The 69,236-nt window shown below is 37.4% G+C and overlaps 1 protein-coding gene and 9 gene segments (V, D, J or C); all 10 read left to right on the top strand.

The window, feature by feature from the left end:
- The first annotated feature begins 897 nt into the window (after positions 1 to 897).
- On the top strand, positions 898 to 1,955 carry LOC128633578 (uncharacterized). The gene is made up of 3 exons (XM_053682679.1): positions 898 to 1,024; positions 1,119 to 1,526; positions 1,912 to 1,955. The coding sequence occupies exons 1-3, from the start codon at positions 976 to 978 to the stop codon at positions 1,953 to 1,955; spliced, it is 501 nt and encodes a 166-aa protein (XP_053538654.1). The 5' UTR covers positions 898 to 975.
- A 9,789-nt stretch (positions 1,956 to 11,744) lies between these two features.
- LOC108270025 (T cell receptor beta variable 18-like) lies at positions 11,745 to 12,667 on the top strand. The segment is given in 2 exon segments: positions 11,745 to 12,174; positions 12,259 to 12,667. Coding segments are annotated over 2 exon segments (372 nt in total).
- A 3,071-nt stretch (positions 12,668 to 15,738) lies between these two features.
- LOC108270024 (T cell receptor beta variable 29-1-like) lies at positions 15,739 to 16,877 on the top strand. The segment is given in 2 exon segments: positions 15,739 to 15,973; positions 16,054 to 16,877. Coding segments are annotated over 2 exon segments (378 nt in total).
- A 14,404-nt stretch (positions 16,878 to 31,281) lies between these two features.
- Positions 31,282 to 31,830, top strand: LOC124628516 (T cell receptor alpha variable 24-like). The segment is given in 2 exon segments: positions 31,282 to 31,406; positions 31,493 to 31,830. Coding segments are annotated over 2 exon segments (384 nt in total).
- Positions 31,831 to 33,548: 1,718 nt separating this feature from the next.
- LOC128633549 (Ig heavy chain V region 108A-like) lies at positions 33,549 to 34,112 on the top strand. The segment is given in 2 exon segments: positions 33,549 to 33,678; positions 33,765 to 34,112. Coding segments are annotated over 2 exon segments (384 nt in total).
- Positions 34,113 to 36,741: 2,629 nt separating this feature from the next.
- Positions 36,742 to 37,211, top strand: LOC128633577 (Ig heavy chain V region 108A-like). The segment is given in 2 exon segments: positions 36,742 to 36,787; positions 36,874 to 37,211. Coding segments are annotated over 2 exon segments (384 nt in total).
- Positions 37,212 to 39,248: 2,037 nt separating this feature from the next.
- LOC124628517 (immunoglobulin kappa variable 3-11-like) lies at positions 39,249 to 39,739 on the top strand. The segment is given in 2 exon segments: positions 39,249 to 39,315; positions 39,402 to 39,739. Coding segments are annotated over 2 exon segments (384 nt in total).
- Positions 39,740 to 41,456: 1,717 nt separating this feature from the next.
- LOC128633550 (Ig heavy chain V region 108A-like) lies at positions 41,457 to 42,020 on the top strand. The segment is given in 2 exon segments: positions 41,457 to 41,586; positions 41,673 to 42,020. Coding segments are annotated over 2 exon segments (384 nt in total).
- Positions 42,021 to 44,573: 2,553 nt separating this feature from the next.
- LOC128633576 (immunoglobulin kappa variable 3D-11-like) lies at positions 44,574 to 45,119 on the top strand. The segment is given in 2 exon segments: positions 44,574 to 44,695; positions 44,782 to 45,119. Coding segments are annotated over 2 exon segments (384 nt in total).
- A 9,681-nt stretch (positions 45,120 to 54,800) lies between these two features.
- Positions 54,801 to 55,642, top strand: LOC124628514 (T-cell receptor alpha chain V region RL-5-like). The segment is given in 2 exon segments: positions 54,801 to 55,063; positions 55,212 to 55,642. Coding segments are annotated over 2 exon segments (480 nt in total).
- Positions 55,643 to 69,236: the final 13,594 nt, after the last annotated feature.

Genomic DNA, 69,236 nt, shown 5'->3' with positions numbered 1-69,236 from the left:
TGCACTGGTGTTACAGTAACTAATAAAAACAGACAGAGGGAGTCCTAACGTAATAAATGATTAGAATAATTATTTTTTCAAAATGTGGCAGTGAATGCAACACATATTTCACTATTCCACTTGTATTCCATAATATTATCATACAGGCTGTCCACTGGAGATGGAGCCATAACATTCTTTAAAAATAAAACAGTCAAATTTCACTGGAATAAATGCCAGGACATCACTGTGCAATACTGAGCTGCAAGGATGGTGATGAAGATTAGAATTGCATAAATACACTCATTTGTTTGATCACTTATTTGACTTTGCAGTGATGTCATTTTCAAAAAGTTTTCAAAAAGGGGAATTATGTACAACGTTGCTGTAATGGACTGACTGACTCAGAGCGAGCTTGTTTTTTTTTGTCACATTTACTGCATTCATCGTCTACCAGTAATACCAGTAATCAGATACTTTTTGTATTTTAATTAAGGAAACCTAACATGATGGGACGAACTGTTATGAAAATAACCAGTGCCGGGATTTCATTATTTTACAATAACAACCTGTCCTAAAGTGTTTTGTTTCCTTATACAACAGCAACAATTACTATTCTTACTTAATTAAAAAACATCATCATACCTTTCATTTGTTTATACAATAATGTTGTGGAATGTGATCGAAGCAAGTTAGTTCCTGTAATCACTTACTTTATATTTATAGCAGCTATAAATAGTCATCCCCTCACCAGCCTCTTTTTTTTCCGGTGTCTTATGTTGTGTCTTTGTCTTAAATTATTATGACTTAAGCAAGGCCAGTATTCTTTCCACTTTGAACTAATTTCTGTATTTCTTTACAGAGATGCAGTTCTTATTTTCCTCATATGTGGGCGCTGTGCTGTTAAAGTGTGGCAGGAAACTGATCACGTTTTACTACATCAGACACGTACATGCAATATGAGCTCAGTTTAAAACAGACATTCAGACTTTCAACATGATCCGAGCTGCCAGTATTCTATGGGTTTTAATGATATGTCACAGAGGTATATTTTGATTTATATTGATGTTGCTTAAGCACTGTTACTGTATATAAATGTAATTTGATATTGTTCCAATCAATATTCTCTCTCATTGCAGGGCTTTCTCAGAGTGATCTGGTCTTCCAGACTCCTCCTGATCTCTTTGGCAACCATAAACAATCTGTTAAAATCCAGTGTGTACACAGTGTACCAAGTTATAATCAAATCAACTGGTACAGAGAAACTCAAGACCAGGGACTGACCTTAATTGGATATCAATATAGGACGTCATCACCACAGATTGAAAATGATTTTAAGCTGAAAGTGGAGATCGCTGGGGATGGAAACAAAAATGTTTCTTTGACCATCAAAAATCTTTCATCCAATGACAGTGTGGTGCACTTCTGTGCTGCGTCTTACACAGTGCTGCATCTCTGCTTTATTCAGTACAAAAACCCTCTGTGTAAATATTCTCATCACTTCATTAACACCTGCTCCCGTGGCCTGGAATTGACACATTGCCTGAGTTTCTTTTTTTTTTTTCTTTTTTCTTTTTTTTTTTTTTACAGAAAAGAAACACTGCCAGCGTCTTAGGTATCTAAATTGTGAGCATCTCTATTAACTTCAAACATACCTTTAATAATTGACAACACTTGTAAATGTAATCATTTATCACATTTTATTATATGCAAGGTGACTTACAGGTCAAGCAGAGACCAGTCTAAGCACAGAGCTCAGCAGTTCATAACACCAACTTTAAACCAAAGTTCTCCGACTAAAAGCAAGATCAATCACTTGAGCTCCTCACAGAAGTTTTCATTTCTTCAAAAAGACCCTCTAATCAGTGAGGCTAAAGAAAAGAAAGTTCCAATGTTGCTTCTTTATTCCATTCTGTGGATTTTTCTTCTCAGCAGTGGTGGTGGTGCTGCAAAAGACCAAAAATAATCTAGTTTGAGATTTAAGAGTCTACTTTGACAGTGTTGGGTCAGAGATCAGGGTTCTGGACTACTAATCAGGGGGATCAGTTGTGAGTCAGAATCCTGGTACTGCCTAGCTGCTGCTTTTGAGCTCTTGAGTGAGATGCTTGACCCTTATGTGCTCAGCTAAATTGGTTTGTATAAATGTGTCTGCCAAATGCATAAATATAAATGCAGTAAACCTTTATATTTGAAAGTATAAAGTATAACCTTTCTATAAGCACTTCTTGTTCAGTGTGACTGAACAAGAAGTGCTATGTAGTCTCCATCAAATACATATTCTTGGGCCCCTGATTAGCACAATTAATTCATCTGAAAGTTGTGAGATCAAAATCATGGTGATGCCACAGCCATCCATGTACACTAGCCAATCATGGGTGGCTGTGAGCACATGCATCATGCATGCAGAAGGGGATAGTGCTTTCCAAGTATGTTATGCCGTCCCCTGACATTACACAAGCAGCAGTAAAAAGCAGTCGGCTGGCTTGGAGGTGATAGCCTTCACCCTCCCTGGTTGGAAGCTGTCGTGTGATAGGTGAGAGATACCTGTGTCACGGTTTCCCCTTTAAGCAGCGCGCTGTGGAGCATGTGGGCATGCGTGCACGAGCAAGGTACACAAGCACCTGCTTTTCCTTTGTCGACAACCGTGGCATTTGGACACGTGCTTTTGTTATGTTTCTGCTATGTCTCCTCCCTGTTCTGTCATTGGCTGTTATTTCACGCGTGTCTGAAGTGCTGTCAGCCGTCAGCAATTAAGACGCTGTATTATGTTTGTATATATACCGCGTGGAATATTGTATTGGTATAGATACTTACGTTAGATATAAATAAGATTCTTACGTTGTATTAAATTAGATTACTTTAGTTTAGATCCCATACATAGTGAACCACAGTCATAGTCTTGGTTATTGTCCATGTCACGTTTCATGTTTAGATTCGTCTGTTTAAGTCAGTGGTTTTCAAAGTGGGGCCCCCACTAAATTCTCACTCTCAGACAACCACACACACACACACACACACACACACACACACACACACACACACACACACACACAATCTATTCCTAATGGAATGTAATGTAAATATGTAAGATTTAATTATTAATAAAAAGTGATATATATTCAGAAGTCTGTATTTTTCATGTGTTTAAAAGACATCTTGCAAAAGGGGGGCCTCGGTCAAATGTTAATGCCATTTGGGGGGCCTTGCCCTAGAAAAGTTTGGGAACCACTGGTTTAAGTCACGCTGGTTTCTCCGCTCCCAGTTAGTAGTCATAGGTTATGTTTCATGTTTTGTATATCGACCCCGTATTCCGTGACCACGACATTGTTTCCTGCCTTGCCCCGTTTATGCCTGTTTGCCGATCGCCTGACCTTTTGCATGTTTTGGATTACGTTTATGGATTACGATTTGGATGTATCTACCTGTGTCTCTCTTTAATAAAACTGTTGAACTGCTCTTGCATCCATCCTATCTGCGTTACGTCTCGACACGTGACAACCTGATGGGTGGGAATTGGCCATGATTAAATTAAGGAGAATATCTCATTCTCATTGTAATATAAATTCTCTTTCTAATATAAATAGTTCAGGATCTAAGAATATTCTCATGCTAAAACCCTGTGGTGAGGTGTATATTCATTCAATTTTCAATTTCATTCATCTGGTCCTTAGGTGGTGCTGCAGTTTCATTTACTTACTTAAGTAGGTGTCTAACTTCAAAGTAATGGGTGTGATCATAGTGTTTGTCAGTGTAATGATGTCACATCCTGTCTCCTCACTGACATTATGAGATCTGATCATATTTCACATTTTACCGTTTTGGATCAAATGTAAATCGTTTGTTTCTTTCAGTGGTTTGAATAAATCAATATGACTAGATTTCCATTTAATCTAATCATCTGTGTGAGCTGTCTCTCAGGTAATATTAAAGTTGATATATATGTATACAAAAAAGAAAATTATTACAAAAAACATTTATTAAAGTGTAATCTACATCCATTACGGAGGATGTACTGCAATGTCTTTATTTTCCAGATTGGGTTAAAATAAATCAATGTTTATCACTCTTTTTTCAATCTAGGTTCTTTCTTTTGCAAAGATGTCCATCAAAGTCCTGCTGATGTGTTGTGTTTGGCTGAAGAGAGTGTAACTCTAACCTGTAACCAAAGCATGCTGACCTATAACACAATATTATGGTATCAGAGAACACATGGAGACACAGGCCTGAAACTCATCGGATATGTTTATTATACCATTACTAAACAAGTTGAGAAAGATTATGAAGGTAATTTTTCAGTGGATGGAGATGGGGAGTCATCAGCTTCTCTACACATTCCTAAAGCAAGACAAGGACTGCACAGCGCTCTGTACTTCTGTGCAGCTTCTTACACACAGTGTCACACACGTCCTCTCCTTAAAACAAAAAACTGCCTTTAATCAACTACACAACCCCATACACCTGTTTAACCACATCAGAAGACACATTAATCACCAAACCCTGACATTATTCCAATATTAAACCACTCTGCCAATATGATGACAGTCTGTGATGTCATTAATTCTTAATTCAACAGAAACATAATCTTATTAAGCAGTGTGTTGTTTTCTTCTTCTAAAGAGCTAAATTTATGAACATAAAGCATATTTTTTATGTAGCTTTTTGTTTTTTTTAAAGTAGATTTATTAGAAGATCAGAAAAACCTCACATGACAAGCAAAATGTAAATAAGGCTGGTGAAGGAATAAAATATTGGAGACTCAAAAAATGTATGTAAATTTAGTGGACTTACAGATTGCAGATTACAAATTTTGGCCTTCAAGTCAATCAAAAAAAGACAGACTACCTTTACCAACCCACACCCAGCCTCAAGCAAGCCAAGTTTATATCTATCTGTGGAGCAGAACTGGAGAGCGTTAGACATTTCACATACCTTGGAAGCACCATCTCAGAGGACAACAAATTGGACATGGAGCTGCAAACCTGTATCTCTAAAGCCACTGCCTCATTAGGCCAACTCTGTCAGAGATTGTGGAACAACCATAATAATCAACCTTAAAACTGAATACCAGATCTATCAAGCAGTTGTCCTCTCGACCCTTTTGTATGGATCTGAGACCTGGACAATCTATGCCCACCAGATTCGCAAACTGAATGCTGTGATGATGCAACACCTGCGCTCTATAATGGGCCTGAGTCTGATGGATCATATTCCCAACCAGATAATTCTTGAGTACGCAGGCCTGGATGATATGGCGACAATTGTCTGCTAGAAAAATCTTCACTGGACAGGTCATGTGGTGAGAATGCAAAATGATAGGCTTCCAAAACAGGTGCTCTTCTCCCAACTCCAACAAGACACCCAAAGTGCTGCCCGCCCTTGGCTCCGCTTCAAAGATGCGGCCAATAGAAATCTCAGGAGACAAGGGATATCAACAGATACATGGTCCCAACAAGCCCAAATGAGATCTTCTTGGAGACAAGTCATAAGGATGTCAATGTCAGTCGTGACAGCTGAGAGAGAGAGAGAGAGAGAGAGAGAGAGAGAGAGAGAGAGAGAGAGAGAGAGAGAGAGAGAGAGAGAGATTGCAGAACTCAGCGTGCCAGGGCTATGATTTTTCAATACTGCAGACTTACAAAATAAAAGTCGTCTGTCCTCCTTTGTCCTGTGAATGATATAATCGTTGCAAATAATAGATTCTGTATTATGTATTACTAACCCATGCCTCAACACACCCTTAATTGATTTTTGAATGAGTAGCCTTATATTTCACATTATATGGTGTGATAATAGGGCTTTGTCACTTTATAATGTCATATACTACTTAGAATAAGAATGTATAACCATATAATCAATTTTTATTAGCAATATGAAATGCAAAACCTACTTAAATCTGTTTTAGGTTCTTTAAAGGTACAGGCTCAGCAGTTTTTAAGTCATTTTGCAAAATTTGCTCTGTGAAATGAAGTAAAACAAATGTTGTTGACCACCAATCACAGCCAATCAGCACAAGGACCTATCTTTTGAGTTGACCTACCTCTTTCACTAGCATTAAGGCGGTCTGGCCTAGTCATATACTTTCAGTACATGTATTTAAATGAAATATTAAGGGGAGATGGTTATAATTACAGTATTATAGTTTTGAGTATCAAAAACAGCTCACTTCTGCCAGAATTTTTGATTATGACTTAAATTTGCGAAGATGGGGACAGGCTGTGTTGGTCTGAGGCGTGTGTAACACCTACCTGTAGGTGGTGGTATAGTTTTAATAATTTGTCTTTACCTGAAGCTTTTTTCAACTGTGGCAGAGAAAAAACTCAAGCCTACATATGAACATGTTTAAAATAAAGAGCCCTTATTCAGTGCAGTCATATGATTTGAACATATTACCTTCTGGTTGTAAGCACAAAACTTAACCACTAAGCGCTGTCATTTTAAGTGTGCAGCAAATATGAGCATATATTTCTTTTGGTATCACAATGAACAGTTTATTCAGTGTGCATTAATTTCTTTAATGAAAACCAATGGAAAGTAATGTAGAAGCATCATAACTCAGCATGACAGCAGGCACTTATTTCAGAGTACTGGGTGTGATCATAGTGTTCACCAATGTGATGATGTCACATCCTGTCTCCTCACTTACACTCTATGAGGTCTGATCATGTATCACATTGTACTGATTTGTATCAAATGTAGATCATTAATCTCTTTCACTGATCCTAATAAATCAATATGATTCGATTTCCACTTAAACTCATCATCTGTGTGTGCTGCCTCTCAGGTAATAACAACGATGATACAAACACTTGGAAAAAAAAAAAAAGTTTATTCTGAATATTTACTAGAATGTATTCTACAGTATATTAGTGAGTATATATTGCAATTTATTTAATTTCCATACCGGATTAGATACATTAAAAACACTCCTATGTAAAATCCAGCAATGTTTAACTTTTCTTTTCCAATCTAGGTTCTTTAATTTGCAAAGATGTCCATCAAAGTCCTGCAGATGTGTTGTGTTTGCCTGAAGAGGGTGTAACTCTTACCTGCAAACACAGCATCCCGAGCTATAACACAATATTGTGGTATCAGAGAACACATGGAGACACCAATCTGAAACTCATCGGATATGTAAGATTCACTAGTGCTCAAATAGAGAAAGATTATGAAGGTAATTTTACAGTGAGTGGAGATGGGAGATCATCAGCTTCTCTACAGATTTCCAAAGCAACACAAGTGCTGCACAGCGCTCTGTACTTCTGTGCAGCTTATTACACACAGTGTCACACACGTCCTCTCCTTCAAACAAAAACCTGTATCTAATCAACTGTCTTTAGTCAATTACACAAACCCACTGTTGAGAATTCTTACTGGCTCAGATGAGGTAGTCTGTCTGGGGGGGAGGAGCTAGGTCTCCAGAGCTGCAGTGAATCACTGATTAACCACCTATGTGTGCAGCAAACAGTTGAGGCAAATATTTCTTTCCTTCTGTCATTGAAACCTTTTTCATGGAGTTGCATAACTTTGTAAGCTCACTATTTTGTTTCTATGCTTTGTATATTGTTATTTGAGATTGTGTTTGTTTAGATTTAACTTCTGATGAATTGTTTACTGCATTTCATTGTTCTTAATTTGTTGAACTGTTACTCTGTTGAATTGTTTGACTTTTAAGATCTGTAATTCATTGTGTGATCAATTTTCATGATGTTAATTGTTTATTTGATTTAATTGATGAAGTGATATTTGTGTTCTATTGTTTTTTGATTATTGTAGATACCATGTAGCTCTATGATTTGATTGCATCACCGCTATTGTCAAATGAATGATTACTGGATGAGAATGGGATTTATTGTGTTTTAATGGACACACCATTCTGGTGGCACCTTATCTGAACCAAATCCTTCGAACATAACTTTGAACACTGAGCTGAACTGAACAGCCTCATACACCTGTTTAACCACATCACAAGTCACAATAAATACCAAACTGCTGATGATATTCCAATATTAAACCACTCTCAATTAATAACAGTTTGTGCTGTCATTATTTCTTCATTTAGCAGAAACATGATGTCTTTATGATATTCTCTGCAGCAGTAAGCTGTTGTGTTGTTCTTCTAAAGATAGACATTTCTTAAAATAAATAATGAAAAAGCTGACACTGATCATAAGCTGTCAATATTTCACAGAATGATTGCATTTGTCACAAACGAGGCTACTATGTTTAATTGGGTGCTGCCTGTCTGGTAATATATGTGATATGATGACTAAATTAGTGAATAAGAGTTTCCCTTTTGTTTATAAAAACACTCACACTGATCTTGTGTTGCATATCTATGACTTGACTGAGCTGAAAACCTCATATCACAGAAAAAAATGGGGAAAAATGCAAATGTGGCTGTGGACAGAAGGAAATATTGAAGCATCAAGAAAAGAACGTACTGTACCTTCTGATTATGAATATTTCAGATTTCTTAATTATATTCTGTTTTAAATCTGAGTTCTTCCAGATCACAGAACTCAGTCTGCCAGTGTTATGAGTTTCAGAGCTGCCGACTAAACTCTGTAAAAATCCATCTGTCTTCTTCGGCCTGTGAAGATTATAGTGAAACAGATAATAGATTCTGTATTGCAAACCCATCACTCAGAGCTCTACTAATTGCTAGTTGAACCAGCAGCCTTATATTTCACAATAAATGGTGTGATAATAGGGCTTTTAACGTATTATACTTATAATAAGAATGTATCACAATATAAATAACTTTTATATGTAAAAGCTAAACTAATGTTAAAACTGCTTAAATCTGTGTTTTATAAAGATGAGATTCATTTTAAAGACATAACACTAATGTTTGCTTTGTGAAAGGAAGAACTGAGTATGTGGGCCAGCACTCAACCATTCAGGACATCTCTCTGTCTATCTCTCTCTCTCTCTCTCTCTCTGTCTCCACCTGCATTCTGATAAATGATTTATTCATGTTATTTTATTAGTTTTATAATTATAAGACAAACCAAAATCATTTACATTTACACACACACACATTGAAGGGAAATTACTTTTTTTGTGATAAAAAACCCCAACAACTTTTTATAGCTTCCAGTCTACAAGAAACTCTTCATACGCATGATGTGCTCTCTTATATGACAGTTGAAACCATTCACACTAGTGGGTGTGATCACTGTGTTCAACTATATAATGACATCACATCCTGTATCACCACTGCTAATGTCATACCAGGTCCTGTGTTAAATTGCAAGAACTGATCATAGATCATACTGATCATAGTTTACCAGCTTAAATCAATGAATATGATCCAAGTTTCATATAAATTCATCATCAGTGTGTGCTTCCTGTCAGGTAATTTTGTTAATATATTAAATACATACAGTATATCAACAATTTACTCTGTGTGATACATAATTACTCCTTTATCAATGTGACTTGGCTAATAAAGCTGCGCCTAACATTTTTTTCTAGGTTCTTTGATATGCAAAGATGTTCATCAAAGTCCTGCTGATGTGCTGTGTTTATCTGAAGAGAGTGTAACTCTAACCTGTAACCACAGCATCACAAATTATGATACAATATTGTGGTATCAAAGAACACAAGAAGACACAGGCCTGAAACTCATTGGATATGTTTATGCTACCAGTCCAAAATATGAGGGAAATTATGAAGGTAATTTTACAATGAGTGGAAATGGGAGATCATCAGCTTCTCTACAAATTCCCAAAGCAAGACAAGTGCTGCACAGCGCTCTGTACTTCTGTGCAGCTTATTACACACAGTGCCACACACGTCCTCTCCTTAAAACAAAAACCTCTCTTTAATCAACTCTACAGCCTCATACACCTGTTTAACCACATCTCAAGTCACAGTAAACACCAAACTGCTGACATTATTCCAATATTAAACCACTCTGTCAATAAGATAACAGTTTCTGATGTAAGTTTAGTCTAAAGCTAAAGAGGCCTAATGGCTGAATAAGCTCATCAAGATGGCAAGCTCTGTCATAGGTGTGGTCTTGGACACCCTAGAGGTGGGTTGAGAGGAGAATAATGTCCAAACTACGGACCATCATGAACAACACTTCTCACCCCTTACGTGACATGCTTGCTGGAATGAGGAGCACCTTCATCTGTAGGCTGAGTCCACATCGGTGTAACAGGGAGCACTACAGGAGGTCATTTGTGCCTACTGCCATAAGACTGTACAATTCATCACCCATGTGCAGAGGCACCATTTGCTTTTTAGCGAACTTGCTGATAAACTAATAAAATATGCACTGCTCTCCAAAAAGGACACTGCTGCAATCTGCAGTTTGCTAAAGATCATATGGACAAGCCAGAAGGCTATTAGAAAAATGTTTTGTGTAATGATGAGACCAAAATAGAACTTTTTGGTTTAAATGTGAAGCATTATGTTTGGAGAAAGGAAAAGCATTTGGCAGACTCCTTTATCCAGAATGACTTACAGAAATGATTTGTAGTCTCCATCAGAAACATATTCTCTTTCTAGGATAAACAGGTAAGGGTCTAAAAATAGGCCTACTACCAAGCAAGCCCTGTAAGTGAGTATGTAGTTTCCTGAAGTTCGACAGGTATGATGCAATTAAAGATGTAGTATGAATGGCTCTTTAACAGTGAATAACTTGGATCCAGGAGACACTGCTCTGTATTTCTGTTCTGTGAGTTAACACTGTGGTGCAAACTCATTACACTCAGTAAACACTACTGAACAAAAAAATGACAATGTGTGGATATTCGTCTGGTCTTTAGGTGGTGCTGCAGTCTCATTCATTTATTTAAGTGGGTGGAGGATGTTATTTCTCATGCCTACCAATGATCTACATCTGACTTATGGCTCATGGGTGATGTTCGATTGCTCTAAAAAATTATATGTAAAAACAGATAGAGTGCAACTTGCATTCTGATAAATGATTAATTAATGATATTTGCTTAATTTCATTTAAAAGTTCAACCCCAATCATTTACCTTTTCAGCTTTACACACACACAGTGAATGGAAAGATTATGTTCTGTGAATTTCTGAAGTATAGCTTTCAGTTTACAAGAAAGTGCATAATTAATATGGATGCCATTCATAATCATTCACAGTTCACAATAGTGAGTGTGATCATTGCTTTTATCTACATAATGACATCACATCCTGCATCACCACTGCTAATGTCATACCAGATCCTGTGTCAAATTGTAAGAGCTTGCTAATCATAGTTCACCAGCTTAAATCAATCAATATGATCAGATTTTCCTATAATTTCATCATCAGTGTGTGCTTCCTCTCAGGTAATATCATTAATATATGAAATACATATAGTATATCGACAATGTATTTGTGTAATACATAAATAATGCTTTATTAATCTGACTTGGCTTCTAAGACTACTTGGATACACTTTTTCTAGGTTCTTTGATATGCAAAGATGTCCATCAAAGTCCTGCTGATGTGCTGTGTTTACCTGATGAGAGTGTAACTCTAACCTGTAACCACAGCATCCCAAACTATAACACAATATTGTGGTATCAAAGAAAACAAGGAGACACAGGACTGAAACTCATTGGGTATGTTTATTATACCAAACCAGAATATGAAAACAATTATGAAGGTAATTTTACAGTGAGAGGAGAGGGGAAATCATCAGTTCCTCTACAAATTCCCAAAGCAACACAAGTGCTGCACAGCGCACTGTACTTCTGCGCAGCTTCTTACACAGTGTCACACACGTCCTCTCCTTAAAACAAAAAACTGTATCTAATCAACTGTATACACCTGTTTCAGCACATCACAAGTCACAATAAATACACTGCTAACCACAACATTATCAGCACAGTGAACATCAAGAGAAGATGTCGGATGAGTTCAGTTCAGGTCACTGTGTCCTTCTTTAGAAGCAGAGTCCATAATCAACTTTACAGCCTCATGCACCTGTTTAACGACATCACAAGTCACAGTAAACACCAAACTGCTGATTATTATTCCAATATTCAAATATTCTGTCAGTAGAGCAACAATGTGTGATGTCATTTCCTTCGTCATATAGAGAGGGAGATCAGTTCAGTTTATTTCATTCTCCTCCTACACTCAGATGAGTTCAATTCAGGCCACTGTGTCTGTCTTTAGCAGCAGGAGTTCAACATGGTCACAGCTCTCCTTATTCTGGCACTTTGTCTTTTTATTGGTGAGGCTTCAAAACTACAAACACATTTTTATCTTTAAATTGATTTCAGTACTTGAATTTATTTGATCTATTTCTCTCTCACAGGTCAAGTAGATGGAAGTGGTGTTTTCCAGATGCCTGATATAATCTGGGGTTCTCCAGGGAACTCTGTAGAAATGAACTGCAGTCACAATAAGGGTATTAACTACAGACAGATGTACTGGTTTAAACAGCTTCCAGGAGAGGGAATTACACTCCTCGTATTCACATCAGTTGGTGGTATACCAGATTATGGGAAATTCAGTAAAGACAAATATGAAGCAATTAAGACTGTAGCTGACAGTGGCTCTTTAACCGTGAAGACCTTGGATCAAGGAGACGATGCTCTGTATTTTTGTGCTGTGAGCCAACACTGTGGTGCAAACTCACTATAGTGTTGTACAAATACCCAAAGATCTAATGAGGAAGTCTGCATATTCATCTGGTCTCTAGATGGTGCTGTAGTTTCATTTAGTCAGGCAAAAATAAATACAACAGAGGCTTTATACTGCATGAAGCACCTTAATGGGCATTTATAATGGTTCAGGGTAAAGTTCAAAATGACTCATTTTCCATAAAAGCTTAAACATCTTCATAATGATCCAAGGAGAGAGAAATACAGATGCAAGAAAAAGTTTGTGAGCCCTTTAGAATTACCAGGGTTTTTGCATTGATTACTCATAAAATGTGGTCGGATCACCATCCAAGTCACAATTATAGACAAACACAATCTGAATAATCTAATAACACACATACAGTAGTAGTTTTCAGGTCTTTATCAAACATATTAGGTAGCCATTCGCAAGCTGGAAAAAGTAAGTGAACCTCTGTGATAACAACTCCAAAAGCTGATTGGAGTCAGGTTAGTCAATTGAGCAGGTGATATTGCAGGTGTGGGTTGTACAGGTGCTTTACCCTTTAAATAAAGACATACAAAGTATGTATACTGACAATTATGTTCTTCTGAATAAAAATTGATTAGTGTGAACCATTCCTTGATTCCATCAACTTTCACAGGACCAAAAAAAGAGGCATCATAGAGATGCACAAAGCTGGAAAAGGAAACAGGAGCATTTCTAAAGACCTGGGTATTCAACAATCCATGATAAGACAAATTGTCTACAAATGGAGGAAATTCAGAACCATTGCTACTCTCCTTAGGAGTGAGAGCCCTACAAAGATCACACCTAGAGCACAACAGGTCATTTTGAAAGAGGGTATAAGGAAACCAAGGATAACAGAAAAAGACCAGCAGAAAACTCTACTGGTTGCATAAGTCTTTGTTCATGCGTCCACCATCAGAAAAACACTGAACAGGAATGGCGTTAATGGAAAGACACCACGAACAAACCCACTGCTGTTCAAAAAAACATTGTGGCATATCTCAAGTTTGTTACAAACTACATGGATGTTCCACATAACTTTTTTGGGGGGACAAAAGCACTGCTATGTTTGGAGGAAAAAGGGCACAGTACAGCAACACCAGAACCTCAACCCAAGTGTGAAGCATGATACAGGGAGCATCACTGATTGGAACTGCTTTGCTGCCTTATGGTCTGGACACCATGTAATCATTGAGGGAACAATGAATTCATAACTGTATCAAGGCATTTTACAGGAGAATGTCAGGGCAACAGTCCATGACCTCAAACTTAAGAGAGGTTGAATGACGCAACAAGAAAATGACCCAAGTATATAAACTAAAGAATGACTGAAAAAGAAGAACATTTGTGTTTTGGAATGGCCATGTCGCAGTCTTGACCTTAACCCAATTGAGATGTTGTGGCATGTGGCATGACCTGAAGAAGGCTGTTCAATAAATGATATAAACCAGTTTTGTTGAGAGGAACGGTCCAAGATTCTTCCTCATTGTTGTGCCAGTCTTATAAGCAGCGACAGGAAACATTTGGTGGAGGTTTTTGCTGCTAAAGGAGGATCTACAAGTTACAAAATTCAAGGGTTCACTAACTTTTTCCTGCATGCACTGTGAATGAATACTCAGTGTGCTCAATAAAAACTTAAAAAGGTACTACTTGTGTGTTATTAGTTTAGTCAGATTGTGTTTTTCTATAATTGTGACATAGATGAAGATCAGACCATTTTGTATAAATAACCAATGTAAAAACCCTGGTCAATGTATAGGGTTTATAAACTTTTTCTTGCAATACAGTTTGTGGACATGTATTTTTTTACTTGTTCTATGATGATTCTTGCCTTTTTTCTGCCTCGGTTTCATCAAAATTCAACTGAGAAATAAACGAAAAAGGGTATGATATGAGATCTATCACAATTATTTCTATTATTTATTTAACTGGTGGAATATTTTCATCCTGAGCTTAGGATACTGCCCGTGCCCCTTCCAGGTTCTGCGGTTTCCTTTCATCTCACAGAAACAGGATGGCAGGTGGACTGGCCAGGCTAAATTGCCCCAGATGTAAATAAGTGTACAAATGTGTTTGTACATGGACTGGAGTCCTATTCAGTGCAGATACACACCTCATACATATGAATTAATTAATTTAACTTCATTTTGTTATAAATGGATCTTCATTGTTCATTTACTGCAATTTCAGGGTGCCTTTTTTTTTTACTGAAAAAAAACTGATTAACTATAAACTACAACATAATATTATATCAGGATAAATTAAAAATACAACTTATAGGAATATAACTTACATTTACAATTTATATTCTACAAAAACACTCTGTCTTATGATAATTCAGGACTATATGCTTGCTTTAGAGCTTTCCTTTCTGATTTCCAAACCAGCAATCTCTAATTTCAGAGTAATGGGCGTGACCATAGTGTTAATCAGAGTAATGATGTCACATCCTGTTTCCTCACTGACACTATGAGGTCTGATCATTTGTCACATTTTACTGATTTGGATCAAATGTAGATCATTTGCAACTTAGAGCAGTTTTAATCAAAACCAATATGATTAGATTTCCATTTAAACTCATCTTCTGTGTGAGCTACCTCTCAGGTAATATTACAGTTGATATAAGTCCATGGAGAATTTGTTACCTGAAAATGTGTTACAATTTACTCTACAGTCACTGCTAAGGACGTGTTGCAATTTTTTTCATTTCCACACAGGGTTAAATATATTAAATATACTCATATAAGAGAAATCTGGTTTTAACACTTTTTTCAATATAGGTTCTTTATTTTGTAAGGATGTTCATCAGAACCCTACTGATGTGCTGTGTTTGCCTGAAGAAAGTGTAACTCTTACCTGCAGCCACAGCATCCCGAGCTATGACCGAATACTGTGGTATCAGAGGACACGTGGAGACACCAGTCTGAAACTCATCGGATATGTTTATTATACCAATCCAAATTATGAGGGAAATTATGAAGGCAATTTTACAGTGAGTGGAAATGGACAGTCATCCGTGTCTCTACAAATTCCCAAAGCAAGACAAGGACTGCACAGCGCTCTGTATTTCTGTGCAGCTTATTACACACAGTGTCACACACGTCCTCTCCTTAAAACAAAAACCTCTCTTTAATCAACTCTACAGCCTCATACACCTGTTTAACCACATCACAATTCACAATAACTGAGAAACTGCTCAAGTTATTCCAATATTAAAACAATCTTTCAGTATTTCAACAATGTGTGATGTCATTTCCTTCGTCATATAGAGAGGGATCAGTTCAGTTTATTTTATCCTCCTCCCACTATCAGATGAGTTCAGTTCAGTGTCCGTCTTTAGCAGCAGAAGTCCAACATGATCACAGCTCTCCTTATTCTAGCACTTCATCATTTTTCTGGTGAGGCTTTACAACTACAAAAACATCATTTTAGCTTTAACTTGATTTCAGCACTTAATTAATCAATTTCTCTCTCACAGGTCAAGTGGATGGAAGTGGTGTTTTCCAGATGCCTGATATAATCTGGGGTTCTCTAGGGAACTCTGCAGAAATGAACTGCAGTCACAATAAGGATATTACTTACAGACAGATGTACTGGTTTAAGCAGCTTCCAGGAGAGGGAATTACACTCCTTGTATTCACATCAGTTGGTGGTGAACCAGATTATGGGAAATTCAGTAAAGACAAATATGAAGCAATTAAGACTGTAGCTGAGAGTGGTTCTTTAACAGTGAAGACCTTGGATCAAGGAGACGATGCTTTGTATTTCTGTGCTGTGAGCCAACACTGTGGTGAAAACTCACTACAGCGCTGAACAAATACTGAAAGAACTAATGAGAATGTGTAGACATTCATGTGGTCTATAGGAGGTGCTGGAGTTTCATATATTCACTCATTTAAAAGAGGTTTTATATGAAGCACCTTATGTTAGCAGTAGAATAAATCCAAGGCATGCGTGTGAGCAGTTTAGAGAGCTTGCTTAAGACAGTGCTAGGTTTTGAACTCACAGAACTTACCCAGACCTTAAACAAAGAGCTCCACTGTGTCACATAAAGTGGATGGAGACTATGAGTTGGTATAGCTTTTGCCTTAAGTCATATAAACCATTACATTTGGATTGTGAGGCTTTATATATAGTTAATCTTGTACTATTTTGTGATAGACAAGCTCTCTGTGCAGTATTCAATGACTTATTTTCTGTATAGGCTTAAACATTTTCATAATGATCCCCAAATAGAAAAATACAGTTTGTGCACACGTTTTATTTTACTTGTTCTGTGATGATTCTTGCGTTATTTTCTGTTTTGTCTGGTTCATCAAAATTAAACTGACAATTAAATGAAAAATGTATCACATGAAATCCAATCTATTTATTTCTATTATTTATGTAACTTATGGCATTGATTGAACCTGAGCTCAGGTTACTGTCTGTGGCAAGCTTTATATGTTCCCATGTCTGTGTAAGTTTCCTCAGGGTTCTCTAGTTTCCTCACACTTCACAAGGACAGAACTTCTCTGATCTCAGAGCAGTTCAATCTACAATACAGTATTAGAGTACTTTGAGAAATAAGGTAAATGAAAAATCTAATTATAGGGTATATCACATGCAGAAAACTGGAAAAGCAATAAAAAAAAAAATTTAAAAAAGAGAAAATGTAGAAAAATAGAAAATGTAAATCTTTCAGGATTTGGACCTTACTGAGAGGGAACAAAATCACAAGCCAGGAGATCACATTTGAATTTACACTCTGAAAAAAGCAAAACAAAACAAACAAACAAACAAACAAAAAAAAAAACACCGTCATGCTCTGATGATAATTCTGGGATCATGGGTGTGATCATAGTGTAATGATGTCACATCCTGTCTCCTCACTGACACTATGAGGTCTGATCATGTGCTACATTTTTACTTATTTGGATCAAATCTAGATTGTTTGCTTCTTACACCAGTTTAAATAAACCAATATGATTAGATTTCCATTTAAACTCATCATCTGTGTTAGCTGCCTCTCAGGTAATATTAGAGTTGATATAAAACTATGGAGAATGCATTACACTGAATATTTATTATAACGTCCTCTATATACTTTGCTAAGGATGTTTTGCAATTTATTTAATTTCCACATGGGATTAGATATAAGTTCTCATATAAGATAAATCCATATTTAACACTTTTCTTCCAATCTAGGTTCTTTATTTTGCAACGATGTTCATCAGAGTCCTGCTGATGTGTTGTGTTTGTCGGATGAGAGTGTAACTCTTACCTGCAACCACAGCATCTCGAGCTACAATACAATACTGTGGTATCACAGAACACATGGAAACACCAGTCTGAAACTCATCGGACATGTTTTTGCTAACACTCCAAATCATGAGAAAAATTATGAAGGTAATTTTACAGTGAGTGGAGATGGGAGATCATCAGTTTCTCTACAAATTCCCAAAGCAAGACAAGGACTGCACAGTGCTCTGTACTTCTGTGCAGCTTATTACACACAGTGTTACACACGTCCTCTCCTTAAAACAAAAACCTCTCTTTAATCAACTTTATAGCCTCATACACCTGTTTAACCACATCGTAAGTCACAATAAACACCAAACTGCTGACATTATTCCAATATTCATACTGGAAATGGAATTACACTTGGTGGTGGTGGATCATATTACTGAAGTTTCAGTAAAGTGATGGTATTTCATATGTCATCATTATTTCTTTACTTTAATTTTAATATAAAGGTTAAACTGTATCATACATTGCTTCACTTTCACTTTCACATTCATTTATCTTCAGTAACCACTTGATCCTGCTCAGGGTGTTTACATGACAGCCAAAATAATTAAATAGTAAAGAGAAAGACTCTGAAGGTGGATTAGGCTATGTATGATGGAGGTTTAATGAATCAATAGCAACAAATGAGTCTGTATATAGTTCATCTATTGTCCATAATTAGGTAGCGACTGGGGCACAGGAAGTATCTGTACTAGAGCGAAGGGTAGGAGCTCTCTGTTGATATGGAGGTCTAATTACATGATTTGGTGTTGCAAAGTTTGTGTGCTACAACTTTCACTCCCACATTGCTTATTACACTCATGTAAGTTGTACATGTGAAACATGTGAATATTTACCTGGTGTCTAGGTGGTGCAGTAGCTTCATTCTCTCATGAATAGAGACTTTCATCTGAAGCGCATTATTCTAGTGGCAGAATGCAATCTAAAAACCTATATCCATCATTTACAGTACAACTTCCTCAGTTTAGGTAGGTGGAGGAAAACCTAGACTGATATTTCTGTAACTTCATACTGGCCTCAACAGAAAATAAGGTCACTCAACCATTTAAATTTGGATTAGATATAGTGTTATTTGATGTTTTTGAAAATTCACAAGGCCTCCTGCACTCTTCCATGTTATTTCATCTCTCTAGTGATTCTTCGGCAATATGTTTTTTGTTTGAGCTTAAACATGGGTGTGACCATAATGTTTGTCAGTGTCATGATGTCATATCCTGTCTCTCTGCTCACAATAGGAGGTCTGGCCAAATGTCACATAGTGTATTTGATAACCTATAGATCATTTATTTCTTACACTAGTTTACATGAATCAGCATGATTGGATTTTCATTTAAACTCATCATTTGTGTGAGCTGCCTCTCAGGTAATATTAGTGATCATATGATATATAAAATGATTAATTAAAAATACAGAAAATAATTAAATCATGTTATATTATTATGACATTATGAACATTAAAAATCTGTTTTTTTTTCTAGGTTCATTTAGCAAAGACGTTTATCAAAGTCCTGCTGATGTGCTGTGTTTGCCTGGTGAGAGTGTAACTCTAACCTGCAACCACAGCATCAATAACTATGATACTATATTGTGGTATCAGAGAACACATGTGGACACCAGCCTGAAACTCATCGGATATGCTAGCTACAGCCATACTAAAAAAATCGAGGACAATTATAATGGAAACTTTACCCTGACTGGAAATGGAGAGTCTTCAGTTTCTCTACAAATTCCTAAAGCTACACAAGTGCTGCACAGCGCTCTGTACTTCTGTGCAGCTTATTACACACAGTGTCACACACGTCCTCTCCTTAAAACAAAAACCTCTCTTTAATCAACTCTACAGCCTCATACACCTGTTTAACCACATCTCAATTCACACAACACACCAAACTGCGGATATTATACTAATATGTAAACATTCTGTCAGTAGGGCGACAATGTGTGATGTCATTTCCTTTGTTGTATACACAGGGAGACTAGCTCTGTTTAATTTATACTCTTCCCACAGCAGGAGTCCAACATGATCAAAGTTCTCCTTATTCTGACACTTTGGCTTCACAACTACAATCACACTGTTTTAGCTTCAAGTTATTTCAGCGCTGGAATTAATTCTATCTATGTCTCTCTCACAAGTCAAGTGGATGGAAGTGGTGTTTTCCAGATGCCTGATGTAATCTGGGGTTCTCCAGGGAGCTCTGCAGAAATAAACTTCCATGTCACATTAAGGATATCAAAATAACATTTAAGCAGCTTCCAGCAGAGGGAATTACATTCACTAAAGTCAAATAAGTTGTCAGGCAGTTAAGGCTGTAGCTGAGAGTGGCTCTTTAACAGTGAAGAACTTGGACCCAGGAGACCCAGGAGAGTTCTCTATTTCTGACAGGAAAAAATTGGAAAAGCAACAGTGAGCAAGTCAGGAGAAGGTGTAGGCTCCATGTGCTGGTGGTTTAATAAATCAATAGCAACAAATGAGTCTGTATATAGTCCTTCTATTGTCCATAAATAGGAAGTGACTGAGGCACAGGAAGTGTGTGTACTAGAATGCAGAGTAGTAGCACTCTGTTGGTGTGGAGGTCTAACTGTATGATGTGTTGCAAGCGTTGTGTACTACAACTTGCACTCTACAAAAGCCTCTATTTTTCTCACTTATAGTAAAAAAATTCCAATAATCAGTGAAAATATGTGAATATTCATCTACTGACTAGGTGGTGCTGTAATTTTGTTCACTCATGAATAGCGACTTTTATCTGAAGCTCCTTAAGCTTGCAGCAGAATAAAATCTAAAACCATAACTTAATCACTGATCTCCTATTTGCCTCAGTTTAGGTGGATGAAGATGACAAACATCTTTGTAATGATTTCTTTCAGTACTTTATGTTTTCTTTAGTGCTTTCCCGTTTTATTTTCTAAACGCAAGTCTCTAATTTCAGAGTAATGGGTGTGATCATAGTGTTCATCATTGTAATGAAGTCATATCCTGTCTCCTTATTGACACTAGGAGGTCTGTTCATGGGTCACATTTTTTCTGTATGAAACCAAGTGTGGATTCTTTGTTTCTTACACCAGTTTAAATAAATCAGTATGATTAGATTTTCAATTAAACTCATCATCTGTGTGAGCTGTCTCTCAGGTAATATTACAGTTGATCTGTCTCTATGGAAATGTTTTATTATAATGCACTCTCTACACATCACTGATGATGTATTGCAATTTATTTTAGTTCTATATGGGATTAGATACACTAAAATACCCATATAACAGAAATTAGCATTTAACACTTTTCTTTCAATCTAGGTTCTTTATTTTGCAACGATGTTCATCAGAACCCTGCTGATGTGCTGTGTTTGCCTGAAGAAAGTGTAACTCTTACCTGCAAGCACAGCAGCTCGAGCTACAATAAAATACTGTGGTATCAGAAAACACACGAAGACACCAGTCTGAAACTCATCGGATATGTTTATGCTAACAATCCAAAATATGAGGGAAATTATGAAGGTAATTTTACAGTGAGTGGAGATGGGAGATCATCAGCTTCTCTACAAATTCCCAAAGCAAGACAAGGACTGCACAGCGCTCTGTACTTCTGTGCAGCTTCTTACACAGTGTCACACACGTCCTCTCCGTAAAACAAAAACCTCTCTTTAATCAACTTTACAGCCTCATACACCTGTTTAACCACATCACAAGTCACAATAAACACCAAACTGCTGACATTATTCCAATATTCATACTGGAAATGGAATTGCACTTGATGATGGATCAGTCTATTGCAATTTCAGAAAAAGGATGGCATTCCATCCATTTCTTTTCTCACAGTTGTTCATTTACTTTGATTTTAATAAAAGGTTAAACTGTATTATATGTTTATCATACATTCCTTCACTGATTAATTCATTTATTGTCAGTAACCACTTGATCTTGGTCAGAGTATTTACACGACAGGCAAAAAATTAGAAAACAACAGTCTGTTTGTAAAGAGAGGGTGTCTTAACCTGGATTAGGCTACATGCGCTGGAGGTTTAATGAATCAATAGCAAAAAAAAATGAGTCAGTATATATAGTCCTTCTATTGTCCATAAGTTGGTAGTGACTGGGGAACAGGAAGTGTATGTACTAGAACTCAGGGGAGGAGCCCTTAGTTGGTGTAGAGATATCATGACTCGATGTTGCAAAGTTTCTGTACTATAACTTACACTCTGCACATAATTACAAATATTCCAATAATCAGTGAGAATGGGTGAATATTTACCTGGTGTCTAGGTGGTGCAGTAGCTTCATGCTCTCATGAACAGAGACTTTCATCTGAAGCGCATTATTCTAGTGGCAGAATGCAATCTAAAACAAAACCTAAAACTTAATCACTGAGCTACAACTACCTCAGTTTAGGTAGGTGGAGGAAAACCCAGACTGATATTTGTTTAACTTCATACTGGCCTCAACAGAAAATAAGGTCACACAATCATTTTAATTTGCTTTAGATATAGTGTTATTTGTTGTTTTTGAAAATTCACAAGGCCTCCTGCACTCTTCCATGTTATTTCATCTCTCTAGTGATTCTTCAGCAATATGTTTTGTGTTTGAGCTTAAACATGGGTGTGACCATAATGTTCGTCAGTGTCATGATGTCACATCCCGTCTCTCTGTTCACAATAGGAGGTCTGGCCAAATGTCACATAGTGTATTTGATAACCTGTAGATCATTTATTTCTTACAGTAGTTTACATGAATCAGCATGATTGGATTTTCATTTAAATTCATCATTTGTGTGAGCTGCCTCTCAGGTAATATTAGTGATCATATGATATATAAAATGAATAATTAAAAATATATAAAGTAATTAAATCCACATTATGTCATTATGAAAAATAAAAATACGTTTTTTCTAGGTTCATTTAGCAAAGACGTTTATCAAAGTCCTGCTGATGTGCTGTGTTTGCCTGGTGAGAGTGTAACTCTAACCTGCAACCACAGCATCGATAACTATGACACTATATTGTGGTATCAGAGAACACATGTGGACACCAGCCTGAAACTCATCGGATATGTGCGCTACAGCAGCACAAAAAAAATCGAGGACAATTATAATGGAAACTTTACCCTGACTGGAAATGGAGAGTCTTCAGTTTCTCTACAAATTCCCAAAGAAACACAAGTGCTGCACAGCGCGCTGTACTTCTGTGCAGCTTATTACACACAGTGTCACACACGTCCTCTCCTTAAAACAAAAACCTCTCTTTAATCAACTCTACAGCCTCATACAGCTGTTTAACCACATCACATGTCACAATAAACACCAAACTGCTGATATTATTCCAATATTAAAACATTCTGTCTGTAGAGGAACAATGTGTGATGTCATTTCCTTCCTTATATAGAGAGGGAGATCAGCACAGTGTAATTTATCCTCCTCCCACTGTCCTAACTCCTAACAGCAGAAGTTCAACATGATCACAGCTCTCCTTATTCTGGCACTTCATCATTTTTCTGGTGAGGCTTTACAACTACAAACACAGGTTTTAGCTTTAACTTGAGTTCAGCACTTAAATTAATTAATCTATGTCTCTCTCACGGGTCAAGTAGATGGAAGTGGTGTTTTCCAGATGCCTGATGTAATCTGGGGTTCTCCAGGAAGCTCTGCAGAGATGAACTGCAGTCACAATAAAGATATCAACTACAGACAGATGTACTGGTTTAAGCAGCTTCCAGGGGAGGGAATTACACTCCTCGTATTCACATCAGTTGGTGTTGAACCAGATTATGGGAAATTCAGTAAAGACAAATATGGAGCAATTAAGACTGTAGTTGAGAGTGGCTCTTTAACAGTGAAGAACTTGGATCGAGGAGACAGTGCTCTGTATTTCTGTGCTGTGAGCCAACACTGTGGTACAAACTCACTACAGTGCTGTACAAATATTGAAACAATTAAAGACACTGTGTGGATATTCATTGGGTCTCTAGGTGGTGCTGTAGTTTTATGTATTCATTCACTAAAAGAGGTTTTATATGAAGCACCATACACTTGCAGCAGTATTAAGTTATGGCATTCAGCTGAGCAGCTTTCGGGTAAAGAACCTTGCTCGAGACTTTTTTCAACTCAAAGAACGTACACAGACATCAAACCGTGCTGTCATATGAATAGGAGACTATGAGTTTGTATTTCTTCTGCCTCAAGTCATCCTATCATTTAAATTTAGATTATGGAGATCTACATATATCGACAGAGCCAAATGTGCTATTTTATGATAGGCAAACTCTGTGAGCAGTCTACAGTGATTTATGTTCTATATAGACTTAAACATCTTCATAATCCTCCAAGAGGAATATCATTTGTGGAACAACTGTACACCTACTCATTCTTGCAAATAGACAAGCAGCCAATCATGTGGCAGTGTCACGTAAACTGGGTGGAGACGGTTGCAATCGCAGTTAAAGGTTTAATAAGAGGCAGGCAGACAGATCCAAAAGGATTCGGCAAAAATGTAGTCAAAAACAGTGAGAGGAAATTCCTCACAGACAGCAACACAACGCATCAAATCCTGCAGACACAGGTCAAGGGCTTCAGTTAATATTCAATTCAAACATAATAAGTGAAGGAAAAATTACTTTGGCCATGACATGGTGATGGTGCCTGAAAGAATGGTTTAAGTATTTTAGAAACTGCTGATCTGACTCGGGGTTTTAATGGGTGTTGTTGTAGTGTTCACCAGTGTACCGATGTCATATCCTGTTTCTCCATACATAATAGAAGACGTGTAACATACAGATCATTTATTACTTAAACTAGTTTTAAAAACACAATATGATTAAATTTTTACTGATCATATGTGTGAGCTGCCTCTCAGGTAATTTTACAGTTGCTCTACTTAGTGCTCAGTAGAATCAGATTTCAAACAATGGGTGTGTTCATAGGCTGGATCTTGTCACATAGTGTAATGATGTCATATCCTGTCTCTTCAGTTGTCATGTGTCAAATGTTACTGATTTGGATCACTTTTCTGATCATTTCTTTCTCACACCAGTTTAACTGAATCAATATGATTACATTTCCGTTTAAAATCATCATCTGTGTGACCTTCCTTACAGGTAATAGAAGTGTGGCTACAACATCAGAAATATTTATCACATTGTGTTCTGCAAATATGGATCATACCTAGGGTGTATTTTCCTAGATACATAAAAAAATGCTTAATTAATCATTTTCTTACCATCTAGGTTCCTTAGTTTGCAAAGATGTTCATCAGAACCCTACTGATGTGCTGTGTTTGCCTGAAGAAAGTGTAACTCTTACCTGCAAACACAGCATCCCGAACTATGACACAATACTGTGGTATCAGAGAACACATGGCGACACCCACCTGAAACTCATTGCATATGTTTATTATGGCAATCCAAAATATGAGGGAAATTATGAAGGTAATTTTACAGTGAGTGGACATGGGAGCTCATCAGTGTCTCTACAGATTTCCAAAGCAACACAAGTGCTGCACAGCGCTCTGTACTTCTGTGCAGCTTATTACACACAGTGTCACACACGTCCTCTCCTTCAAACAAAAACCTCTCTTTAATCAACTCTACAGCCTCATACACCTGTTTAACCACATCACATCACAGTGACAATGTGTGATGTCATTTCCTTTGTTATATAGAGCGGGAGAACAGCTCAGTTTAATTTATCCACCTCCCACTGTCCTAACTCCTTACAGCAGGAGTCCAACATGATCACAGCTTTCTTTATTCTGGCACTTCATCTTTTTTATGGTTAGGCTTTACAACTGCAAACACACCGTTTCACCTTTAAGTTATGTCAGCACTTCAATTAATTTGATCTATTTCTCTCTCACAGGTCAAGTGGATGGAAGTGGTGTTTTCCTGATGCCTGATATGATTTTTTTTTTTTAATCACACTGTGTTCTGCATATATGGATCATACCAAGGGTGTATTTTCCTAGATACATAAAAAATGCTTAATTAATCACTTTTCATGCCATCTAGGTACTTTAGTTTGCAAAGATATTCATTAGACCCCTGCTGATGTGTAATTTTACTGTGACAGGAGATGGGAGATCATTTATTACTTAGACTAGTCTTTTTAACTCAATATAATTCAAAGAATAGTGCAAAAAACAAAAGAGATCACATGGAGACACCAGTCTGAAACTCATTGGATACATGAGATATGACCATACAAAAATGTATTCTATTAAGCCACATATTAAACCACTCTGTCAGTACAGCAGCAATATGTGCTATTAGTGCTCAGCAGTATCAGATTTCAAATAATGGGTGTGTTCATAGTCTGCATCTCATCGCATAGTGTAATGATGTCATATCCTATCTCTTCAGTTGTCATGTGTCAAATGTGACCATTTGAACATTTTTTTTTTTCCGGTCATTTCTTTCTCACACCAGTTTAATTGAATCAATATGATTACATTTCCATTTAAACTCATCATCTGTGTGACCTGCCTTACAGGTAATAGCAGTGTGGCTACAACATCAGGAATATTTTGCATTGTGTTCTGCATATATGAATTGTATTGAGGGTGTATTTTCCCAGATACATTAAAAATGTATTAATTAATCACTTTTCTTACCATCTAGGTTCTTCAATTTGTAAAGATGTTCATCAGAACCCTACTGATGTGTTGTGTTTGCCTGAAGAAAGTGTAACTCTTACTTGCAAACACAGCATCCCGAACTATAACACAATACTGTGGTATCAGAGAACACATGGCGACACCCACCTGAAACTCATCGCATATGTTTTTTATACAACTCCAAAATATGAGGGAAATTATGAAGGTAATTTTACAGTGAGTGGAGATGGGCAGTCATCAGCTTCTCTACAGATTTCCAAAGCAACACAAGTGCTGCACAGCGCTCTGTACTTCTGTGCAGCTTTTTACACACAGTGTCACACACGTCCTCTCCTTAAAACAAAAACCTCTCTTTAATCAACTCTACAGCCTCACCTACAACTCTACACCTGTTTAACCACATCATAAGTCACAGTAAACACCAAATTGCTGATAATATTCCAATATTAAAACATTCTGTCTGTAGAGCGACATTATGTGATGTAATTTCCTTCATAATATATAGGGAAAGATCAGCTCAGTTACCATACAGCTAGGATGGTGAAAACATTATGTCTCTTCAACTTCTTCAAGCAAATCAGAGTTAGTACAATAATATGTATTTCTATGCAGCCTCTATCATACCCTGCTGTGATATAAGCATCCTCACTTACAGCAACCTAGGATTATTATAAGTAGCTACATCAGTAGGCATGACTCTGCAATGATTTCCAGCTCACTGCTGTACCAGAAATACTTTTGCCCTTTTCATACCTAATAAATTTCTTTAATACATAATCATCATTGTGACAGCATGATGAAGTAGATAGTAGCATTGATGCCTTACAACTCCAGCGCTCACTGAAGATGAATGAATAATCAGAAAGGTATTTCTTCAAAAGGGAACAAATGTACAGTGAATTTCATGCACAATTAAGTCTGCCAAAAAAAATATAACAGCTAAAAGTCCTGCTTGCACACTTCTATCATACTGAAATGCAATGTGCACAGATGTGCATGTTCAGCAAATCAAAAATGAGGAAATGAAGTGAGATATAAATAACTGCTTGTAAAAGGGACAACTGTGATGAACCCATTTCAGTATTAACCATATGTCATTTACAATATGGCTGAAAGACATTGATTATAATGATCATATAAAATAAGACATTTTACATTAGCTATAATTCCTCTGCCTGAAAGTAGATTTTGCACTTTTATTTTAGAAAGCAGGCAGGATGACGCCATTTAGACTTGTGTTTATGCAGCTGTATCTGAAATGTTTCTAAGATGCCATATTAATAAAGAAAATATAAGGTTTCACTTCAACTTAAGCGTGAATCCATGGAAAAATACAAAACGCGTCAGGTATGTCTTGCCTCTGTGCTCCACCCCTCATCATGGACCCTGTAATGAACTTTATGATCACATGATTACAGCATCACTTTTTTAGAACAAACACTTCTGTAGTGTTTGTTCTTGTAGTATTTCAAGTTGACACAAGAAGATGGAATTATTAACATGATTGATTTTAAACACCTTATTCTCTATCTGGTGCTGACTGGTGCGTTGTGTTTCATTTTTAGTTCACGTTGATTATGATCATGGTTTTATTTGTTGTGAAATAATCTTAATATGCAGCATATGTGACTCCGTTTAACAGGCTTGTCTATGGCTATACATGTTAATCAATCTCCATCACACATGACGAAGACGACCGAGGATTCTGCTGAAATAAATTGCTCACATGATAATCCAGTTTATGATCGCATCCTCTGGTATAAACATTCTGACCAGAGGTTTAAACTGATTGGAAATCTTTATGCCACATTTCCCAGTATTGTGCCTATTTATGGAGGCAATATTAAAGTGGACAGAGATGCAGTCAAAGAATGTTCATTAACTATAAGGAATCTTTCCTCTGCGGACACTGGGTTATATTTTTTGCGCTGTCAGAAGAGCACACTGGTCACTGGTGCACACATCACTATTGTCCAACAAATGCCTCATCTCACCTGCTGATTGCAACTATGAAACCACAGTGTGATGTCATTTCCTGTCGCTGTATATCATGGATCCATAGCTGAGAAGAATAATATGCTCTCTCTCACTCCAGATGTAGAACCATGATCAGAACCATCATTGTCATCATCACTGCCTTTGTGATTTTCATGACAGGTATGATTTTTTAAAGGCATTATAATTGATATATATATATATATATATATATATATATATATATATATATATATATATATATATATATATATATATATATATATATATATATATTATCATGGCTTGACACATTTAAAAACAACACATTTTATGTTTTAGTCCAAAAGTGATCATTTTGAACATGTTTAACTTGTGTAAAGAAATTAAATAAACCATTACATTTTCTTGGTTTAACAGGAATGTCATTAAGCTTCACTGTCCATCAAAAGCCTCCTGATTTGCTGATGAATGAGCATGACATTGTCAAACTTGAGTGTTCACAGCATGTCCCAAATTACAATGTCATCCTCTGGTACAAGCAGTTTGGGGACTAAGCTCTGCAACTACTTGGATATCTATACAGAAACAATATAAATATAGAACATTTGAATAGAGAAATTAAACTGGATGCAAGTGATGCCTTTCTGATCATGGAAAACGTGTCCACAAGCGACAGTGCTGTGTATTACTGTGCAGCTCGAACTCACACAGTGTACAAGATCCCTGGTTAGCTCTACAAAAAGCTCACACTGAATCACTATCACATGCATGCAGTATGGCATGCGGAGTTATGGTATAAATATATGTGTGTTGATTTGAGATAACCTGCTGGATGTCAATGTGGCTGGATGAATTCTGTCCAAAAACAAATAAACAAACAAACATATAAATAAATAAAGAAAAAAAATCAGGCCAAAATTGTGCCTTTTCTGCCTTTAACATATTTTGACACCTCAGCTAAAAAAAAAACTTAAATATTTCACTGTAATGACATGGAAAATTTATTTACTTTCTTATCTTGCCTATGCTGTCTTCATGAAAAAGGAGCCAATTTAACAGATATGGTGGTAAAATTTGAGATGACATGGGGTATCAGAAGAGGTCCATAAGGGGGCAGTAGTGATACATATAATATAAAGCAGCACAAGGCTTCATCCAGATTCCTCATCAGCACAGTATTCAGATCAACTTAATATTTTTAATATGCTACTAAGCACCATGATCTTTAGAGCTAGAGCAACATATTTTCTATTACATTGGTTAATAGGTGAGTGAAACTGTGATATCACATACTTCTTTGAAATCTAACTTTAAAAAAAAAAAATTGTGACAGGTTCTAATAGTTTTTTCTCCCTAATATCCCTCTAGAGAGCTGCATGTGTTTATCTGTTTCACAGTTCCCTGCTGTCATATTCCTGCAACCTGGTGAATTGTTAAAGATCACATGCAGCCACCATGACAAAAAATATGACCAAATATACTGGTATCAGCAGGTTAACCAGCAAAGTCTCGAGCATATCGGGTTTCTCAACTTCAAGAATCCCCAAATAGACAAGAAGGGGTTCAACATTTCAGGAGACGCAGAGAAGGAAGGCTATCTCACGGCACAGTCTGTGACAGCAGACTACAGCGCTCTGTATTTCTGTGCTGTGAGTGCCACAGTGCTATATACACACTAAACCATGCACTGAAATCCCCTCCTGTGTCACGTGACACCTTCCTGTGTCACATCATGATGATTTTGCAGCTGTACTGAGCCAGAAGATATACATTCAAAAGGCAGGCGGAGTCACTGATATTTGATCATTTAAGATAACATACAATAAGTTAAAAATATGAGTACAGCCTGGAAAGACTAGAGAACACTTGACAAGATGGCTAAAATTATTATATTAAGTATAATTCTCCTGTGTCTTAAAGGTAAGCAGGATTACACCAAAATTACTCAATATAATTGCTAGCTTTTTAACTTCTTCTAATGAATATACACATCACTTTTCTTTAAAGCAACAGCGATCTCTTCTCTCAACATCCAGCAATCACCAAAACATCTACTAATGACACCTGAGCAGAATGAAGCGAAGCTCAACTGCCGGCATGGTGATACCAACTATCAATACATGTACTGGTATCAACAAAAGACAGTTGGTGGCTTAATTGAGCTCATTGGAATACTCCATTATGAAAAATTCACTCCTGAGGAGAAGTTTAAAGCACGATTCAACATTTCAGGACACTCTAAAGGGGATGCATTTCTGCTCATATCCAGTATAACTACTGAGGACAGTGCAGTATATTTCTGTGCTGCTAGTAAGCACAGCCACACACTTTCCCTCTCTGTTTAACAAAAAGCTTCACACAAAACACCTGCAAATAAGATCTGTTCTGTGATTAGTACAGTCTGTAAAAGGACGCAATATAGGAAGTGTACAGTAGAGGTCACTGCTAAAACTGGTAGCATGTTGAAGATGTCACTTTGGAATGCGTAGCAGCATGATTCTTGGGGATTTACAAGGGTGTGCCAAATGAGAACTTTTACTTTATTTTGCATAGTTTATTGCAAACAGGTGGCAGAAAAGTAAATAATTTTTATACATAATATACATGTTATTCAACACAAGTGTTCTATCACCTTATGAATGCCAAGTATTCATCTAGAAAAAAAATCTGATTCAATTGTAATTCATGTTGCATTTTAAGGTTTTCATTTGACTCGCACTCGTCTATTTTATTCCTAATAATAAAGCCTACTGGACGAGAACTGACTTTAGTAATTAACTAATTACATTAGTTAACACTTAAGCAACATTCGAGTTGTTCCAATAGAGGGCAGTAAAGAGAAATAAAACTGTATATACAGTGTTGACTTTCAGTCTTACGCACACTATTTACAGAGTGGAAGCATTGAGAACACTTGACAAGATGGCTAAAATTATTGTCTCAAGTATAATTTTGATCAGTTTTAAAGGTAAGCATGATTACACCAAAATTACTCAATATAATAACTTTGTTCTAACTTCTTCTAACAAATATAAACATCATGTTTCTATGTAGCCGCAGTGATCTCTTCCCTCAACATCCAGCAAACACCACAACGTCTACTAATGACACCTGAGCAGATTGAAGCAAAGCTCAAATGCCGTCATGGTGATACCAACTATTATTACATGTACTGGTATCAACAAAAGACAGTCAGTGAGTCCATTGAGCTCATTGGAATGCTTCAGAATGGAAGATCCATTCCTGAAGAGAAGTTTAAAGCACGATTTAACATTTCAGGACACGCCACAGGGGATGCATTTCTGCTCATATCCAGTTTAACTCCTGAGGACAGTGCAGTATATTTCTGTGCTGCTAGTAAGCACAGCCACACATCTTCCCCCTCTGTTTAACAAAAAGCTTCACACCAAACACCTGCAAATAAGATCTGTTCTGTGATTAGCACAGTAGGTAATTGGACACAATATAAGAAGTGTACAGTAGAGAACACTGCTAAAACTTGTGTGCTTGGAACTATTAATAGAGATAATAGGCCAATAATACTACTGTTTATATACTGTTTATTGTCTACTGTATAGTTTGCTAACTATTATTATATATTGTATAATCAATCGGTTATTTTTAGTCTACGCCCTGTTTTTTATTGTATGTATTAACTTTGGACTGTCTGTCACCGTGTTACTACACCTCTTGTTAGTCACTCTTTCATATTAAGTGTAACAGCATGATTCAGTGGGAACTATATTTGTCTTGATTTGACTTGACTAGTTCACTTAGCTAACATTTAAGGAACATTCGAATCATTCCAATAGAGGGCAGTAGAGTGAAATGGGACTGTAACAACAGCATTGATTGGCAGACTTATGCACAGTGTTTACAGAGTGGAAGATCACACTGAGCACTGAATCGGCCTTTCAAAATGAGGCATGCAATTATATTCATAACTAGATTCTTGACCCTTAAAACAATCTTACTCATGTTATTAACAGGTGAGATATTGTGCTCATTTCATTTTGAGATATATTTCCCATGAAAACAGGGATATATTCACGTCAAAATATCATATGCACTATATTTGCACTTTCTTTTTTACTGTCTCTCAATAGCATCAGTTATGAGTAAAGATGTTTTCCATACTCCTTCTGATCTACTGCAAAATCTGAGGATGGTGCTGTGCCCCACTGCTCTCATAACGTATCAGGCTAAAACCATATACTTTGGTACAAGATGAACAGCTCTGGGGGTGAGATGAAATATCTTGGAAATGCTGTTGTGGAAACTCCAAACCCTGAGGATCCAAGGTTGAACCTGAACAGGGATAGTAGGTCTAAAGTATCACTGAGTATTCCCAGCCTATGTCAAGATGGTATCTTCATGGAAAATCATAAGCCAATTATTGAATTAGTTAGGTTGGCAAAATTTAAAACATTTGCCTGTAGTTGCTTGTAGTAGAACGAGAGCTTTGCAACATGGAAGTACATCTGAAAAATCTTCAGGAATTGTGTGATCCATTTGGATTTGGATTTGCCAATAACCACTTGACAAGTCTAATATGCTAAACACGGTAGCTCCAGAAAGGGCATCCAAACTGATAAACACATGAAAGAGGATCTGCACCTTTGACAGTAATAGAGTTTAAACACCTGTAACCAATGCAAAATCTGTAGGAACCGTCCTTCTTATGAGCCAGTAGGACTGGTAAGGCCCATGGGCTATGGATAGGCTCAATTAAGTCAGCATCAAAAAGTTTCTGTACTTGTTTGTGGATTTCATCTCTTAAGACAGGTAAGCTATTTTATGCTCCCTGATGCTTTATTTTGCATAGTTTATAGCAAATAGGTGTCAGGAAAGTAAATAATTTTTATACATAATATACATGTTATTCAACACAAGTGTTCTATCACCTTATGAATGTCAAGTATTCATCTAGAAAAAAAATCTGATTCAATTGTAATTCATGTTGCATTTTAAGGTTTTCATTTGATTCGCACTCGTCTATTTTATTCCTAATAATAAAGCCTACTTGACGAGCACTGACTTTAGTAATTAACTAATTACATTAGCTAACACTTAAGCAACATTCGAGTTGTTCCAATAGAGGGCAGTAAAGAGAAATAAAACTGTATATACAGTGTTGACTTTCAGTCTTACGCACACTATTTACAGAGTGGAAGCGTTGAGAACACTTGACAAGATGGCTAAAATTATTGTCTCAAGTATAATTTTGATCAGTTTTAAAGGTAAGCATGATTACCCCACAATTACTCAATATAATAACTTTGTTCTAACTTCTTCCAACAAATATAAACATCATGTTTCTATGTAGCCGCAGTGATCTCTTCCCTCAACATCCAGCAAACACCACAACGTCTACTAATGACACCTGAGCAGATTGAAGCGAAGCTTAAATGCCGTCATGGTGATACCAACTATCCCTACATGTACTGGTATCAACAAAAGACAGTCAGTGACTCCATTGAGCTCATTGGAATGCTTCAGTATGGAATATCCACTCCTGAAGAGAAGTTTAAAGCACGATTTAACATTTCAGGACACGCCACAGGGGATGCATTTCTGCTCATATCCAGTATAACTACTGAGGACAGTGCAGTATATTTCTGTGCTGCTAGTAAGCACAGTCACACATCTTCCCTCTCTGTTTAACAAAAAGCTTCACACCAAACACCTGCAAATAAGATCTGTTCTGTGATTAGCACAATTTGTAATAGGACGCAATATAGGAAGTCTAGTATGCTAAACACGTAGCTCCAGAAAGGGCATCCAAACTGATATCAACACATGAAAGAGGATCTGCACCTCTGACAGTAATAGAGTTTAAACACCTGTAACCAATACAAAATCTGTAGGAACCGTCCTTCTTATGAGCCAGTAGAACTGATGAGGCCCATGGGCTATGGATAGGCTCAATTAAGTCAGCATCAAAAAGTTTCTGTACTTGTTTGTGGATTTCATCTCTTAAGATAGGTAAGGTATTTTATGCTCTCTGATGCACCAGGGATGTAAAGGATGTGTGTATGCTATGTTTGATCAAGTCTGTTCTACCTACATCAGTAGAGCTAGTGCTGAAATTTCACAGTTCTCCTGTAGGAGGTCATTAAATTATTTCTACCTCATCAAGCGTAAGTGTCTCTGTACCCATTTGAATGTCAGGTATTTTGCATGGTGGGCTAGAAAGACTAACCTGAGCTGCAGACTAACCTGAGCTGGTGGACATAAAAAAGTCTCATGTGCAGTGCATTCTCCTTTTTACTCCCGATTTTTTCATCTAGACGTGCTGTGCAGTCTCAGGAATGAACTCTGAACCAAAGCAGTTCTATGCTGAAGTCTACCACAAGAGGTGACTGAGGGTTCAGGAGTTCTATTATAACTCTGCAATTTTAATAATGACAACAGATTTGAAATATCAAGGATATTTAACTTTGTATTGGGTCCAGAGTGAAAAACTAGGGAAGGTAGCAACTCCACTACATCCCCATACTCTTCCCCATACTCCAACTCTCCTCTCAGTAATTACATAATATTCTCTCTATGAGGAGACAACATGAAAATAAAAGTTCTTAATGAAATATGCAAAAATAAAATGCAATATAAAAATATAAATTATATAAAAAATAGACATCAGTTTCAGACTTGCATGTACATGTAAATAAACCAATGAAAAGGCTATATTTACATGCAACAAGAACTGAAGGATTAAATCTCATTATGTGCACAGTGACATCCAAACAGTGGGGTATCAGGAGAAGAGGTCCATAAGGAGGCAGCAGTGATACGTATAACATAAAGCAACAATCCCCTCCTGTGTCATGTGACACATCATGATGATTTTGCAGCTGTACTGAGAGCCAGAGGATATACAATCAAAAGGCAGGCGGAGTCACTGATATTTGATCATTTAAGATTACATACAATAAGGTAAAAATATGAGTACAGCCTTGAAAGATCAGAGAACACTTGACAAGATGGCTAAAATTATTATCTTAAGTATAATTCTCATGAGTCATAAAGGTAAGCATGACTACCAAAATTACTATAATATAATAGCTTTTTTCTAACTTCTTCTACTGAATATGCACATCACTTTTCTATGTCGCCGCAGTTATTTTTTCCCTCAACATCCAGCAATCACCAAAACATCTACTATTGACACCTGAGCAGAATGAAGCGAAGCTCAACTGCCAGCATGGTGATACCAGCTATCTCTACATGTACTGTTATCAACAAAAGGCAGTTGGTGGCTTAGTTGAGCTCATTGGAATGCTTCAGTATGGAAGATCCACTCCTGAAGAAAAGTTTAAAGCACGATTTAACATTTCAGGACAGTCCACAGGGGATGCATTTCTGCTCATATCCAGTATAACTACTGAGGACAGTGCAGTATATTTCTGTGCTGCTAGTAAGCACAGTCACACATCTTCCCTCTCTGTTCAACAAAAAGCTTCACACCAAACACCTGCAAATAAGATCTGTGATTAGTACAGTCTGTAATAGGACGCAATATAGGAAGTGTACAGTAGAGGTCACTGCTAAAACTGGTAGCATGTTGAAGATGTGAAGACCATCTCCCCACATGATCCCACACGATCTTTACTTATGAGAATTCACATTTCAAACTTCATTCATATGAAAATCAATCAAGTAATCCTCACTCATAAGATTAATGCTTCTGAGGAATATTATGCTTCTGTTGTCAATGCTACTGTAAAATAGAGTTTTATAGTATGTATTGTTGACAGTATAGTTTTTTTACTGTATTGTTCTCCATAGAATTTTATAGGTTATTGTATAGTCTATGGCCTGTATTTATTGTACTTATTTATTGATTGCACTGTCACTTTGGAATGTGTAGCAGCATGATTCTTGGGGATTTACAAGCGTGTGCCAAATGAAAACTTTTACTTTATTTTGCATAGTTTATTGCAAATAGGTGTCAGGAAAGTAAATAATTTTTATACATAATATACATGTTATTCAACACAAGTGTTCTATCACCTTATGAATGTCAAGTATTCATCTAGAAAAAAAATCTGATTCAATTGTAATTCATGTTGCATTTTAAGGTTTTCATTTGATTCGCACTCGTCTATTTTATTCCTAATAATAAAGCCTACTGGACGAGAACTGACTTTAGTAATTAACTAATTACATTAGCTAACACTTAAGCAACATTCGAGTTGTTCCAATAGAGGGCAGGAAAGAGAAATAAAACTGTATATACAGTGTTGACTTTCAGTCTTACGCACACTATTGACAGAGTGGAAGCGTTGAGAACACTTGACAAGATGGCTAAAATTATTGTCTCAAGTATAATTTTGATCAGTTTTAAAGGTAAGCATGATTACACCAAAATTATTCAATATAATAACTTTGTTCTAATTTCTTCTAACAAATATAAACATCATGTTTCTATGTAGCCACAGTGATCTCTTCCCTCAACATCCAGCAAACACCACAACGTCTACTAATGACACCTGAGCAGATTGAAGCGAAGCTTAAATGCCGTCATGGTGATGCCGACTATTATTACATGTACTGGTATCAACAAAAGACAGTCAGTGACTCCATTGAGCTCATTGGAATGCTTCAGAATGGAAGATCCATTCCTGAAGAAAAGTTTAAAGCACGATTTAACATTTCAGGACACGCCACAGGGGATGCATTTCTGCTCATATCCAGTATAACTACTGAGGACAGTGCAGTATATTTCTGTGCTGCTAGTAAGCACAGTCACACATCTTCCCTCTCTGTTTAACAAAAAGCTTCACACCAAACACCTGCAAATAAGATCTGTTCTGTGATTAGCACAGTTTGTAATAGGACGCAATATAGGAAGTCTAGTATGCTAAACACGGTAGCTCCAGAAAGGGCATCCAAACTGATATCAACACATGAAAGAGGATCTGCACCTTTGACAGTAATAGAGTTTAAATACCTGTAACCAATACAAAATCTGTAGGAACCGTCCTTCTTATGAGCCAGTAGAACTGATGAGGCCCATGGGCTATGGATAGGCTCAATTAAGTCAGCATCAAAAAGTTTCTGTACTTGTTTGTGGATTTCATCTCTTAAGACAGGTAAGCTATTTTATGCTCTCTGATGCACCAGGGATGTAAAGGATGTGTGTATGCTATCTGTGATCAAGTCTGTTCTACCTACATCAGTAGAGCTAGTGCTGAAAACTTCACAGTTCTCCTGTAGGAGGTCATTAAATTATTTCTACCTCATCAAGCGTAAGTGTCTCTGTACCCATGTGAATGTCAGGTAATTTGCATGATGGGCTAGAAAGACTAACCTGAGCTGCAGAGCTTTCCACAGGGATATAGATATCAGAGTAGAACTGACCTAATTGGGTCTGCTTGGACAGCTCAATGTTTTGGTGAGTAGGATTAAGCACATGAACTTCAGTGAGGCAATATTCAAAGAGAAATTCTATCATTCTTAAACATGGAAACACCAGAGACTGTGTCAAATAATACACTATGGTTTTTGAAAATTCCCACCCAAGAAGGGCATCCTGTCTAGAGTCCCTTACAACATACTTACAAGTTACTGTACTGTATTGTGATTTTAGTACACATCTGCACGTGCACTTAAGTAGAATGTTTGTAGATCTTATTTAGTTCTGTGTCTCATGTAGTTAGTGTGTTGTTTTATGTAGCACCGGGGTCCTAGAGGAACGTTGATTCGTCTTACTGTGTACTGTACCAACTGTATATGGTTGAAACGACAATAAAACCACTTGAACTTAAACATACATAATGAATATGTGTGAAAAAAGTCACAATGAACAGCTGTATCGGGCAGGTTGGTGGACATAAAAAAGTCTCATGTGCAGTGCATTCTCCTTTTTTCTCCCGATTTTTTCATCTAGACGTGCTGTGCAGTCTCAGGAATGAATTCTAAACCAAATCAGTTCTATGCTGAAGTCTACCACAAGAGGTGATTGAGGGTTCAGGAGTTCTATTATAACTCTGCAATTTCAATAATGACAACCGATTTGAAATATCAAGGATATTTAACTTTGTATTGGGTCCAGAGTGAAAAACTAGGGAAAGTAGCAACTCCACTACATCCCCACACTCTTCTCCATACTTCAACTCTCCTCCCAGTAATTACACAATATTCTCTCTATGAGGAGACAACATGAAAATAAAGGTTCTTTATGAAATGTGTACAAATAATGATTACTGCTTCTGGGGAATATTATGCTTCTGTTGTCAATGCTACTGTAAAATAGAGTTTTATAGTATGTCGTGTTGACAGTATAGTTTGTTTTACTGTGTTGTTTATCATATAGTTTTATAGGTTATTGTATAGTCTATGGCCTGCATTTATTGTACTTATTTATTGATTGCACTGTCACTTTGGAATGCGTAGCAGCATGATTCTTGGGGATTTACAAGGGTGTGCCAAATGAAAACTTTTACTTTATTTTGCATAGTTTATTGCAAACAGGTGTCAGGAAAGTAAATAATTTTTATACATAATATACATGTTATTCAACACAAGTGTTCTATCATCTTATGAATGTCAAGTATTCATCTAGAAAAAAAATCTGATTCAATTGTAATTCATGTTGCATTTTAAGGTTTTCCTTTGACTCGCACTCGTCTATTTTATTCCTAATAATAAAGCCTACTGGACGAGCACTGACTTTAGTAATTAACTAATTACATTAGCTAACACTTAAGCAACATTCGAGTTGTTCCAATAGAGGGCAGTAAAGAGAAATAAAACTGTATATACAGTGTTGACTTTCAGTCTTACGCACACTATTTACAGAGTGGAAGCCTGGAGAACACTTGACAAGATGGCTAAAATTATTGTCTCAAGTATAATTTTGATCAGTTTTAAAGGTAAGCATGATTACACCACAATTACTCAATATAATAACTTTGTTCTAACTTCTTCCAACAAATATAAACATCATGTTTCTATGTAGCTGCAGTGATCTCTTCCCTCAACATCCAGCAAACACCACAACGTCTACTAATGACACCTGAGCAGATTGAAGCGAAGCTTAAATGCCGTCATGGTGATGCCAGCTATCCCTACATGTACTGGTATCAACAAAAGACAGTCAGTGACTCCATTGAGCTCATTGGAATGCTTCAGTATGGAAGATCCATTCCTGAAGAAAAGTTTAAAGCACGATTTAACATTTCAGGACACGCCACAGGGGATGCATTTCTGCTCATATCCAGTATAACTACTGAGGACAGTGCAGTATATTTCTGTGCTGCTAGTAAGCACAGCCACACATCTTCCCTCTCTGTTTAACAAAAAGCTTCACACCAAACACCTGCAAATAAGATCTGTTCTGTGATTAGCACAGTTTGTAATTGGACACAATATAAGAAGTGTACAGTAGAGAACACTGCTAAAACTGTGTGCTTGGAACTATTAATAGAGATAATAGGCCAATAATACTACTGTTTATATACTGTTTATTGTCTACTGTATAGTTTGCCAACTATTATTATATATTGTATAATTAATAGGTTATTTTTAGTCTACGCCCTGTTTTTTATTGTATATATTAACTTTGGACTGTCTGTCACCGTGTTACTACACCTCTTGTTAGTCACTCTTTCATATTAAGTGTAACAGCATGATTCAGTGGGAACTATATTTGACTTGATTTGACTTGACTAGTTCACTTAGCTAACATTTAAGGAACATTCGAATCATTCCAATAGAGGGCAGTAGAGTGAAATGGGACTGTAACAACAGCATTGATTGGCAGACTTATGCACAGTGTTTACAGAGTGGAAGATCACACTGAGCACTGAATCGGCCTTTCAAAATGAGGCATGCAATTATATTCATAACTAGATTCTTGACCCTTAAAACAATCTTACTCATGTTATTAACAGGTGAGATATTGTGCTCATTTCATTTTGAGATATATTTCCCATGAAAACAGGGATATATTCACGTCAAAATATCATATGCACTATATTTGCACTTTCTTTTTTACTGTCTCTCAATAGCATCAGTTATGAGTAAAGATGTTTTCCATACTCCTTCTGATCTACTGCAAAATCTGAGGATGGTGCTGTGCCCCACTGCTCTCATAACGTATCAGGCTAAAACCATATACTTTGGTACAAGATGAACAGCTCTGGGGGTGAGATGAAATATCTTGGAAATGCTGTTGTGGAAACTCCAAACCCTGAGGATCCAAGGTTGAACCTGAACAGGGATAGTAGGTCTAAAGTATCACTGAGTATTCCCAGCCTATGTCAAGATGGTATCTTCATGAAAAATCATAAGCCAATTATTGAATTAGTTAGGTTGGCAACATTTAAAACATTTGCCTGTAGTTGCTTGTAGTAGAACGAGAGCTTTGCAACATGGAAGTACATCTGAAAAATCTTCAGGAATTGTGTGATCCATTTGGATTTGGATTTGCCAATAACCACTTGACAAGTCTGATATGCTAAACACGGTAGCTCCAGAAAGGGCATCCAAACTGATAAACACATGAAAGAGGATCTGCACCTTTGACAGTAATAGAGTTTAAACACCTGTAACCAATGCAAAATCTGTAGGAACCGTCCTTCTTATGAGCCAGTAGAACTGATGAGGCCCATGGGCTATGGATAGGCTCAATTAAGTCAGCATCAAAAAGTTTCTGTACTTGTTTGTGGATTTCATCTCTTAAGACAGGTAAGCTATTTTATGCTCCCTGATGCTTTATTTTGCATAGTTTATAGCAAATAGGTGTCAGGAAAGTAAATAATTTTTATACATAATATACATGTTATTCAACACAAGTGTTCCATCATCTTATGAATGTCAAGTATTCATCTAGAAAAAAAATCTGATTCAATTGTAATTCATGTTGCATTTTAAGGTTTTCATTTGATTCGCACTCGTCTATTTTATTCCTAATAATAAAGCCTACTGGACGAGCACTGACTTTAGTAATTAACTAATTACATTAGCTAACACTTAAGCAACATTCGAGTTGTTCCAATAGAGGGCAGTAAAGAGAAATAAAACTGTATATACAGTGTTGACTTTCAGTCTTACGCACACTATTTACAGAGTGGAAGCGTTGAGAACACTTGACAAGATGGCTAAAATTATTGTCTCAAGTATAATTTTGATCAGTTTTAAAGGTAAGCATGATTACCCCACAATTACTCAATATAATAACTTTGTTCTAACTTCTTCCAACAAATATAAACATCATGTTTCTATGTAGCCGCAGTGATCTCTTCCCTCAACATCCAGCAAACACCACAACGTCTACTAATGACACCTGAGCAGATTGAAGCGAAGCTTAAATGCCGTCATGGTGATACCAACTATCCCTACATGTACTGGTATCAACAAAAGACAGTCAGTGACTCCATTGAGCTCATTGGAATGCTTCAGTATGGAATATCCACTCCTGAAGAGAAGTTTAAAGCACGATTTAACATTTCAGGACACGCCACAGGGGATGCATTTCTGCTCATATCCAGTATAACTACTGAGGACAGTGCAGTATATTTCTGTGCTGCTAGTAAGCACAGTCACACATCTTCCCTCTCTGTTTAACAAAAAGCTTCACACCAAACACCTGCAAATAAGATCTGTTCTGTGATTAGCACAATTTGTAATAGGACGCAATATAGGAAGTCTAGTATGCTAAACACGTAGCTCCAGAAAGGGCATCCAAACTGATATCAACACATGAAAGAGGATCTGCACCTCTGACAGTAATAGAGTTTAAACACCTGTAACCAATACAAAATCTGTAGGAACCGTCCTTCTTATGAGCCAGTAGAACTGATGAGGCCCATGGGCTATGGATAGGCTCAATTAAGTCAGCATCAAAAAGTTTCTGTACTTGTTTGTGGATTTCATCTCTTAAGATAGGTAAGGTATTTTATGCTCTCTGATGCACCAGGGATGTAAAGGATGTGTGTATGCTATGTTTGGTCAAGTCTGTTCTACCTACATCAGTAGAGCTAGTGCTGAAATTTCACAGTTCTCCTGTAGGAGGTCATTAAATTATTTCTACCTCATCAAGCGTAAGTGTCTCTGTACCCATTTGAATGTCAGGTATTTTGCATGGTGGGCTAGAAAGACTAACCTGAGCTGCAGACTAACCTGAGCTGGTGGACATAAAAAAGTCTCATGTGCAGTGCATTCTCCTTTTTACTCCAGATTTTTTCATCTAGACGTGCTGTGCAGTCTCAGGAATGAACTCTGAACCAAAGCAGTTCTATGCTGAAGTCTACCACAAGAGGTGACTGAGGGTTCAGGAGTTCTATTATAACTCTGCAATTTTAATAATGACAACAGATTTGAAATATCAAGGATATTTAACTTTGTATTGGGTCCAGAGTGAAAAACTAGGGAAGGTAGCAACTCCACTACATCCCCATACTCTTCCCCATACTCCAACTCTCCTCTCAGTAATTACATAATATTCTCTCTATGAGGAGACAACATGAAAATAAAAGTTCTTAATGAAATATGCAAAAATAAAATGCAATATAAAAATATAAATTATATAAAAAATAGACATCAGTTTCAGACTTGCATGTACATGTAAATAAACCAATGAAAAGGCTATATTTACATGCAACAAGAACTGAAGGATTAAATCTCATTATGTGCACAGTGACATCCAAACAGTGGGGTATCAGGAGAAGAGGTCCATAAGGAGGCAGCAGTGATACGTATAACATAAAGCAACAATCCCCTCCTGTGTCATGTGACACATCATGATGATTTTGCAGCTGTACTGAGAGCCAGAGGATATACAATCAAAAGGCAGGCGGAGTCACTGATATTTGATCATTTAAGATTACATACAATAAGGTAAAAATATGAGTACAGCCTTGAAAGATCAGAGAACACTTGACAAGATGGCTAAAATTATTATCTTAAGTATAATTCTCATGAGTCATAAAGGTAAGCATGACTACCAAAATTACTATAATATAATAGCTTTTTTCTAACTTCTTCTACTGAATATACACATCACTTTTCTATGTCGCCGCAGTTATTTTTTCCCTCAACATCCGTCAATCACCAAAACATCTACTATTGACACCTGAGCAGAATGAAGCGAAGCTCAACTGCCGGCATGGTGATACCAACTATCTCAACATGTACTGGTATCAACAAAAGACAGTCAGTGAGTCCATTGAGCTCATTGGAATGCTTCAGTATGGAAGATCCACTCCTGAAGAAAAGTTTAAAGCACGATTCAACATTTCAGGACAGTCCACAGGGGATGCATTTCTGCTCATATCCAGTATAACTACTGAGGACAGTGCAGTATATTTCTGTGCTGCTAGTAAGCACAGTCACACATCTTCCCTCTCTGTTCAGCAAAAAGCTTCACACCAAACACCTGCAAATAAGATCTGTGATTAGTACAGTCTGTAATAGGACGCAATATAGGAAGTGTACAGTAGAGGTCACTGCTAAAACTGGTAGCATGTTGAAGATGTGAAGATCATCTCCCCACATGATCCCACACGATCTTTACTTATGAGAATTCACATTTCAAACTTCATTCATATGAAAATCAATCAAGTAATCCTCACTCATAAGATTACTGCTTCTGAGGAATATTATGCTTCTGTTGTCAATGCTACTGTAAAATAGAGTTTTATAGTATGTATTGTTGACAGTATAGTTTTTTTACTGTATTGTTCTCCATAGAATTTTATAGGTTATTGTATAGTCTATGGCCTGTATTTATTGTACTTATTTATTGATTGCACTGTCACTTTGGAATGTGTAGCAGCATGATTCTTGGGGATTTACAAGCGTGTGCCAAATGAGAACTTTTACTTTATTTTGCATAGTTTATTGCAAATAGGTGTCAGAAAAGTAAATAATTTTTATACATAATATACATGTTATTCAACACAAGTGTTCTATCACCTTATGAATGTCAAGTATTCATCTAGAAAAAAAATCTGAGTCAATTGGAATTCATGTTGCATTTTAAGGTTTTCCTTTGACTCGCACTCGTCTATTTTATTCCTAATAATAAAGCCTACTGGACGAGCACTGACTTTAGTAATTAACTAATTACATTAGCTAACACTTAAGCAACATTCGAGCTGTTCCAATAGAGGGCAGTAAAGAGAAATAAAACTGTATATACAGTGTTGACTTTCAGTCTTACGCACACTATTTACAGAGTGGAAGCATTGAGAACACTTGACAAGATGGCTAAAATTATTGTCTCAAGTATAATTTTGATCAGTTTTAAAGGTAAGCATGATTACACCAAAATTATTCAATATAATAACTTTGTTCTAACTTCTTCTAACAAATATAAACATCATGTTTCTATGTAGCCGCAGTGATCTCTTCCCTCAACATCCAGCAAACACCACAACGTCTACTAATGAAACCTGAGCAGATTGAAGCGAAGCTTAAATGCCGTCATGGTGATACCAACTATTATTACATGTACTGGTATCAACAAAAGACAGTCAGTGACTCCATTGAGCTCATTGGAATGCTTCAGTATGGAACATCCACTCCTGAAGAAAAGTTTAAAGCACGATTTAACATTTCAGGACACGCCACAGGGGATGCATTTCTGCTCATATCCAGTATAACTACTGAGGACAGTGCAGTATATTTCTGTGCTGCTAGAAAGCACAGTCACACATCTTCCATCTCTGTTTAACAAAAAGCTTCACACCAAACACCTGCAAATAAGATCTGTTCTGTGATTAGCACATCTTTAAACGGCCGCAATATAAGAAGTGTACAGTAGAGGTCACTGCTAAAACTATGTGCTTGGAACTATTAATAGAGATAATATGTCATTAATACTAATGAGTTTGTATACTGTTTATTGTCTACTGTATAGTTTGCTTTTATAGTTTATAGTTTATAGTTTATATATCGTATAATTAATAGGTTATTTTTAGCCTACGCCCTGTTTTTTATTGTATTTATTAACTTTGGACTGTCTGTCACCGTGTTACTACACCTCTTGTTAGTCACTCTTTCATATTAAGTGTAATAGCATGATTCAGTGGGAACTATATTTGACTTGATTTGACTTGATTAGTTCACTTAGCTAACATTTAAGGAACATTCTAGTCATTCCAATAGAGGGCAGTAGAGATAAATGGAACTGTATAAAAAGCCTTGATTGGCACACTTATGCACCGTGTTTACAGAGTGGAAGATCACACTGAGCACTGAATCGGCCTTTCAAAATGAAGCATGCAATTATATTCATAACTAGATTCTTGACCCTTAAAACAATCTTACTGATGTTATTAACAGGTGAGATATTGTGCTCATTTCATTCTGAGATATATTTACCATGAAAGCAGGGATATATTCACGTCAAAATATCATATGCAGTATATTTGCACTTTCTTTTTTACTGTCTCTCAATAGCATCAGTTATGAGTAAAGATGTTTTCCATACTCCTTCTGATCTACTGCAAAATCTGAGGATGGTGCTGTGCCCCACTGCTCTCATAACGTATCAGGCTAAAACCATATACTTTGGTACAAAATGAACAGCTCTGGGGGTGAGATGAAATATCTTGGAAATGCTCTTCTGGAAACTCCAAACCCTGAGGATCCAAGGTTGAACCTGAACAGGGATAGTAGGTCTAAAGTATCACTGAGTATTCCCAGCCTATGTCAAGATGCTGTCTTCATGAAAAGTCATAAGCCAATATAATGAATATGGTGGTAACTTGAACATACATAATGAATATGTGTGAAAAAAGTCACAATGTGACACTTAATGAACCCAAAATGTCAAACTCTTTGGCCTGTAAGTGTAGGTGCCACCTGAAAACTTTTCAACAAGGGACAATGTTTTAGTGCAGGGATGTGTTGACATAATGTCTCACTGATGAATGACAAACCAGCACCAATGTCCAGGAAAACACTCACTTCTTGGTCCTTGATGAGTTTGTTTATTTGCGGTGTCCAGGCTGTGGTGTCCACTGAAGGGACTGTGATGTTGTTATGGGCCACTGACAGTTTAGCTGAAGACAGGTCCTCGCCCCAAACTACCATCCATTTCCCAAGCACTGATGTTTGATGAAGTGTAAATGCCATGAATGGGCTCACATTGGACAAGGAGAGTTATTTCTGTAGTACCGCCCACCTCTCTGCCAGGCTTGGTCCTCACCTGGGCTGACATTATCCTTCGAATGGTGTTTGTAGATGGGTTGAGAAGACACAAAGTCATCGTATGAAGCGTATCACCACTGAAGGCTGGAGTGATGATATGTTGATAGCAGGGAGATGCAATATAATGGTCGTCTCTGGCTCTCTCTAGGGAAGGTGACATCAGACGATAGGTGAAATGACTATCAGGAGATGGGGCAGCACAGCTTTTATGTCATTTGACAGACTATCCCAGTAACTGAATGCAGCACCTGACAATCTTGATGGAAGTACTTTGGCATACCCAAGGGCTCACAGAATACTTGAAAACGGCGAGCCCATTGAGAAAAGATTTCCCTGCCATCTCCAGTGAAATCTTGGGGTAAAACAGCTCAAAAATTGCACATGTGGGATTGTCACACTTTCCTCTGCCATATTTGAAAAGACCAATGTCAATGCCAGGCACTTATTGCAGCACCATACCAGTTCATTCCAGCAAAGTCTCCTACTGTTAAATGAACTGATGTGTCTGTCAGGTGGTCTCGCACTTTAACAGCTGTAGTGGGCAGGTTGGTGGACATGAAAAAGTCTCCTGTGCAGTACGTTCTCCTTTTATCTCCGTATTTTTTTTATTTTATTTGCATGTGCTGTGCAGTCTCAGGAATGAATTCTGAACCAAAGCAGTTCTATGCTGAAGTCTACCACAAGAGGTGACTGAGGGTTCAGGAGTTCTATTATAACTCTGCAATTTCAATAATGACAACCGATTTGAAATATCAAGGATATTTACCTTTTTATTGGGTCCAGAGTGAAAAACTTGGGAAAGTAGCAACTCCACTACATCCCCACACTCTTCTCCATACTTCAACTCTCCTCCCAGTAATTACACAATATTCTCTCTATGAGGAGACAACACGAAAATAAAGGTTCTTTATGAAATGTGTACAAATAAAATGCAATATAAAGATATCAATTATATAAAAATAGAAATCAGTTTCAGACTTGCATGTACATGTAAATAAACCAATGAAAAGGCTATATTTACATGCAATAAAAGTGAAGGATTACATTTCATTATGTGCACAGTGACATTCAAAGAGTGGGGTATCAGGAGAAGAGGTCCATAAGGAGGCAGCAGTGATACGCATAACATAAAGCAACAATCCCCTCCTGTGACACATCATGATGATTTTGCAGCTATACCGAGAGCCAGAGGATATACAATCGAAAGGCAGGCGGAGTCACTGATATTTGATCATTTAAGATAACATACAATAAGGTAAAAATATGAGTACAGCCTTGAAAGATCAGAGAACACTTGACAAGATGGCTAAAATTATTATCTTAAGTATAATTCTCATGAGTCATAAAGGTAAGCATGACTACCAAAATTACTATAATATAATAGCTTTTTTCTAACTTCTTCTACTGAATATACACATCACTTTTCTATGTCGCTGCAGTTATTTTTTCCCTCAACATCCAGCAATCACCAAAACATCTACTATTGACACCTGAGCAGAATGAAGCGAAGCTCAACTGCCGGCATGGTGATACCAGCTATCTCTACATGTACTGGTATCAACAAAAGGCAGTTGGTGGCTTAGTTGAGCTCATTGGAATGCTCCAGTATGAAAGATCCACTCCTGAAGAAAAGTTTAAAGCACGATTTAACATTTCAGGACACTCCACAGGGGATGGATTTCTGCTCATATCCAGTACAACTACTGAGGACAGTGCAGTATATTTCTGTGCTGCTAGTAAGCACAGCCACACACTTTCCCTCTCTGTTTAACAAAAAGCTTCACACCAAACACCTGCAAATAAGATCTGTTCTGTGATTAGTACAGTCTGTAATAGTAGGTAATATAGGAAGTATACAGTAGAGGTCACTGATAAAATTGGTAGCATGTTGAAGATGTGATGATCATTTCAGCTGATAAACATATCATAAATTGATATGTTCTTCAATTGTGAAAATTCACGTGAAATTCAATGAAATCTTTCTCAATCATTTTACATTATCTAGTGTGCTTAGGACTCCTAGCTCCACTGGAAGCTTCCCCGTGGTGCAATTAGCGAATTGATATGTCCTTCAAGATTGTTGATGTCAATCGAGTTCCGGGTCAGAGATGGAGGGTGGCACAGCAAGGAAATGAGGAGGCATCAATGCTCCAGTGCACTGGAAGGTTTTTGCAATTGAAACAGCCCTTAAAATGGCTGAATCCCTGCTCACTGCCCTGACTACAGAACGAGGGAGCTGGTTGAGACATGCCCTCTGTCACGTTCACAGTCACCGAAATTTTACTCATGCATACCTGTTTACAATTACACATTTCCAAGCCGTTTATTGTGTATCTGTTTTTTTCTTGTCTTCTTTTCTACCTGGTTTTTTGTTTGTTTTTTTTTTAGTGGTTTACACATCACCTGATCTTTCCCTGATTTTGATTAAAGCTTTGAAAATATCACACCTTGTGAATGAGACTGGTGTTTCATGCACGTTGAAATCTTCACTGTCATAAATTTAATAACTGCCCGCTGTAGAGATGGACTTTATCTCCACATTAAGAGAGAGGGTGTCACCTTCTAAAGTGTCGGACACTAATGTGGTTGTCAATCCTGCAGGGATGACGTATTTTTGTAGGCCACACCAGAAGTTAGCATCACCCTGGTTCCGTTGACAAAAAGCCAATAGGAATTTTCCATTGGCTTTTGGATTATTGCAGAAAATATGAGACCAACAAAGGTTTATAATTCTGTAGTAGATGAGTTTTCCTGTTCGGTGTGATGAGGTTTAATGTCCCTGAAAACCTCTGCAGTCCCATTTAGCCACTTGTTAGTAAACGTCTTTTTCAAGACACGTAAAAGCTTAACAAAATCACAAGTGGGGTATTACTGATGTATTTTATGTCATAGTATAAAACGTGAACATATCTTGAGATTGTGTTAACCTCAGACCTTATTTCAGGCATTTAACCAAAAAACTCATTCAAAAAAACCCAGTGACTTCAGGACGAATTTTTACACAGAAAAATTAAGTTGAGATCATGAGAAAACAACTTTTGGTATGTTGAGATCACGAGAAAACAAGAAATAAAACCTTATTAATGAAAACTTTTATTTTATTTTGCATTGTTTGTTGCAAATAGGTGTCACAAATGTGTAGATTTTTTTGGTACAATCTCCATCTCTTTCAAGACAAGTGTTTCAGCACCTAATGAGTGTCAAGTATTCATCTAGAAAAAAAACTGTAATTCAGGTTGCATTTTAAGGTTTTCATTTGACATGAACTCGTCTATTTTATTCCTAACAATAAAGCCTACTGGACGTGAATTGACTTTACTACTTGACTAATTACATTAGCTAAACTTAAGCAACATTCTAGTTTTTCCAATAGAGGGCAGTAAAGAGAACTGAAACTGTATAAACAGTGTTGATTGTCAGTCTTATTACATTTAAATGTCACACTATTTACAGAGTGGAACCTGGAGAACACTTGACAAGATGGCTAAAATTATTGTCTCATGTATAATTCTTATCAGTCTTAAAGGTAAGCATGATTACACCAAAATTACTCAATATAATGGTTACGTTTGAAATTCTGCTAATGAATATACACATCACTTTTCTTTATAGCAACAGTGTTATCTTCTCTCAACATCCAGCAATCACCAAAACATCTACTACTGACAACTGAGCAGAGTGAAGCGAAGCTCAGCTGCCGGCATGGTGATACCAGCTATCAATACATGTACTGGTATCAACAAAAGGCAGTCGGTGGCGCATTTGATCTCATTGGAATGCTCTTGTTTGAAAGATCCACTCCTGAAGAAAAGTTTAAAGCACGATTTAACATTTCAGGACACTCCACAGGGGATGCATTTCTGCTCATATCCAGTATAACTACTGAGGACAGTGCAGTATATTTTTGTGCTGCTAGTAAGCACAGCCACACACCTTCCCTCTCTGTTCAACAAAAAGCTTCACACCAAACACCTGCAAATAAGATCTGTTCTGTGATTAGTACACTCTGTAATAGTAGGTAATATAGGAAGTGTACAGTAGAGATTCACTGATAAAACTGGTAGCATATTGAAGATGTGACGATCATTTCAGCTGATAAACCCACATGTTCTTCAATTGTGAAAATTTACAATTCAGTGTAATCCCTCAATCACTTTATATTATTTAGTGTGCTTAGGACTATTAATAGAGTTAAAATGCCATTAATACTACTGAGTTTTTTATTGCGATTAGTGCTTACTGTATAGTTTGCTTACTCTACTGTTATATACTGTATATTATACAGTATATTAATATGTATATTAACAGTTAATGTATAGCCTATGGTCTGTTTTTATTGTATTTATTCACTTTGGATTGTCTGTCACTGTGTTACTATGCCTCTTGTTAGTCATATTAAGTGTAGTTGCAGGATTCTGGGAACTATATTTTGTTCAAAACAATATAGCCTACTGGCCATGATTTGTCTTGACTAGTTCCCTTAGCTAACATTTAAGTAACATTCTAGTCATTCCAATAGAGGGCAGTAGAGAGAAATGGAACTGTATAAACAGTGTTGATTGGCAGTCTTATGCACACTATTTACAGAGTGGAAGATCACATTGAGCACTGGATCACCTTTTCAAAATTATGCATGCAGTTATGCATATAATTAGATTCCTGATCCTTAAAACAATATTACTGATGTTATTACCAGGTGAGATATTGTATTAATTTCATTCTAAGATATACACCAATCAGCCATAACATTAAAACCACCTGCTTAATATTGTGTAGATCCCCATGTGCCACCAAAAAAAGTTTTGGCCCGCTGAGGCATGGGCTCCACAAGACCTCTGATGGTGTGCTGTGGTATCTGGCAGGAAAGACATTAGCAGCAGATCCTTTAAGTTCTATAAGTTGCAAGGTGATGCCTCCATGGATCAAATTTGTTTGTCCAGCACATCCCACAGATGCTCCATCGGATTGAGATCTGAGGAATTTGGAGGCCAAATCAACATTGGAACTCTTTGTCATGTCCCAATTTTTGCATTGCGGCAGGGTGCATTATCCTGCTGAAAGACTCCATTGCCAATAGGGAATACAGTTACCATGAAGAGGTGTACTTGTTCTGTAACAATGTTTAGGTAGGTGGTTCGTGTCAATGTAACATCCATATAAACGCTTGGACCCAAGGTTTCCCAGCAGAACATTGCACAGAGCCTCACACTGCCTCCACCGGCTTACCTTCTTTCCACAGTGCATCATGGTGAAATCTGTTCCCCAGGTAAGCAAAGCATATGCAGCTGGCAATCCACATGATGTAAAAGCGCATGTGATTCATCAGACCAGGCCACCTTCTTCCATAGCTCAATGGTCCTGTTCTGATGCTCATGTGCCCATTGTAGGAATTTTTGATGGTGGACAGGAGTCAGCATGGGCACTGACTGGTTTGTGGCTACTCAGCCCCATATGCAGCAAGCTGTGATGCACTGTGTTGACACCTTTCTATCATAACCAGCATCAACTTTTTCAGCAATTTATGTTACAGTAGCTCTTCCATAGGATTGGACCAGGCAGGCTAGCCTTTGCTCTTCATGAGCTTGGGCACCCACGACCCTGTCACTGCTTCACCAGTTGTTCTTCCTTGGACTACTTTTGATAGGTACTAATCAATGAATACAATAAATATACTGTACATGCAAGTTAGCTGATGAATAGTCTATATTTACATGCAATAAAAAGAAGGATTAAGTTTCATTATGTGCTCAGTGACATCCAAATATTGGGGTATCAGAAGAAGAGGTCCATAAGGAGGCAGCAGTGATACATATAACATAAAGCAGCACATGACTTCATCCAGATTTCTCTACAGCACAGTACTCAGATCAACTTAGTAGTGTCAATATGCCACTACGCATCATGATGCTTAGAAATTCAGCAACATATTTTCTATTACATTGGTTTATAGGTGAGTGAAATGTACTATACCATATTTCTTTGAAATCTTATTATTATTATTAATGACTGTTTCTAATAGTTTTTTCTCCCTAATATCCCTCTAGGAAGCTGCATGTGTTTATCTGTTTCACAGTTCCCTACTGTCATATTCCTGCAACCTGGTGAATCAATAATGATCACATGCAGCCACCATGACAAAAATTATGACAAAATATACTGGTATCAGCAGGTTAACCAGCAAAATCTTGAGCTTATCGGGTTTCTCAACTTCAAGAATCCCCAAATAGACAAGAAGGGGTTCAACATTTCAGGAGACGCAGAGAAGGAAGGCTATCTCACGGCACAGTCTGTGACAGCAGACTACAGCGCTCTGTATTTCTGTGCTGTGAGTGCCACAGTGCTATATACACACTAAACCATGCACTGAAATCCCCTGAGTCATGTGACACATTAGTGCATCACATCATGATGCATTTGCACCTGTACTAAGAGCCAGAGGATATACATTCAAAAGCCAGGCGGAGTCACTGATATTTTCTCATTTAAGATAACATACAAGTTAAAAATATGAGTACAGCCTGGAAAGACTAGAGAACACTTGACAAGATGGCTAAAATTATTGTCTCATGTATAATTCTTATCAGTCTTAAAGGTAAGCATGATTACCAAAATTGCTCAATATAATAGCTAGGTTTTAACTTCTTATAATGAATATACACATCACTTTTCTTTATAGCAACAGCGATATCTTCTCTCAACATCCAGCAATCACCAAAACATCTACTATTGACGCCTGAGCAGAATGAAGCGAAGCTCAAATGCCGGCATGGTGATACCAACTATCAATACATGTACTGGTATCAACAAAAGGCAGTCGGTGGCTCATTTGAGCTCATTGGAATACTCGTGTATGGAAGATCCACTCCTGAGGAAAAGTTTAAAGCACGATTCAACATTTCAGGACAGTCCACAGGGGATGCATTTCTGCTCATATCCAGTATAACTACTGAGGACAGTGCAGTATATTTCTGTGCTGCTAGTAAGCACAGCCACACACCTTCCCTCTCTGTTTAACAAAAAGCTTCACACCAAACACCTGCAAATAAGATCTGTTCTGTGATTAGTACAGTCTGTAAAAGGACACAATATAGGAAGTGTACAGTAGAGAACACTGCTAAAACTGGTAGCATGTTGAAGATTTAAAGGTCATTTCAGTTATAACAGCCACACGATCTTCATTTGTTAAAATTCACATAAATTTCAGTTAAATCATTCTCACTCAAACATCACTTTACATTATCTAGTGTGCTTAGGACTTAATAGAGTTAATATGCCATTAATACTACTGAGTTTGTATTGTGTTTAGTGCTGACTGTATGGCTTGCTTAGTCTACTGTTATATATTATATCGTTTAATTGTTATTGTATAGACTATGGCTTGTATTTATTTTATTTACTGACTTTGGTCTGTGTTACTACATCTCTTGTTAGTCACTCTTTCATATTAAGTGTAGCAGCAGGGTTCAGAGGAACTATATTTTGTTCCTAACAATATAGCCTACTGGACTTGATTTGTCTTGACTAGTTCCCTTAGCCAACATTTAAGCAACTTTCTAGTCATTCCAATAGAGGGCAGTAAAGTGAAGTGAAACTGCATAAACAGTGTTGATTGTCAGTCTTTTGCACACTACTTAATAGAGTGGAAGAACACATTGAGCACTAGATCACCTTTTCAGAATGTTGCATGTAACTATGCTTATAATTAGGTTGGTGATACTTCAACCATTGTTACTGATGTTACTAACAGGTGAGATATTGTGCTTTTATTTAACAAGGAAACATATGTTCACTTCAAAGAACATATAACTACTTTGCACTACAGTTTTTTACAAACTTTTTTACTGTCTCTCTCTCTCAATAGCATCAGTTCTGAGTAAAGGTGTTTTCCAGACTCCACCAGATCTACTGAAGACTCTAGAGGATACCGCTGTGCTCCACTGCTTTCATAATGTATCAGGCTATAACCGTATACTTTGGTACAAGATGAGCAGCTCTGGGAGTGAGATGAAATATCTTGGGAATCTTTTCCTGGAAACTCCAAACCCTGAGGAGTCAAGGTTTACCTTGAGTGGAGATGGAAGGTCTAAAGGATCACTGAGTATTCCCACCCTCTCTCTACAAGACCGAGCAGTTTATTTCTGTGCAGCATATTTACACAGTGTTTCCCCTCTGCTGTAACCACAGTGCAAAAACTCCACCTCATACTCCACCTCAAAAGAGAAGGCATTTAATGATGAACATGAGATGGGGGTGGTGATTTGGGTGGGTCATTGTACCGACTCCTGTTACTCCTGTTTTATTTAATTAGGCTTTCTTTTAACATATACTCTATCATTTTTTTCCCCCAACTTAATTTTAATAACTCTAGATTCTACACCTTATTTTCGCAAACAAATATTAGTTTATGACACAGGATGGCGCATTATGTACTGATTGTTCATTTTGTGCTGCTCTGGTTCACAGGTAATTATTTACAAATTTTCCAGAGTATGCAGTAATGCACATAAAGACTTTTTAAAAATCTTGCAGGAAGGTTCAGATCACATTCACAATATATGTACTGTATATTCTTTTTAACATAACATGTTATTCATTTTGTTCTTCTCTTCAGATCGTTCATTAAGCAGCAAAATCATTCAGACTACTGATGTGATCGAGAATTCAGGAAATAATGTGAACCTCAGTTGCACTCATACTTACAAGGACTTTTTTTACCTTTTCTGGTACCAACAAACAAGACAAGACACATCACTGAAGCTTACTGGATATCTCTACACAACAACCTTCAATAAGGAGACGGACTATGAGAAGCGCTTTCATATTTACGGAGATGCAAAAAGTGAAGGGATCCTGCAGATCTCCAACCTTAATTCACATGATAGTGCAGTGTATTTCTGTGCTGTTAGAGAAAGCACAGTGTCACGGTTATCTGCTATGTACTTCAAAAACTCCCTGTATTATAGTTATGTATGCTATCTGCACATCTCCAGCTGCTTCTGCTACAGAACGAAAAAGCAACAACTGATCTTACTCTATACATAGTGTTCCATGAATGTATTACACTATGTTTAATATTACATTTAATTTGACATTTTCTGATATAATGGGAGTTTGCATGTTATCCCCGTGCTGCGGGGGTTTCCTCTGGGTACTCCGGTTTCCTCCCCCAGTCCAAAGACATGCATGGTAGGCTGATTGGCATGTCCAAACTGTCCATAGTGTATGAATGAGTGTGTGAATGTGTATGTGAGTGTGCCCTGTGATGGATTGGCACCCTGCCCAGGGTGTACCCCGCCTTGTCCCCGATGCTCCCTGGGATAGGCTCCAGGTTTCCCCGTGACCCTGAAGAAGGATAAGCTGTATAGAAGATGGATGGATGGATTTTCTGATATAATGTGTGTGAACTAGAGGTGCTTCATGTGACAAATGTATCATATTGCAATACATAAAGACATATCACATAATTTCATAATTTATATCACAGCTGCATCCCGTGAAAACAGCTTCTCATTGTGCAGACTTGCTTCTTGCATTTCTGGCACATTCCTATGTTCTAGCTGTATGTTTGTATCTTGCTTATTATAATAATGTTTTCATAAGCTAGAGATAATGATATGATAGTATCTCTTGCCTTCCTAGTCTAGGCTGGTGGCTTAGTGATTCCACAATTGTGGTAGCATTTGTGTTATGTTTGCAAATATGTATGTAAAAGAAAGGCAAAACACATTTTAAACAAATTTAAATTTTCTTTCACAACAACCTATGTGCATGTTTCAGTAATACAAGTTGAAACATTAATAAACCTATCGAATCCTAAGCACTTTTTGACAAAAGAATTTTTGCCTGTCCCATTCCACTATAACTACACTTTACCTTGGAACATAATCATTAAAGTATTTTAGTTCATGTGTGAATTCATTTAATATCTCATGTCTGAAACATCCTTTTCCATGAGTCATACGTGCATCCTCAATCCATCAGCAGGGATGCTAATTAACCACACATTGTGTATTTGCTTAATCTATCTTAACTCAACTCTGTTACTCATTTAATAGCAAAATTCCAAGAAACCTTATAAGATATAACCTTATAAGTTATTGTTGCCAGAAATGGGTTAGCACATTTAATAATAGATAAATGCTTGTTTTCACATATTTAATGTTGAAAAATATATTTTAAATAATAAATAAATACATTTCATTTTTGATTTATGTGTAAACGTCACCCATTCAACCATTTGCCCAGGCTTTACTTTTGATATACCTGCTGTTAACATTATGTTAATAATGAGTCTTTATTGGTCACATATACATATACACAGTGAAAGTCTTTTCTTCACATACCCCAGCATGTCAAGAAACTGGGGTCAGAGCGCAGGGTCAGCCATGATACAGTGCCCCTAGAGCAGATAGGGTTAAGGGCCTTGCTCAGGGGCCCAACAGTGGCAGCTTTGTAGTGCTGGGGCTTCAACCCCTGACCTTCCAATCAGTAACCCAGAGCCTTAACCGCCAAGCCACCACTGCCCCCATGTTAGCTCTTTGTTCTGCTAATTCCTGTGAATAACCTATTAATTGCTTCTCGGTTCTCCTGATATTTTATTGTGACATCCTGTTGAGTGAGTAAGGAATAAGAACTAAGGAGGCAGGCTTAAGAGAGGGTAGTGCTGAATGATGTTGTTATACATGTCAAGCTCAGACTTTTTTCCACCTGGTTAATACTAAAGCAAAAAATAAAAATTCTCAACTGAAGTCACTGATAAATACCCAAGCACAGAGTCACACTGCTCAACATCGTCTGGTTTAAAAAATCTCACTACAAAACAAGAGCATATAAATAATCTTCTCATTAAGTACACACAGGTGTAAACACTCACTTGTTACCTGTTTGTTCTTAACCACTCCTCCTCCCATAATAACCAGTGCTTGACCATGCCCCCTCTGTCAAATGTATGCAATTGTTTCAGGTTATTTTCTTAATTAGTTCATCTAGTTTGTTTGTAAGGTTTTTGCTGTATAATTGCTTAGCTTAGTTTGGTGGTTTTCTGCTAATCTTAGCTTACTTTGGTGCAATTCCCTGCTATTAAATTAATAAAGTGCTTTAAAATAAATACCTGACTAATACATCTTAATTAAAACTCCAGCTTTTATCTTTAGAATTGAGATTTGCTTTACTATTTGCTGCTATCAATGCAAGCTTGGTTAAAGTATTTGTCTATGTTGTTACAAAGAATTTCACTTTAGGTATAAAAATAAGATCAATATGCTACTAAGTTTAATTGACTATTTAAACTAGAATGCACACTATTTTTGAGACAGAGAAGGTGAGAGAGTATTAGAATTACGCCTGAATAACATTGCCAGAGCAAGTGAAATGTTTATTTGCATTGTGTGCCAACAGGGGGTGATAGAATTCAAGAGGTTTTGGTCAGATCATGAAGTTTTTGAGAGAAAACTAGTTTGTCCTTCTCCTTCTGCTTCCTACAGCTTCTGTCAATCTGTCGCATTCTGAACAGAAAAAGGATGTTTGATTTGCTTTATGGACTCTTCATTCTACTCAAGCTCTTATCCAGTATGGTACCAAGACTTTCAAAACATGTTATGTAGTATTTTACCTAGCTCTTAATAATGTTGCATATGTTTTTGTATTTTTATTTACCTACAGATTTGTCAGAATGTGTGCGGTTTGAGCAGCCATCAGACCTCATAGCAAATCTCACAGATAATGTAAAAATCTCCTGTAAACATGATGACAAGAATTTATATGTCATGTTATGGTATCAGCAAAGGAGAGAGAGCACAACTATGGCTTTGATCAGTTATAACTATGACACAGCAACACCAAACTATGAGGCTGGATATACAACGCGGTTCGAACATAACAGGATTGACACTGTAACTGGAGATCTCACCATCTCTAATCTCAACTTGTCCGATTCTGCTGTGTATTACTGCGCTGCCAGAATGCACAGTGCTTCTGTCTCATCACCTGCCTGACTTAAAACCCAAGCAAACAGGAAATTCATGCAGCAGCACTGCAGCTCAGTACTACACATCACATGGTTCAGGTGAATTGAGTCAGAGGCACATCAGCAAGTCTCTTCTGAACCAATTCAAGATCAACATGACTGGAACTCTCATATACACACTGTTCTTCATTTTACTGAAAGGTATGCAACTCTAAATTACTAACAAGATATTAAATTACATTTAAGATATCTGGTTAATCCCATAATCTTCCTGTGTCTCTTTTAGGTTCCAGTAAGGGCGTATTAATCACTCAGTGGCCTAAATATATATCCAGTTTTAAAAGCACCTCAGTGGACATGCACTGTTACCAGAATGACACAGACTATCAGTACACTTACTGGTACAGACAAATCGAAGGCAAAGAGCCAGTACTTATAGCCACATATATAGCTCGTAGTCCCAGCTATGAGACAGGTTTTGGAAAAGGTTTCAAGGTTTGGGGATCAGAGACAAAGAAGTGGTCCCTGACAGTGGATGTTGAAGAGGACAGTGATGCAGTTTATCTGTGTGCTGCAAATTTCCACAGTGAACAAATACTGTTAATCTGTGGGACAAAAACATACTGGAAGGCTGCCAGTGCTCACAGCTGGCTCAACCCCATGAATGTTCATTTCAGTGCAGTATTACTGAGTGTTGATTACTGATGTTTGTCTCTTGGGAAATGAAATCAAATTTGATCTCACATGATAGAATTTTAACAATTGACAAATCTGCTTAAATAGAATAGGAAAAAAGAATTAATAATTATTTTCTCCTTACATTTTGGTTGCTAATGACCAAATGAGAGCAAAATAGAACTTTTCGTCCTTGGCACAATGTCCTACTGTTCATTTGGCAGAAAGTCAACACTGTTCATCATCAGAACACTATCCCCATAGTGAAGCATGATGTTGGTAGAATCATGCTTTTCATCAGCAGAAACTGGGAAACTTGCCAAAGTTGAGGGCAGGATGGATAGAGCCAAAGACAGGGCAATCCAAAAAGAAAATCTGTTCTACTTTGCAAGAGACCTGAGACTGGGATGGATGTTCATTTACCAACAGGACAACAACCTTAAGAACACTGGCAAAGCTACACTGGAGTTGTTCAAAACTAAGAACTTGTTGAAATTAACTAGTTAAAGCCCACACCTTAAGCCATTTGAGAATCTTTGGCAAGAATGGAAAACTGTTAACCAATGGTCTTTGTCCAATCTGACAGAAACATTGACATGGTAATTTGTGTAGCACTGGTACAAATGTATCATGTGGAAGCCTTTAGTTTGTGGTTAGCTTGAACTTCAACACCACATAAAAGTGTATTATGTCAGACAAAGAAAATAACAGTGACCAATTTCTACATAAAGTTGAAAAGAAATTGAAATAAGCAGCTGTCATCCAATTAATCATCCCCAAACCATTTAAACCACAATCATTCATGAGTGTTTTGCCAATAGGGGGAGATGTCTACAGCTGTAAAGGTCCCAAAAATCATTACGCTCTTTCAGCATTTGCTCACTCTGATGCTCAGTCATTCTAAATCTCTCTGTTTCTAACTTTATAAAGGCCTTTTGTATGTGAATGACTCTCGCACTCAAGACCTACAAGAGAAGAATGTATGCAAATGTTTCTAAGTTGTGCCTGTTCTTGTATTTGTTTACAGGTAATAAACTTTTAAAAGATGGTATTATAACTCATTTAAAATACTATGTTATTTCCTGTGTTTATTTTGGAATAATCCTGATTTTCTTTCAAATTGACCTTTTTTTCCTTCTACAGGGAGGACAAACTGTGCTAATATTCAACAAAGTTCTTCACTCCTAGTGAAGGAAACACAGAATGTAACGATACAGTGCAGCCATGAAAACAATAACTTATATGTTATGTTATGGTATCAGCAAAAGACTAACGGTGGAATGGCGTTGATTGGATATAGCTATGGTATGACTGAGCCAAAGAACGAGGAAGATTTTAAAGATCGGTTCGAACAGAGCAGACAGAGCATAATGGCAGGAAAACTTACCATCTCTAAAGTACTTCAGTCAGACTCTGCTGTTTATTACTGTGCAGCACGTGAACACAGTGCTACAGATTCATATCATCTCTTTACTAAAACCCCCAAACACACAGAAGTACAAACACAGCCTCTGCAGTAAAGTAAGCATTTGTCTGTCTGACTTGTTATCTTTTGAAATTATACTATTATTTGGTGCTTCCTGTAAAAATACAGAAACAGTCAGCTGTATTTTACATGATTCAATAATAATCCTGTTGGTACCTTTTCCATGGTTTAAATCCTGGTATTGCCAGCTTTGGTATCACCAGTACAAAGACAGCACAAAAAAAAAAAAAAAAAAAAAATCAGCTTTGGCAAATTCCATGAAACAGCATCTTATGGGTATGGATTTACTGAGTTGTTTGAACCGACCTGATAGGATGTGTTTTCTGACTGACTGACAAATTGTGCAATTGGGCTTTGTCAGTAAATATGTACTTCCAAATCACCTACAGTATATGGTGGTGTACTTAAAAAATGGCAGTGATTGTATCTACATGGTGTAACTACAGTCTAGTCTGTTTTACTGATTGGACCTATTAAAAGGACAAACATGCATAAATAAAGCGAGTAACAGCACACACGCAAATTCAAATTTGTATGCTTACAAACATGTGCTCTTTATTTAAGAGCTTCAGTTTACTTCACTGTATAATTTATAGCTTGAACAATTTGATGGTATGTTAAATGATGCAGAAAGAAAAGGGCTGAAAACATTCTTTGCATTAGGAGCCAGTAGGGGGTGATATAACAGTTGTTTTGTTGTTGTTGTTGAGGCTATAAGATTGTCCGTGGCAAGACAACTGGTGTTTCTGCTTTATATAGCTCCTTTGCAATAATCGGTCTCGTCAAAAAGATGTGGATTTGGGCTTACTGGCTCTGCATTCTTCTCACTCTGTTATCCAGTATGATATCGATTTGACTTTCATAAAAATCTGTATAGTCTTACTTTACTTTGCTCTTATTATTATCATGTATCTTTTACTTACCTCTACATATTTTTTCCCCTACAGGTCTCTCAGACTGTGTCCAGTTTGAGCAACCATCAGATCTGATAGTAAATCTCAAGGATAATGTTAAAATCTCCTGTAAACATAATGACAAGAATTTAGATGTCATGTTATGGTATCATAAATGGAGAGAGAGCACAACTATGGCTTTGATCGGCTATAGTTATGCCACAGTTCCACCAAACAATGAACCTGGATACCCAGATACAAGGTTCACACAGACCAGGATTGACACTGTAACTGGAGATCTCACCATCTCTAATCTCAACTTGTCAGATTCTGCTGTGTATTACTGCGGTGCCAGATTACACAGTGCTTCCGTTTCATCACCTGCCTGACTTAAAACCCAAGCATACAGGAAATTCATGCAGCAGCACTGCAGCTTGCATCACGTGGTTTGTACAAATATTGTAAAAAGTAAAGGTGAACTGAGTTAGAGACGCATCAGCTGAACCAAGTCAAGATCAGCATGACTGGAACTCTCTTATACATACTTTTGTTCATTTTAATGAAAGGTATGACTTTTAAGATATTAAATCAAATATAAGTGTAAGGCTACAGATATTTAATCCTTTAACCTTCCATTGTCTCTTTTAGGTTCCTGTATGGGTGTATTGATCACTCAGTGGCCTAAATATATATCCAGTTTTAAAAGCACCTCAGTGGACATGCACTGTTATCAGAATGACACAGACTATGACTACACTTACTGGTACAGACAAATCGAAGGCAAAGAGCCAGTACTTATAGCTAGATATGTAGCTGGCAGTCCCATCCAGGAGAAGGGTTTTGAAAATGGCTTCAAAGCCTGGGGAACAAAGAAGAAGTGGTCCCTGACAGTGGATGTTGAAGAGGACAGTGATGCAGTTTATCTGTGTGCTGCGAGTTTCCACAGTGCACAAATACTGTTAATCTGTGGGACAAAAACATACTGGAAGGCCGCCAGTGCTCACAGCTGACTCAACCCCACGAATGTTCATTTCAGCGCAGTAGTGCTGAATTCTCAACAGGAAATCAAAATCTGTAAGAATCTGTGCAAGTTAACTTTTCTTATTTTTGATATAAAATCAATAATTAAATGAAATTCTGCTTCAGTTTAAATTGAAATGCTGACGAATATACACTAACCATTTTATATATATAAAAAAAAAAAAAAAATTAAAAACGGTACACCTGCACATTCATGCAATTATCCAATCAGACAACCATGTGGCAGCAGTTCAATGGATAAATTCATGCAGATACAGGTCAAGAGCTACAGTTCTTGATGTCAGAAACGGGGGAAAGGTGATTTCAGTGACTCTGAAAGTGGTGTGGTGCTGGTGCAAGACAGGATAGTTTGAGTGTTTTTTTTTTTTTATTCTAAATGTAACTATAAACCGTTAAAAGTATGACTTGAAGTTCATGGCCAAGAAGGGAAGGGATACAGTATGTGTATTCAATTGTCATGATATATCAGAGAAGGAACTCTGGACTACAGTTCCCAGCAGCCAAAACACCACACAATCATGTCACATGATCACCTGCACCTGAACTTCATTCAGCTACACTGTAAAACCAGATAGTTCATTTAATTAAAAAAATTTGAGGGAACTAATTACCTCAATTTTTACATTGACAAATCAATTTCTTTGAGCCAAATACACTTAAATATAACAAACTCAAACTTTGTAATTTAATTGTATTTGTCTTAAATAAATTGATTTATCAACTTAAAATTTTGAGGTAATTAGTTTCCTCAAATTTTTTTGAGTTAAATGAACTTATCCGGTTTTACAGTGCACAGTTTACACTACACTGGTTGTCTTATGTTTGTCTTTCTTTGCCGTTGCTTCTGTTGCTGTGTTTATGGTCTTTGGTTTATGTTTATTCTTAGCCTTGGTGTTTTTCCACAAGGTCACAGTGTATTTTTGTGTTTTGTTTAGGTCTTTATTAAAACTACATCAGTACTGTTACTCTACTTAGTCAGAGTAATTGAACAGTGGCCAATTTCCACATAAACTACAAAATAATCTTCTTATATCTGCAACTAATCCACCTCCCTAAAATGATTTCAAACACAACAATGCCTGAGTGTTTTGCCAGTAGGGGGAGATGTCTCCAGTAGATCAGTAGTGCTGTACAGGTCCCAAAAAGTTATTGTGCTCTTTCAGTATTCACTTACTCTCATTCTGAGTCTCTCACTAAAGCTGTGCATCAGAAGGATGTATACAATTGTCTGTATGTTGTGCCTGCTCTTACTTTTATTTATAGGTAGGACTCTAAAATACAGTATTTTAAATACTTAATTTACATAATTTTTGCACTTTGTTTACAGTGCTTTTTTCTAAATTGACTTAGTATTTTTCGTCCACAGGGAGGACAAACTGTGCAAAAGTTCAACAGAGTTCTTCACTCCTAGTGAATGAAACACAGAATGTAACAATTCATTGTAGCCATGATGATGGGGACCTGGATATTATGTTATGGTATCAGCAAAAGATTAACAGTGAAATGGCACTGATTGGATATAGCTATGGCATGAATGAGCCAAACAACGAGGATAATTTTAAAGATCGGTTCAAGCAGAGCAGAGAGGACACACAGAACGGAAAACTTACCATCTCTAATGTACTTCAGTCAGACTCTGCTGTTTATTATTGTGCTGCACGTGAGCACAGTGCTACAGATTCACATCATCTCCTTACTAAAAGCCCTAAACACACAAGCACATCTGAATACAAACAGTGCCACTGCTTCAAACTGGAATTTTATGCTTCCTGTTTGTTATCAGATGTCCTTTTTAGTATTACAGTGGTAACTCTCAGCTGCATTTTACCAATGTAGTGAAACTGTCAGTGCCATTCGTGTCATCTGAACCCATATGAGGTATTTTAGAAACTAGATTGGGGCAACAGGGGGAGATGTTGCTCAATCTGACTACGCCTGCCCACCACACTTTTCTCACCTCTCTCTCTCTCTCTCTTTCTCTCTCTCTCTCTCTCTCTGCTTATCTGCTTTTAGTTTTCATCAAATGAACACCTCAACCTCAACTCATTTATTTTCAGAAGGATGTATTGCATGACTTATGCACTTGGCTTTTATCTAATTGTTTTTTCAAGTATGAATCTCTCATGGAATGTTGTGTATCTATATTTAGCCTACATATTTTATATTGTTGTTAATGAAATGTGCAATTAAAATAATATTATTTTTATGTTCAACAGCAATGGTGGATAGCATAAACTTTCAACAGGATCCACACTTGATTGTCAGCCAAACTGCCAAAGCAAAGATTTCATGTAGCCATAATGACAGAACATTAACCGTGATGCTTTGGTATCGCCAAGAGAGAGCAAGCACACATCTAACCCTGATCAGTTATGGCTACAGTACTGGAACTCCATTTTATGAGCCTGGATTCAATGAGCGGTTTGAAATGACCAGACAGGATGCGTTATCTGGAGAGCTGTCCATCTCTAACCCCGGCCTGTCAGACTCTGCTGTTTATTACTGTGCAGCCAGTGCACACAGTGCTACATTTCCAATCATTTGCTTACTAAAATACTCACAAAATCTGATAAGTAACATTGCAGTTAGAGACTGGTATCTGACAGTTTGAACATGGTTAGCCACAACCAGGTGCTCTGCATTTTTACTAGTAAGAACTTTCATTAAGAACCATTTGTTCCCTTTGCCTTATAATTTTGTTTAAGTGCACTATATTTTTACCTTAACCTTAGTGATTTAGAAATGAAATAATGCTAGACTAGTATTCTTTTCCGAAATATCCACAAGAAGGAATCTATTATTTCAGACATATGACCTTGCTGGGATCTTGACCCTGTTTGAATCAATTCCCAAATTAAATCAGTTCATCCTCTGGTTACAATGATAATTTCATATATGGAAATCCTACAAACATTCAACCACTTGTTCTTGAGAAACTGCATTAACAAAAACCTCAGACTTCTACACAGAAAAGCAAAAACATAATAGCTCAACTACCTATCTGGAGGTTATGTTTTATTTTAAAGGTTTACTAAAGCAGTACAGATAAAAATAACTATTTTAAATTAGGATAACTTGAAGCCCTACAAATATTGTAAATGATTTGTCGGAGCTCAACACACCCCTCCCACCTAAAACTGTATAAATAGGGTATGAATGTGTGCATCATCAGATGTTCGAGCTGTGTATCATAAGGATGTCCAGGCTGTTTGAATTCTGTCTGTTCTTCAGTTTGTTTTTTGGTAGGACATTTTTAAAATCATATTGGCTATTTAAATATAATTTTTTATTTGTGTTTGACTTCTTTCGACTTATTTCAATTACGGTGTTTCTTAAAGTTGATTTTTTTTTTTTTCAACAGGGAGGACAAGCTGTGTAAAAGTTCAACAGATCCCTAGATCACTTATAGCCAGGGAACAAGATAACATAATGATCCAGTGCAGTCATGATGACAGTAGCTTACTGCTTATGCTGTGGTATCAGCAAAAGAGTGACAGTACAGATTTTTCCCTCATCACTTATGCCTATGGTACGGGTCAACCAACCAATGAAGATGGATTTAAAGATCGGTTCAAACTGAGCAAAGAGAGCGGGCTCAAGGGAACCCTTACTATCTCTAACCTCCTCCAGTCAGATTCTGCTGTTTATTACTGTGCTGCCAGTAAACACAGTGCTGCACACTTATCCACCAGCCTTACTAAAACATCACACACACACACACACACACACACACACACACACACACACACACACACACACACACACACACACACACATATCATTAGTGTTTTACCAGCATAGAGCAGAGTGTGAGCCTGTGTGTGTGTGTGTGTGTGTGTGAGAGAGAGAGAGAGAGAGAGAGAAAGAGTTTCATGAGTGTGAGGTGTGAACTCCATTATTGCACACACCTCTCTCATTTCTACATATCGTATTATGTATATTGTTAAAAGCTTTTAAAATTAGTTTATTTTTATTTATTTTTTAAAAGTAAAACTGGGTTTGTGAGAGAGGTAAAGTGCAGTGTGTTCAGTGTTGATGGATCAGTATGAAGGAGTCTTAAAACACTGAAACAGTAATAAAAGTAAAAGATTTAGAACTGATATAAAACAATAGGGAGATTAAACACTGTCACACTGCTGCTGCACAGAGAAAAACCTTCAAACCTCACAATTCAGTGCAGAACGGCTGCTGATATATAACACACATACACGCACGCAAGCAAATGTAAGTTATTGGTTCCTAAAACACCTTCAAACACCTCAACCAGTCTCCCTCTGCCATGTAAAGTGTGTATGTGTGTGTATACCAACATGTTTTCGTTGTACCCTTTATACTGGAAGGTGTTTAAGTGGAGTTACTGTTACAATCCCAGAGTTGATTATTTTCCTATAACTGTATGTCCCCAAGTGAGCAATATTCCTAATGCTCTCATACCAACAGTTACAATCTTTTATTTATTAATAAACATCTTATAGCCATATTCGTTATTTTATATGCAAAATTAAAATTTAGGGTGTTTTGTATGACAAGGAGCAATTATGATTTATTATTTAGCATTTTATTACATTTTGTTGTATTTAACGGTGCATTTGCTCTGATGTCATAGGTCACGTGTAATAGGGGAAACGTATATATGATGTAGGTTAACCTTGTGTGTGTGGGGGGGGGTGATGGAAATCGGGAACTGGGAAACACACCTTTTTTGACTACGCTCTTGCATGCCAATTCAGAACAAGCAGTTTTTCGTTAAGTTCAATATCAAGGTTTAATTATCAACAACTTTTTATTCATCTTTTTGGTTCTGTAAAGAAAATATAAATTATTTCATATCAACGGTATGCGACAAGTGTGCATTAATCCAGCCAGGCTTTCACCTGCCAGCCAGGCCTGCCATGATCAGGTGACGTGGCAATTAAGCGCGTCGCGTGATTTAAATATGGCACCTGTGAACCATGCCATCAGCTTTTATTATCTTCAGCGAAAGACTGCATGTCAGTTGTTTGTGTAAAGAAACAAAAGGACGCTTCATTTCCTCTCTATCTTTTCTCAAAATCTCAGAACTTTTCTATCCCTTTAAATAAAAGAGAAGATAAAAAGAATGAGTGAGAGAGAAAAATATGAGAGAGAAATTTCAGGAAGTGTGTTACGGCTTGCTCCCGTTTCATCATGGGGAATAGTGCACATTTCTAGGTGAAGTATTTAGGAGTGCAGCATGCGATGACGGCCTCGAGAGGCTGCGCATGGCAATGCCTACATTAAACAGCTCCGCTCGCGACTCGCGCTCTTCTCGGAAGCTGAAGTGAGTTGGGTTTCAGAGCCTCGCGGATCTGGGATTCTAGCAAGAGTTCGCCAAGACAGTCTATGTCTGCTGCTAGTAGAACCTTATTGGCCAGGTCGAATATGGTTCTGAGAGATAATATCCCTGCAAGATGGCACTCCTTGGGATATTCCCATCCACAGGGACCCATTGTAGACCCAGTGAACTGTACAATAGCTACAGTCCTGGAGTTCTTACAAGAACATTTCTCAGCGGGGTGGGCTCCTTCTACAATCAGGGTTTACATGACTGCCATTTTGGACAGCCACGCCCTGTTGATAGAGCCTCTGTGGGGCAACATCCTCTAACTTCAAGGTTTATACCTGGTGTCAGGCGGCTGAGGCCCATCTGCAGGCCGCGCATACCTTCCTGGGACCTTCTGTGGTCCTGGAAGGTCTGTCAGGGACCCCATTTGAGCCCTTAGAGTGGATCTACTGTCTCAAGCCTGAGGGCTGATTTATCACCCTCGGCCAGAACTATGGAAACTGTGGGTCTGGCCCCTGAGGGGCACCAGCTCATAGATTCTGGTCTCACAACTGAGATTGTAGAGACCATCCACAAGGAAATTGTATGCACTCAAGTGGCAGCTTTTTGTCTTGTAGTGTGAGGAACGTCAGCTAGATCTAGTGAACTGCACAATAGCTACAGTCCTGGAGTTCTTACAAGAACGTTTCTCAGCAGGGTGGGCTCCTTCTACAATCAGGGTTTACGTGGCCTCCATTTCGGCCAGCCATGCCCCTGTTGATGGAGCCTCTGTGGGGCGGCATACCTTCCTGGGACCTTTCTGTGGTCCTGGAAGGTCTGTCAGGGACCCCAGTTGAGCCCTTAGGGTCAGCCTCTGAAAAGCTTCTGACTCTAAGGGTAGCTCTTTTGCTTACTCTGACATCTCTCAAGCGAGTAGGAGACCTACAGCTCTCTCTGTTGCCCCTTCCTGCTTTGACTGCTTTGGCGGCGACAGTAGAGGTGATGCTGTGTCAAAGCAGCGCATCTCTAATTGGATAGTGGAAACATTCTCAATTGCTTATGAGGCGCGCAATCTCGCTACACCTCTGGGCATAAGGGCTCATTCCACTAGTGCGGTCGCCTCCGCAAAGGATTTGTCCAAAGGGGTATACGTACAGGATGTGTGTGCTGCTGCAGGGTGGTCTACGCCACATACATTCATTCATTATTACAGCCTGGATGTTCATTCCACCCTGGGCTCAAGTGTCTTGCAGTGACCCTCGGGCTTGGGTCTTTTTGAACAGGCCGTACCCTCA

This window comes from Ictalurus punctatus, chromosome 9 (assembly GCF_001660625.3).
Source record: "Ictalurus punctatus breed USDA103 chromosome 9, Coco_2.0, whole genome shotgun sequence".
In the NCBI taxonomy this organism is placed as follows: Eukaryota; Metazoa; Chordata; class Actinopteri; order Siluriformes; family Ictaluridae; genus Ictalurus; species Ictalurus punctatus.
The sequence above is the reverse complement of the archived record's forward strand: the minus strand, read 5'-3'. Positions and strand labels throughout refer to the sequence as shown.

Bases quoted from the DNA above. Each gene is read 5' to 3' on its own strand.
- LOC128633578 (XM_053682679.1), top strand. From the start codon at position 976: ATGATCCGAGCTGCCAGTATTCTATGGGTTTTAATGATATGTCACAGA. The intron at 1,025-1,118 runs GTATATTTTGAT...CTCTCATTGCAG, and splicing joins TTTAATGATATGTCACAGAG to GGCTTTCTCAGAGTGATCTG. The intron at 1,527-1,911 runs GTTTCTTTTTTT...TTTTCTTCTCAG, and splicing joins GGAATTGACACATTGCCTGA to CAGTGGTGGTGGTGCTGCAA.